The sequence below is a fragment of the Ptychodera flava genome, chromosome 6, assembly GCF_041260155.1.
Source record: "Ptychodera flava strain L36383 chromosome 6, AS_Pfla_20210202, whole genome shotgun sequence".
Taxonomy (NCBI): domain Eukaryota; kingdom Metazoa; phylum Hemichordata; class Enteropneusta; family Ptychoderidae; genus Ptychodera; species Ptychodera flava.
The window spans coordinates 28,757,544-28,829,632 of NC_091933.1; the positions used below are offsets into that span (position 1 = coordinate 28,757,544).

The 72,089-nt window shown below is 37.9% G+C and overlaps 3 protein-coding genes across 7 annotated transcripts; 1 reads left to right on the forward strand and 2 right to left on the reverse strand.

Moving 5' to 3' along the window:
• Positions 1-226: 226 nt before the first annotated feature.
• Positions 227-12,567, reverse strand: LOC139135422 (golgin subfamily A member 6-like protein 26). Of its 4 annotated transcripts, none has more exons than XM_070702801.1 (5): positions 12,354-12,567; positions 12,079-12,138; positions 7,907-8,028; positions 4,901-5,980; positions 227-3,145 (listed from the first exon to the last, which is right to left on the reverse strand). In XM_070702801.1, the coding sequence occupies exons 1-5, from the start codon at positions 12,511-12,513 to the stop codon at positions 2,666-2,668; spliced, it is 1,902 nt and encodes a 633-aa protein (XP_070558902.1). In that variant the 5' UTR covers positions 12,514-12,567; the 3' UTR covers positions 227-2,665. The 4 variants fall into 4 exon arrangements, with proteins under 4 accessions (XP_070558902.1, XP_070558903.1, XP_070558904.1 ...); XM_070702802.1 differs by having other exon boundaries at positions 4,913-5,980; positions 12,354-12,566; XM_070702804.1 differs by having other exon boundaries at positions 1,494-3,145; positions 5,069-5,980; positions 12,354-12,564.
• LOC139135421 (uncharacterized) lies at positions 5,971-36,017 on the forward strand. 2 transcript variants are annotated; one of them, XM_070702800.1, is made up of 6 exons: positions 5,971-6,052; positions 23,999-24,216; positions 25,541-26,041; positions 32,102-32,379; positions 32,751-32,933; positions 33,745-34,884. In XM_070702800.1, the coding sequence occupies exons 2-6, from the start codon at positions 24,006-24,008 to the stop codon at positions 34,744-34,746; spliced, it is 2,175 nt and encodes a 724-aa protein (XP_070558901.1). In that variant the 5' UTR covers positions 5,971-6,052; positions 23,999-24,005; the 3' UTR covers positions 34,747-34,884. The 2 variants fall into 2 exon arrangements, with proteins under 2 accessions (XP_070558901.1, XP_070558900.1); XM_070702799.1 differs by lacking the exon at positions 5,971-6,052 and adding an exon at positions 22,031-22,317 and having other exon boundaries at positions 33,745-36,017.
• An 11,323-nt stretch (positions 36,018-47,340) lies between these two features.
• On the reverse strand, positions 47,341-49,167 carry LOC139134424 (muscarinic acetylcholine receptor M4-like). Its single transcript, XM_070701286.1, has one exon. It carries the CDS (start codon positions 49,165-49,167, stop codon positions 47,341-47,343), a length of 1,827 nt encoding a protein of 608 aa, XP_070557387.1.
• Positions 49,168-72,089: the final 22,922 nt, after the last annotated feature.

A 72,089-nucleotide genomic window follows, 5' to 3' on the forward strand; every position in this document is an offset into this window, starting at 1 on the left:
GGTAGTTTTACAGTAATGAAACAAGAAAATTTTACATCACCAAAACAGCACACCCAATATCACACAGCATAAGAGAGACACCACAAACTTTGGTTAGTAATGACACATAAAATGAATATTTGAATTAAACCTTTGAACCCGGCTCAGAAAAAAATGTCCGTGTGATGTCATAGGTCACCAGGAGGTCAGGGTGCAAAGGGGGAATGAAGACCAACTACGCAGAAAGTGTTGTTTGCAAATGCTTTATGTTTATATTTCAAACTGGTATCATAAACTTAACCTTTTTTATCCTTTTTAAATAAATTCTAATAACCAATTCAAAAAGAGAATATCTTACAGTGTACAAAATTCTGGCAAATTTGCTTGAATGAAAAACTGACTCCATTACATCATAATTCCTGCTGGCCTCTGCTTCTATTGGTTTCACTTGCGGCTGAACAAAATTGACTGTTTTCTTTGATGCAATTTACATATGTTGACCTTTGTTGACATCTATACAGTTCAGTTGTTGCACTTTTATGTGACACTTAATAATCACATGACAGTAAGTCGGTGACAAACGATGATTTTTACCCAAAAAATGCACGTTGATTTAGACTCACCAGAATGGAATTAAACACTTGACATTTAGGTTGTTTCTGACACACACAAGTCTTGTGATCTGGTTATAAATTCTGATGAAAATGTCAACATTTATTTCACTCTGCAGTTTTGGTGTCCAGTTACATCTCATGGAGCCTCGCCAGACATAAACTGAATTTTCTTATATTATTTCCTGTCACAGGGAGGTATATCCGCATTCTTGCATGGACATCATGCCTGGATTATCTCATAACTCTCAAGTGAAAGGAAGGCATGGCATGGTGGATATCAATCATGTGTTTCATCTACATCATGTTGGATCTCTTCCAATGTCAACTATGCTATGATTGTGACTTGGCAGGAATGGAATGAACTGGGCCGTCTCATGTTCTACTGTATGGCATGTATCCAAGGGTTTTCTGAACTACTATTTCCATGACTGAACTGCAAAACATTTGCTTCCATCCCTTCCAGTTCCTGTCTTTAGAATTTTGATATTGTAATACTTTAGATATACATGCAAATGCTCAAACTGTTGTCTGCCATGAAGCACTGGTAAAGTATTCAATATCCCTGCATCAAATTCTCTACAAAAATATAATTTTTTTCTCTTAAATTTTCAGAAAGGCGAAACACCAATTTTATCAGCAATGGCCTTAAATTAATTTATAAATACACCAGCAAATAGCTCGTTCAGAGTAATACTGCGGATTATTTTTTTGATTAGTTTCAAATTCATGGACATAAATGACCTTGCTGTTCTGTTCTTTAACAGTTTTGCTATTTAACTGACATTTGCATACACTGCAGTATCTGGCATTAAGCCAGTCACTATCCATAGAGATATCACGTTGCATTTGCTTCAAACATAATCCATTTCCTTCGTCAACCGTTCTCCCAATACTATAAACTACCAAAAATGCATTGTTTTATTTCAAATAGACCCACCCTAATATTAACACTCAAAACTATATTTACTCAAAAATTGTTCTTCTCAGTATTTTGAAAATCAAATTTTACAGTTATAACGCTGGGCGTAGTATACATCAGCAGCAATGGGCAGTTCAAAATTGCTTACATCAAATATGAATTCTTGTCAGCATAATGCTTGATGAGAGCATCAGCTTTGAGTGACAGTTCAGAAGTATGAATATTCAGAATGGCAGTGTTCTCAAAAAGTACAGCCTAGTGCCACAAACACTTGAACGCAGAGCTTGCATCCGTGAATATGGCCTTTTCAGCCAGAAATGGTAAATCCTTGAAAGATTTAGTAAACTTATGTCTTTGAGGAATTTTTACAGAATGGAGCATCCACTGCAACACCCTGCCTTCACTGAAACAGAGTCTTCTTTGCCGTCACTGCCAAGGAGAGGCGCTTGCTCCGAGGATGGAGTTTCTGCATCAACTGCTGGGATGACTGTCTTCTCAGGTGAGTCAGAAACTTCAGGTGATGGCTCAGAATTATCTGCTTTGTGAGCCATCTCAGGATCTTGTTGTTCAGATCTCACCTCCCGTCCATCATCATCGCCCGCAGTTGCATCCTCCAGTTCCTTCATTATTTCCTCCACTTCGCTGGGTGTGAGTAGTGGGGATTTCTCATCCCCCGCCTCTTCCCCTGCACCACTGACGACAGCATCGCCCATCACTTCTTCAGCCTGTACGTCGACATGGCCGATGACGGCAGGCGAGTTCACTTCGATTGTTGCTTGCTTGATGGGGGTTTGGGAGGCAGCCAATGGGGTGATAGGTTGGTTGGAGGTTGAGGAAGATGTGCTGTCTACAAGTTGTGACGGTGTCGCCGATGTACCAACAGCAGCTTGTGCCGCAGGTGTCGTAGCCTCTGAGGGTGACACAACCTCCACACTCCTGTCAAATATAACTCCCAGATCAGCCATGCCCTGCCGGTCTTGGCCATACTGTGCCTTATTTTCTATCTGAGGAGAGGCTAGCAGCTCTGATACGGGTGTGTTGTCACTGATCACTCCAGCTTCTTCAAGCGCAGTGGTTGGTGCAGGCAGCGCATCAGTAGCACTTCCCTGGCCCCCATTTGCCGAGGTCATTTGTGGAGACATATTTTCAGGATCTATTCCGGCTTCGTGTAGAAGTTTCTCAGTGTCCAACAACAGGTTTGTGGCATCCTCCTCCTTTGATTGGTTGATTTGATCGGATGCCCCTCCATTAGCAGCAGAGATGTCTCCCTGACTCTGAGCATCAGCACCATTTTGAACGCCCTCACCTTCTCCGACTGGTGAAGCCACGGGACTTCTTCCTCGGTCACTGCTGCAGTTTGAACATCTTTTACTTCAGAATCCAAGGCATCACTCAGTGCAGTATCTGCCTGCTGGTCACTAGCTTCCTGATTCTTTGAGTCAGAAGCTACTTCACTGACATCTGCTCCATTCTTGGCCTCTACCTCTTCTGCCTTCTGACTCTGGTCATCAGTTGTCACTTCCAAATCACCGGCACCATTTTCAGGGCCGGGCATTGATGTACCATTGGCCTTGTATGATTCTAATGTGCCATCGTAGGGATCCAGTGGATTGCCAATGGACTCTAAAGTAGCCTGAATAAAGAAAATGAATATTAATACATTACAATGTGCCAAAAAGTTACAGACATAAGAATGTTTGAAAAAAAAAGCAACACAAACTAAGTTTAGTATGACCAAAATAAATCTGGCAAAATGCAAATATGTAGCACATGTTATCAAGATTACTGTTGTGTCAGCTGCCCTATTGATATTCTGAAGGACAGCATTGAAACAGGTACGTCTATGTGTACATGTACATGTAATGTGGAACAAGTCACCCATTGTTAAGCTACTATGTTCACAGGTGCTGTCCTTTTCCAAAGATTTCGCCAGAGCAAAGTGATGTTTTAATGGAAGACTTCAAAATCACACTCAGCAAGCTGTAAGAGTGAAGTTGTACAATTTCACACCAGCCAAGAAGTACTGTGAGCAATATTTGCATGGCACACGTCAGTGACATCCTGTGAAAAAAATGGTAAAAGTCACCACTGTCTTGGTAACAAGAGCTTTTCATTCTTTCAAATGAATACTACCCTATTTATAAAAAAACAATTGATACCAGTATAGCCCCAAGGCTGACCGAACGTGATAGGGACAGAATAAAACAAACAGAAACTGTTGGGTACTCTCCATTGCCTCAAGGTTGTCTGAAAACTAAAGGTCAACATGAAATGAACCCTTACGTACCTACAACACAAGGTGAAGTTCTGATGTTTGGTTATGAAATATCCAGACAGTGCTCTACAGTGACTGCATGAACATTTTGTTTTCAATGAATACAATGTCACATAAAATTTGCCTACCATTGTCTTCAATTGGCCTGTCTGCTCCAATTCTCAGTGTAACTCTTGTTTTGATCGCATAATTTACTGAGCTATTACATAAACACTCTGGTTACAGCTACATCTATGCATGCAACTGTGGCTGAATGCAAAGCAGGTCACATGTTTGTCATGTGACCCACATTGCTTTTGCAATTTGGACTGACCTGAGGTTTAAGTTGATTGACTGATGGACACTCAAGTTCGAAAACGATCAGTTGTGACGATATAATGAAGTACATGTAACAATTATAGCGAAGAAATGTTTGGTTTTTACAAAACAACTTGAAGGCCATTTACACATTTGTATCGCTATAGTAAACCAATCTGCATGAAAAGAACTTTTCAAGTATGACAGACTAAGGGCATACTGCATTGATGACAGTGAGAGATGAAAACTGAAAGATACATTTTGTCCTTTCCTCTGTCCTGTCTAATATTTGGTAAAATATTGATTCATCATTGATTTGGGATACAGTATCACTGATGAAACCCTATCTAACAAAGAGAATATAATCCTATCGAACACTTTGACTGTTATATGAAGACAAGTGGTGAGAAGTACATGCACAAACACACAAAGTCCACGCCAAGCAAAATAAATAAATAAAACAAGCAACATCTGTGATGACAAATCAGAAAATTCTGGAGGTGGCAACCTGTTAGTCTTATCATTGTGATTGATGGTAAACAGGCCTGCCTTCTGAGAGACCATATACTGACAGACTGTGTACATGTATTTGTAATGCTGTTCCTTTCACTTGCATCAATCATTGTGTTGTGCAATTTGATGCTAGACTGCCACAGCTATTTCTTGGTTTTTCAGTCAATTGCATCAACACCATCATTTCAAATTTGTGCGCTGTATGCAGTTGTTATTTTACATGCAGAAATCACAAACGCAAACCAGCAGGTGATGCGAGGCACAAACAAGGATAATGTATTGGCATATGTTAGCGCTCAGTACCAGAGTTGATACCTGTTGATACCACAGAGCGTCCATCTGTTGGATCTTTTCAGTTAGTTGGATCTCTTCTAGGATAGACATTCCCACGGGAGTTTGGGGAGTAGCAACAGCAAAACCAACAGCCACTGAATCTACCTCTTCATCATAGAAATCTTGTAAATATCTAACCTCGGGGTCGTCTGCGTTCTCTTCCTCACACACAAACTGGTTGAATGTCTCACTGTCCTCAACAACCTCAACATCACAAGTCTCAGACTCGGATTCACAATAGTCTGTGGCATCTTCAACGCAGTATTTGTCTTCTGTATCCTGATAGTCAGTGTAAAAATGCCCACTGTCTACCCTTCCTGAATCACTTCTTGAAATGTCGCCCTCATGAGGTGAAGTTTGGTCAAAGTGAACAGGTGTATCAGCTTCTGCCGTTTGCCCACTGCTTGTTAAAATGGTTTCCTCTTGCCCCACAGGTTCTTCTCTCTCCATTTCTGCCGATGAATTCCTCTTTATGCTCTGGTTCACTGATTTAATCAAGTCAGGTTCCCTGTCTCTGCTCTCCCTCAAACCCTGCCCTGAATCCGAAGCATCCGGTGACCCTATCTCAGTCACCGATGCACCAAAAGTGTCTAGACTGCCAAGCTTGATAGAATCTTGAGTCTTCTGAATGCTCTCATGCAGTTTTTCTAATTCCAGTTTCTGTTCTTCCAGTTTTGCGAGCTGTATATTCTTTTGAGATTCAAGTTCCATCCTATAGTATATCTCTTCCCCAACTTTCTTGATGATCTCTTGCTTGAGACGTTCTTTCTCAGCAAGCTTCTGAGAAAGTTTCCTCTGTTCAATCTCTTCCTGTTGCTTCAGCAACTGTCTCTGGTGTTCAATCTTCTGTCGTTTCTTTTCCAGCCGGTGTTTTTCCTCCAATTTCTTCCTAGTGGTTTCTTCCACTTCTCTCTTCAGCTTTTCCAGGTGTTCTATGCTCCGGGAAAGATCCTGGACACTGTGTAGCTTTTCAGTGAAGTCAAAGCTTTCTAAGCTTTTGGAACTCCTCAGAGGAGTTTGCAAACTCTGTTTTTTCCTTGACCTCTTTTTCTTTTGCGTTTTGACAGTGATTGCAAAGAGAGGAGAGGAAAGAGAGAGGTTGAGAAAGTGACAGAAGAAAAGGTAAAGCAATGCTTTGTAATCATTTGAAGCATTTTGAGTAGTTCCTGATTTTACTTCCTCTTGTTGTAGTTTGCTGATAATTGTAGCTTGAAAGGAAAGAGAAAAGTTGAGAAAAAAGCAGAGAAAGGGCACCAATATTTGTGAACAGAGAATTGAATTAATCAATGAGACTTTAAGTAGGTATCCAGTCTTGTAATGGTGAATGTCCAGATCGATGCAACCCACTGTGAGCATTTGCTTACCATTGTAGGAGACCTGCATTATAGTGACCTATGAACTTGGCAGTCTTTGTCACATAATTTTGATTGGAAATCTGTTTTGGGTAGTTAACAGAGTGTTGCACATCAACGTAGCATGACCCGCATAATAAATGCTATATGGCAAATTTGAAAACTATTGCTATAATTGTCAATTCAACATTTTGCAACATTTTTGCAAGTTGTTCCTATTAGGCATTCAGTGTTTTTGCTAAGGTTCATTGGTAAATGATTTGGGAACCCCAGTTACATTAACTTTTGTCCCTAAATCTGATTGCATTGATATACCAAAGGACACCCTGGTAAAATAACTGGGGAATCCCTGAAACATTTATCTGGGTACTGGCCTTTACAAAAAACACTGACATTTGCATTAATAATACATGTACTGCCGTGATGTCACATATCTATAATATGATGAAACAGTCACTTTCAAAGCAATGAAATAACCAAATGAAAGGCCAGAAAGTCTGTTTGACCTGACATTGTATTGAAGCACCCTGTAAGAAAGATGGTTTACCAATCAGAAAGAAATCAGTGTATACTGGTACTGTGTATCTCATCAGTCAATTTAGTAGACATGATGAGAGACTGGTACAAACATGGTGATGGCATTTTGCCATGTAAAATTTGATTGCTCTCAATTAAAATTGCTGAACTGGTTACATAAACTTGATTGACACACTGTAATTTTGGATATGAATGAAGATGAAATTGTCATTAATCGGAGGAATTAATCACCTGCATTATTATTACCAGCCAATCAGTGACTTTCACCGGGGGAATGCAAAAATATACTAGATTGCCTCCATAACAAAATTTCCATTGATGTTCTTTATAAGTTAAAATGTTCTTCTGTATAATGATGTTCTTCTGTATAAGTTAAAATGGCTGACATGCCCTTTTCACTGTTCAGGAATACCATGCAAATAGTGTGAAATGGTTTCAAATCATCCAATGTATCGAATATATGTAAAAGAAAAATTTCAGTTGTGTTTGCAATGCAATTGTAAATATGAACTTTTTAAAAAATCAAGAACTTTTCTTTTGTCAGCACTTGTTGGTAAGTTCAGTGCTTTGGTGATGAATGACAGTTTGTGATCACCATAGCACCCTACACAACGTCACCAAAATGAAAACCACAGAATAATGCAATAGTGTATCCTAATTTCACAAACCACCATGCGACTTCTAAGAAGTGGTATTGCCAGATCAAAAGCGTACCATAGATTGTTACGTCATCTTTAATCCTCTTTCTCCCAAGTTGTATTTATTTCTATGGTTTGTCTATGGAGCATGGTAGGGGAGAATTAATTTGTCTACATACTATGACTGTCTGAAAACTGTCACAGTAAGTAAAGTGTTGATTAATGAATTTTTGTTCAGATTAAAATTCAGTTGTCAACAGACAGTAACATTGGACATTCACTCACATACAGTCTTTCTTGATAAGTTGAACACAAGTCACTTCAACAAGATTTGGGGAATGAAGAAAAAGAAACTATTTACAGAAACTCAGTCATTTATGTAATGAAGGTAAGTGATAAACATTTTTTTAAATCTCTTCCAAGACTAAACTGATGATCACATGACCAACCTTTGGGGAAAGTAATGATGCTTCAGATTTGCTGCTATCACCAGATGCTAGTTGAGGAACAGCTAGGCTTTCCTTCTTCAGATTTTCTGAGGACACAGAATGTTCCTTGACCCCTACACTTTCTAATATGAGAAAAAATAATGCAACGAATATGCAGTCATTTCGTAGTTATACAAGAATAAAGTAATGATTGCAGAATTATTTCATTGCATTTCCCAATACATAATGTGAATTAGGCAATCCATCAAATTGAAATACAATGACAAATGTGCAAAAGTCTAGCGGTTAAGGGGTTAGAAACATGGGCAAGCACCTTTGTACAGAAAAAGTGCAAAGTTAGATTGGGTCGGATTACATCTTTTTCAGTACAAAAATCACTTGTTCTCTTTGTCAAGAGAATAAAAACCATGCTCTGTGTTAGCTTTGCTTCTGACCTCCATCATGACAAAGTTATAACAGCATTGCTGTTGGCATGGTAACCCAGAGGTCAGGTTTCAGGTCACCACATATTAAATTAAAAGAGGCACTGTGAATTCATATGAAACTGTGTTCATAAGAACTTAACGATAAAGTCCAGATGCTGGCTTTACAAAAATAAAATAAATTCTTCTTTGAGAAACATAACATCTTCTTGGCCAGACTTTGGGAAAACAGTCTGTAAATTTATGCATATTCTTAGTGTATGTGAATATGTCATTCACTCAGTGAATAATTAATTGGGACAAAATCTGTAACTGTCAATAATAATACTAAAACATTTTTTATAAAATGTTTGTTCTATGAAACAAGTATACCTTCTTGAATTCTTCATAAACGTTGAAATACAAAGTGTACAGCCTGCAAACACAATGCAGTGTTTATAATTAACTAATAATGTACCCTCTCATGGCCTATAGAGGACAAAAGCAAATTTGCATGACATAATGTACAACTTGCTTTGCCTTGTACATTACAGACAATAAAAACCTGTTTATGGCCATTGCTAAGAGTATAAATACTGAAAATTGATTTCTTTTTAATAATAAGAATGAAAGTTGCAGTGTAATTAGAGCTGAATTGCATTACAAATTGAACTTTTGAAAATGAACAACTCAGCGACGGGCAGACGTGATAGACCGGTACTGTCTGTAGCTCTCGAATTGAATTTCAGAATACAGTTAATCCAGAAAACTTTAAAAAAGTAGGGCATTTGACATCTCACGTTACAACAGTAACAGTTTATATTCCCACTGAAAACTTGACAACAATTAATTGAATTTTGTATACTCTGGTAAATTTAAAGCGCTGCTGTCTGGTCAAAAAATAAAAATTGAAATCCTTCTCAATTTTTTTTTAAATTAAAAGGAGAGTTTTTTTTAGATAGAGTCAAAGAATATGCACCCTTCAATGCATTCACAGTGCTTACAAAGATGTATTTGCAGCTCATGTAATTTTAAATGTTATAATTATAATTAATGCTAATAGATATCCTCACTGCCACATAAAGGCGATGACAAAAAACTTTTCACTCCATTTCACACAGTCACTAACTTGATTTCACATCCTGCAGGTGTTTTCATGTCGAACACTCAGCACAGAGCTCTCAGCCTGCATGACATAACTTACTGAGTACCTATTGCTGGTCATCAAGTTAGTGTAATTGACCTGCTCTGTTTTGAAATGAACACCACTTCCAAAGTCAGACACATGCATGTTTAACACTGATCAAAATAAATGACATACTTTAGCAATGCATAATTTACAAGAAATAGACAAAATATGACAAACCATTAGAGGAAAGAATTTTATCAAATTATAAACTAAATATTGTAAATTAAATTGTTTGTCTGTACCTATACATATAATGATATTATCATGCTCTTTTTAACTTTCCTTCTATCATCAACCGTAATTTATAATTTTTTCCCCAAAATTTTTCTTCTGTTTTAATCTCAAAATCATGTTGAAAAGTGTTATGTTCAAATTTTCAACACAGCCTAAACATGTCTGATGTCTAATCTTGATGACTTAAGTCACTTAATTTTAGTCCAGACTAGAATTCATTTACAATCATCAACATATTTCACAGAGTACACAAAAAATAGTGTTACCAAACTTAACACTTTGCATTTCAATCATTCTTTTGGAAGACAAATGAATAAAATTAACCTGCTTTTAGTGAATGAAAAGAATAACGTCAAAGTAATTATCAAGTTATAGCTTGTATTGTTACTCTGATTATCAACCATATCATACAAACGATATGATTTATTTTCACACTACAACAATTAATGCACATGTCAAGCAATGTTGTAAAACAAACTTGATCAATCTTCTCATGCACTCTGTATTTTCAATGCCTTCTTTAACCTTGATTCAAAGGTTTCAGTAGTTTTGCGATGAAGAAACTATACAGTATACATGATTATATCATAATTTTATCAATACCAGTGAATTTTGTGACGTCATCGCCCCAGATTATTACTGACAATGTACCCGATTATCCTGATCAATATTGTGGCCCCAGGATGTTTTCTGTGTCTACAAATTCCATGATTGCCAAAACTATAAACTAATTGCAATAATATACCCCTTCCAGACCTTATGTGATGAACTCAGCAAACTTTGCCCTCCATAATGTACTTGGTTTCACCTTGTACATTATGTTTTGCAATATGGTCTGGGTGTGGTTTAACATTTATCATGTAACTATAATTATGGCAGCATGCCAGTGTATTAAATACTTGATTATGGTTTATACAATCCTAAAACTCGGCAGCCAATTTTTTTTGTGTTATCAACACATTCTGAGTAAAAATCTACAATATTTTCTTCTCTGATAAATAGCTTAAAAGATTATCAAAGTTTCATTTCAATTATCAAAATATGGAACCAGCCCTTCTTGATGAATCTGCTGCCTGTCAATTGAGGAGATAGATTTTCTGCAAATCCACAAATGTTGATATGCAGGCCATGAGACACTGTGCATACATGTGGAAATTTGCCATGCTATTGATTCCGATCCAAGGTCATATCAGATTATGGCTGATAGTAATACTCTAAGTGACATCCTTCTTGAGTGTTTTTGTCAACTGTGTCTTGCCAGACTTTTTCACCCTTCTTGTAGTTACACATGACTGAAGTTTGGACTTTTTCAATGTTTTCCATAATTTTTTTTGGTGAAAATTTTGCTGCGACATCGAAAGATGCAAAGTGAATTTGCCAAGTACGTGTTTGGAAAGTTAATTTGGCTGTAAATTCTGTACACATAGTCCACAGTAGCAAGTGATCGTGGAAACCGGCGGATTGCATTACAACAGAATGCCAGACAATCTTGTCATATATTATCTATGATGACTTTCATTGTGAAAGAGGTACACCAGGGACAATTCAGAGAAAAAAACCTGGTTACGCCTCATGTCTAGAAAACTTTGCGTTGCCATGGATCTCTACTGAAAAGTGATCGTAACATGTTTTTCCCCTTATCGAATTTAAATTGTCATCGTTTACAATTTGGTTTGCTCTCTGGTGGTGTGACGTTGCATAGCAACACGGAATATCCATTTTCTATTATTTTATACATTCTCTGTTATCAAAGTCCGATGTCTGAAAGATTTAACCGTATGCCCATTTCTTATTTAAAATAGAACTTTTCCATGATTTGTTTTGAGCACAGTCAGGAAAGTACGAAAAATGGCCGTTTTTTTCCGGCGACAAACTAAGTGAAACTATTGAACAGCAAAGAACATGTAAATGTTACTCACATTGGAAGGATTAAAACAGTATCATACTGTTCATATCTTAAAAACGACGTCTCCTCATCTCAGAACTTTGTTTTTCAAGATTTTTCCCGGGCTTTGTTGTAGATCGACCTCGGTTTTCAGTCATTTGTGTGAATAGGAACCTAATACTGTCACCGAAAGGCGAGCACATAGACCGTGAACATGGCCGTCACAAAGGCCACTGACAGATATCTTTTCATTCCAGTCACATCGCGTGGTACCGTATACAAAATGCTAAATGTATCACACTCACAGGGGGCCCTCTGCGGCATCAATATGCATGCAAAAATTCTCGTTATGTGAAATGGGGCTACGTGTCAAACCAGTGTCAGACTCATCACTTTTCATGTGACGTTGGCAAGCTTAGCTCGCAAGCATGAAACGCATGCATATTCACACGTGTACGTGTACCTGTCCCTGTGTATTGCGGGTCCCAGTCAGCAAGGTCTCGCACACGGCCGTGTACAATGCCTACAAAAGAGAGGAACTCACTCAAAACAAGTCATATTACAGAAAACACTATTCCGGAGACAAAAGTTGACAGAACTTTTATGTCATGCCGTAGTCTGAATTTCAATGTCGATGGACATTTTTGTAAGCTCCGCAAAATTTAAATATTCCGGTTCTTCGTTCATTCATTCTCTCTACACACGAGGCGTCAACTAAAAACTTATTATATGACCAACCTGGATCAGACTTCTTTTTCTTTCTTTTATGAAGACGTTTCCTTCTTGACGCAGCGCTGGCCCCGCCACCGTCACGATGTGATACATTGCCGTTGTCTGCCATGCTTTCACGTGTCGGCTTACGTCTCGGATGCAATGACAGGGTATTGACCTTTGACATTGGATGGCGATACTTATGTCCTCGAGTTGACCGAGTGGAAGTGAGAAGGTCCCTTCACTGACTACGCATGTGCAATCTCCCACACGATGTGACTTGAAATTTGAGAAAGCACTTCTTTCATACATTACTAAATAAAAAGACAAATAGATAAATAATGTAAAACAAACAAAGTACAAACAAAGTAAAAGACAAACGAACAATCAAAGACTGTATCAAACGACGTATATGAAGTAGTGAGGAAGATAACTTCTCTACTAATGGCGATGAAGTAGACACTGGATATTTTTGTACTTTATATATATATATATATATATTATATATATATATATATATATATATATATATATATATATATATATATATATTTGTATTATTATTTTCAAGGCTGTGCTTTTGTAGTATCGATGACTATACATGTACTGTTATTTCCCGCTAGGACACTGTATACTCTTTTATATATATATATATATATATATATATATATATATATATATATATATATATATATATATATATATATATATATATATATATATATATATATATATATATATATATACTATTTATAACGCTGTGCTGTAAGCATCGGGCAATGTACATGATGTACTGTATGTACATGCCTTAGGGACGGACCATTAGATCTTGGGAGGGGGTGGTCAAAAACAGAAAAAAAAATTTTCAGAGCAGAAAGTTAGGAAAAAAAAATCTTCAAACTAGTTTGCAAAATTAAAAAAAAATGAATAAGAAGACAAAGGCGTAAAAAAAAAATCTGCAAAAGTCTTTAAAATTTTGAATTTTTTTTAGATTTTACCGACAGTAAGCAACTTTCTGTATTTTTAATACATCCTCCCGGCACATTTTTAATTTTAATTTATACATTTAGAGTGACTGTATCCCTTATACTGGAAGTTGTGATTATCTTATCTTTTCAGGACTTTTGTCTTCTGATCACTTGAAAATTATGAAATTATAGAGCCTGTTTTCTACTTGTTTCCTGCGTACAAACCAAGCAGGTACACTAGGTAAAACATTGAAACTATGGTATGGTTGTCAAGACAGAAAGTTGTATTTGCCTTTTAAGATCAAGGTAAACAGATGCAGGCCACATCAGTTTCATTTTTTCCACAGCATTTTATTACAATGATGAATGCAAGAATGGGTGAACAAGTAGAAACACGTCAATAATGATAAAACAACATATCAAGTCATTATGTATTATTTTGCTTTTAAAAAGGCATTTTCAATTTTTTTTTCTCAAAAAACAGCCTCAAATAACAACAGCAACACATGTTTTAACATTCAACAATACACTACGTAGAATGCCATCTATCCAACAAATCCAACACAAAAACACATAAAAGGGTTGAACTTTGAAAGTTTCTCGATAGCAAATACTGAATAAATCTGCATGGTTAATCGTTTTTGTGTAGCAAATTTCAAAGACATTGGACAAGCCCTTTCAGAGAATACAGATTTTTTGACCATGAATGGCATAAATTGCCCAAAAAGACAAATATTGAAATTTCAACACATCTATACACATCCAATCAATTTGGACATGCTGCTACAGAGAAATAGATGTTTTGATCAAAAAAGGGCAACAATTGCTCTAAAAACACAAATATGCAAATTTCACTATATTATTTAGCTTATTTTAGCTTCTCAGCTTGTCAAAATCAATTGTAAATCATGAGATATGCATGATGTTTGGTGGGGTGAATGTAGGCATTTCACCACGCAGTAGAAAGGGAAGCCAGGAAACCAAAATAGTCAATTTTCAAAACTATACGAAGCTAGTGAGGAGCAAGAAGACCATGTTTCAGAGGAAGATGTGTAATCCGAAAAAAATGCTCCCAAAGTGCCACCAAATAACACCATTTTAATCTCTATTTTTCAAAAGCTCCAACGGCAGGAGGGGGGACACCCCCCTCCTGACCTCCCCCGGCAAAAATACTCCCCAAGTGCCACCAAATAACACCATTTTAATCTCTATTTTTCAAAAGCTCCAACGGCAGGAGGGGACACCCCCTCCTGACCACCCCCCGCAAAATACTCCCCAAGTGCCACCAAATAACACCATTTTAATCTCTATTTTTCAAAAGCTCCAATGGCAGGAGGGGGACACCCCCTCCTGACCTCCCCCGCAAAATACTCCCCAAGTGCCACCAAATAACACCATTTGAATCCCTATTTTTCAAAAGCTCCAACAACAGCAGGGAGACACCCCTCTCCTGACCTCTTCCCAGTGACCGCTTGCGTGGCCGCTTGTGGTGCTTGGCACCACATGTTTGCCCTCTTTATCTTCAGACAGCGACCAACGAAAAAAAAATTATAAATCTGAAAATTTACTCTGAAAAAAAAAAATTGCACAGCTAATCTCAAATTGAAAAAAAAAAATTCAGAAATTTACAATAGTAAAAAAAAAATTTCACAATTTCATTGTGACCACCCCCCTCCCAAGGTCTAATGGTCCATCCCTTACTTTACAAGTCCGATCTCTCCCTCAGTAAAAACAAACGACGGATAAACAACTGCCTCGAGTCATGCGGTGGCGCTGTGTCTTTCGAAAATGCACGACGTGCACAAGATAACTCGGTTTCAATACTTTATAATGGTCCACTGATAAGGAAATGGTACGTTGAAAATACAAGAACATTTGAAAATTACTAATCAGAAGACTATTGTTTAGCAAAACTGATAAAAACTTTACTTACACAGTCAAGGGAGTTCAAGGGTGTTGATAAACCTCACCTGATCATATCGTCCTCGCAGACTGAAATAGGAAACTACGTATGGCTGCTCTGGGAACAATGATACGATGCTCACTCGTTCATCACTTCCACTAGCCTTCTTTACTGAAATGCAGTCGCTGTTATTTCTTATCGATGACGTCATTTTGTGTACCAGACACCATCCTTTTTATACTTTCACAAGCATGCTACACACAGACAAATAGCGCCGTACATGTCGCAGTAATTTCGATGAGTCGATTGAAGAAAGCGCATCCAGTACATTTTCGGGGTCGGTGTGTTACCGTAATATTAATAGACTTGCATTCAACCTAGGACAACGTCTCAGCTTCAAACAGATTTTGTGACTTATTTTTCGATGAAGCTTTAAAACCAACTTCATTATAACTTAATTTTTAGCCTGAAGATTGCCACGTAAACACGGTGGTATCATACATTAAAATGAGTCAAAAACAAGTCAGTCATAACAAAATCCATACAAGCTGGTGTATCTCTGTGATATAATTTATATCTCGTGTCATTGGGGATTAACCGTATCAAATTTATGAGGTCAATTGAATTGCCTAGAGAAGGCATTCGACTACAAAAATGACAGTTTTCATCAAAACAACGAATAAGTAACATTTCAAAATTTGATAAAATAACCTCGGGGGATGTTATCAAAAATTATACCCTTGGGTCCACTTAATTCAAAATAGAACATCCCTTTATTCCGTTGAAGTCTGTTCGGTATGGAAGACGTGAGCGCTATAGCTGATGGCTCATAGCTGTGCTATTTGTTGTCTGACGGATTTTTCCCTTCTCTTACGTGGTGTGGCGAAAAGTCATGGAATTCAATATCAGCAGGTAAAGACAGAAACCCGTCAGAAAACCACAAGCACATCTACTATAATACAGAGGGCCGGTCCCACGTAACCTCAATAAATGTAACAATCTCCATAAATGTATCATCAAACATAACTGTGACAAAATGCGCCCATAAATGTAATATTGTCCATTAATGTAACAAAAATCAACGATAAATGTAATAAAAACACATATAAATGTAATACTTATCAACCAAAAATGTAATAAATCTATATTGCCATCGCAATTGAAGAATTAGCCCTTAATTGTGTATCTGTACTATGATTAAGGGAAAGTAACCCCACACATCGTTCATAATTTAGTTGTTTGCGTTCAGTGTGTTTTGTGTATTTTGAAAGTGTACTTTACGTTTTGCTGTTTTGTGTAACTGATTAGCTACGGTGTCGGACACAGAGTGCCACGTGCGGCGCAGTCTCTACTCCACAGAGGAGAGACTGTATACTTTGTTTATTATATCCTTTAATGCCATGTTTCGAAAGTTTGCCATACTTTCCCCGTCCATTGCCTCGAATTCCGAGTCATCTTGAGTTGATAAATTGTGTGCAATAATTGATAGACTGTACGTATTACTAAGTTGTCCCACTCGAAGTTTCACCGTGACTAGGAAAAGTAGGATGTCTAATTTTGTTCTACCGTGTGCAGGGTAGTGTCGATATTGTGTTTACTAGATTAAACTATCGGATATGTCTAGTCAACATGTTTTATATGGTATGTTTCTATTATAAGGTTGTATTTTTTCTGCTGTTTTTTCAGTCGTCTGTTGTAAACTTTGTGTGGTATCAATGGTTGACGAGCTATGACGCTTCCTTAGTGTCTAGAACTGCGGTTCGATTCCATTTCCTTTTTATCAACCGGTTTGATTGGTATCTCGGCGTTTTCAGATATTCATCTTTTCTGTGTTTTTGAAAGGAAAACTTGCTTCAGGGAAGTTTGTAATGGTTAATTTGTTTATTACATATGTGGTTCCGGGCTGTTGCATTTATGGTCGACTGTTTTATTACCTTTGTGGTTGACTTTATTGTACTTGGGCCTCAGCCAAGTACATTTGTTTTCATTCCGTGGGAAAAAACTCTGTAAGGTATAACCATTTCTGGCTGAGACCAGGGAGGGCAAAATGTCTTGGCTTCATCTTTCTTGGCATAATAAATGGCGTAATGATGCTAACTTAAAAAAGTGCTGCTCTCAGCCAGTCATGAATAAGTGAGATGTGAATATAAATGCTTCTCTATCTGAGTTTTTGCCACCCACTGGACACCCACTGGACGAGCCAAAGTGGGAGGGGTAATTTCAGTTTGGTCGAACAGGAGGGCTCGAGACCAGAATTTAACATTTAAACTTGAAACATGTTTAATCACTGACAAGATGTGGACTAGTGTTAATCACAGTGAAAGTTTGAAAAGGAAAGGTTTTATATCCCGGACACAATGAAAAACATTACGACTGGAAACTGTACCCCCAGTTGAGAATAGTAATGCCCACAGCGATGGAGAACACTTATCCTTGAGCTGAGAAAACCAGACCATCATTTCGAAATAGAGCTGCAGATTCGAGAAGCTCGTTCAAAATAGCTAGGTACATCCCATAAAGGGGTGGTTTCGAGGTTTGAGGGCAAATTTCGCCTCCTTCATATAGAAATCGTACGTTTGTTTTTCCAGGAGAACACACCATTTGACACAAATTTGCATGTAAAGGGGTCGCCAGTAAGTACGTGGTCAAATCTGGCATAAGAAACAATATGAAATGTTGGGTAAAGCCAGTCCAAAATAAACTGATTTGAACTTTTGTGTTTTGTAATTTATACCACTGCAGTAACATTACCTTTTTTTGACAACATCACACAATGTAATACGTTTTGAAACTGAATACTCCGACGTATTCTGTGTCTCCTTTGCTAAAAATACGGTATGCCGATTACCATGTAAGGAGATGATGACGTCAAGACAGATTTGTAGTGCGTTTGGTCCTGGATGGTGCACGAAGTCTTGTCGAGGTAGCTTGTGTATTTATTTCCTAAATGGGAGAGATTAGGGTCGATCTAAACGAAGGCCGAAGAATGTTATGATACTCTAAGCGAGCTGAACTCTAACGCGAATGGTTGGATAATTTGGAGGATGTCTAGACCGGGGTCTAGAATGATGTCGTCTCATTAAGATTATTTGGCGGTCAGTATTGAATTTCAACTGCGTCACAAGTTTGCAAAATGAGTATTCCGTCGAACGGTCAACGAACGATGTTTTGGAAATCTGGAGACATGGCACATCGCATTTTTATTTTAGTATTTTATATTTTACAAAAGATTTAAGAAGCAATGATTTTGTCGAAAATTCTGAAAAAAATATAGGAAGATTTGATCGCGAACACATTTTCACTTGGGGTCCGGTGGTCAACTAGCCCTGCGTACGATGCTGTGTGTTCCGCTACAGCTAATCGCCCCGCTCACCACAGCTCTGCAAAGACCGTACGTAGGGTCGGTGACTTCAAATCCATTTTGGGACTTGACGTAAAAGCCAAATTACTGCCGAAATTCAGCGTTCTTGGCCCAAGTCGTATCCCAGCCTACCTCAGCTACTCGATCGCTTCCAAAAATGACAGTCTTTTATTCACTTCTCGTAAATAACCGTCGATGTCGGCAACTCTCTCGCTAGCGGGCTGCGGGTTGCGGGCATGAAAAAATGTGTGTTTTTTGATATCATTTTCGCCCTTCTCACACTTCAGATTAGTTCAACCGCCGATAAAAGCACAATTTTCAAAATCGTTTTCAATGCCGTTTCAAATAATTTATTGTGGTGAACACGATTATAGTCCTAGGAAACTTTTCAAAGTCACGCTGGATCAAATGCTTGAAGGGGGCATACCGGCATGGAGCGACTATCATACTGCAGGTGCACTGAAGTCATACGTTCATGATATTAGGAGATAAATTATTGAGAGCTGCAGAACACAAACTCATCCAAAAATATTCCTATTAGATCGATTCCTGAAAATAAGGCAACGCACCGGCGTGTTTTTCCCACTGAAATTCTCGCGTAAAATGTTAGCAGAATGTCGTTCTCTAAAGTCGCGACCTCGCTTGAACCGAAACGGCAAAGTAAACTAAGTCCTTTGTTGTACGTCGTTTTCTTTTAAAGATTTCATGAAAAATACACGGCATTTACAATACACATCACTTCTACGCTTTTTTAAGTCAAATCTTTCCTTATGCATTGCATTTAACTAGGCATTGTTTAATTTTCTGTATGAGTTGCCCTGGAACCGAATTGTGAATGGATGCATTACAAAGAATTTACTTCCTATGGCCTGATACTAGAAATGTAACAATTTTCATTCCGCGATAAGTGGCGACATTTCCGAGGCGCGATTTTTTTTTGTCAGTCTGGTATTACGTATATTTCTCACTCACATCCATGGCAAGAAAGAAAAGTGATTCAGATCCCTAATTATTTGTAATGGCCAGGCAGCTCGGAATAAATAAATTGGTCCTCGGAATCGCCACTTTTAGTTTAGCAGATTTTGATTTTTTTCAGAAACATGACGTATTTTCACCCATTTGGTTTGGTCTGTTATAGCATCTTTAGTCCAAAAAATCAAGTTTACAGCATTGATGTTTTCAACAGCCTTCAAAATACAGTATTACGTTAAAATACACCATATAGTAGTGTTTCATTAATTTTAACCATCTTGACCTGAAGGTGAAATATGGACTTGGCAGGAAAAGGGATACTGTACGATAGACCTGATCATCATTATTGATAATAGACACATTCTAAAGGTTTTATTTCTTATATACTATAGAAATCTAGCCATAATTCTAAAAACCCGCAGCCCGCAGCCCGCAACCCGCACTTTAGCAGATACCGGGGTCAACATGGGGTCGCAGCCATGTTGCCTCAAAGCTTATTTCTGTCTGCACTCAAAAATGTCGGATATGAACCTGAAAAATCGATGCAATTTCGTCAAAATTCGGCGAAATTTCAGCCTATAGACAAAATTTCATCTAGGTAAGGTAAATTTACTGAAATTTGATCGACAAATAACCTGAGCTTGAACGTGACAGCTCGCCTTCTCCGGGAAGTCAAGTATCTAGCTGCCCATACACAGTTGCCCATATGGCCAGGTTTATGAGATTGTTTTCAAGCGAGCGAGCCAATAGAGCCAGAGGTCTGATTTTTGGTATATAGGAATAACTTAGCAATACAATTATTTTGACAAAATGTCACGTGACCTCAATGACCTTTGACCTCAAATAGATATATTTGTCCACAACTCAGTATCACAAGTGCTACACCCTTCATATTTGGTATGATGGGACACCTTATGACACCACATATTGTACCTCATTAATTATGCGCATATCTAATTCTGAGCAAGCCAATAGAGCTGGATGTCCGATTTTTGGTATATAGGGATAACTATAGGGTAGAAATCTAAGTATGCCCATCTAAATATTAGACATCTACCATCGAGAACAAAAGAAATTTGCTGTAATTTGAATATTTAAGGATTTAAGCAATTTTCACTATAAATAAAGAACCCCTGCCTCAAACTCCACAAAAGTTGCTAGACATATTTTGCCGTTGTCATGCCATTGCTTCGTTTAATAACCAGTTAATCAAATGCCTAATTGACAGGAGGAAATTCAAGACCATATTTGAATAGTAGTATATATTGTCCTCAAAATTACTCTATCACGGCCCAAGTACTCATTGCCTTCAGCAATACTGCCTTGTTACAATTGTGGTTAATACTACATTTATGGAGATTATTACATTTATGGAGGTTACAGGCCAACAGCAATGTGCGCTAATGTCAACCAAAGACTTGCTGATGATGCATTCCTATCGAGAGTTTAAACTGACTTGCAGAATGATCAATCAATGGTAACGAGTCTTTCCTACATTTTGTAAGACTCAGAGGAGGCACTTTTGCAAAACCGACTCGTCGACATTTGCAGTTGGCTGAGAGTTGGCTGAGAGTTGGCTGAGAGTTACAAGTAATCCTGACATCAAGTTGCTTGTAATAGACAATGCAAGTCAGTACTGTTTTGATAACTAATGAATGGTTATATAGTAAGAGTTCATGATATGTTGGCAAATTTCCTTTTCGAGTCTTTCGCCGCAGCAGTTTCTAACTTCGTTGTAACTGCTCATCTGAGCACTTAGGATTTACAGGACAATGCTGAGCGGTCTATGGGTTGAGTTTTCGACTAAGCATAAAGTAGATCTTACAACTCAGAAACATGGGCCCGTCGACGTTGTTGACAATGAGATGAATCAAATCGTTTTTTCGACATAACCTTACTCTTCTTCCATTGATAAGGGCACAGGTTGTTCATCACCTTTATTTCAAAACAAATTAATTTGATAAACTTTCAATGGAAAACAAATGACCAATACAAAGAAGGCCATAAAATCAATGTCAACGGGAAGTAGTAAGCTGCGAGAACCGGGAGTTGAAGACTGCGGCTTTAAAATAAGATGTGGAGCTGGTGACGTTTCGATGTATAGTTGTTCTTTGTTGCTGGGAGGTAACAAGAGCAGTCAGCCAGTTATTCGACACAATAAAAGATCGAGGGAAGACTGCGCCACCTCCGACCTTGCACTTGCTGTTTATCGAAAGTTTTCTGCAATCATTTACTCCAGCTAAAGAAACTTAAACTGTTAGAGATCAGTTTTAAAATGAAGTGGCTTGAAATACCAAGTGATCTTCAAATTCGTTCGATGCACATGAAGGACATTGTCTTAATAATCATGTGTATGGCGTTATCGTAGACTGATAATAATGAACGTACACCAAATGTCGTTGATTGCTCTGAGCTACCAGCGTGGAGGGCGCATTTACACTGTTTGGCGGCGCTCTTTATTTGACCGGAAAATATGAAAGGCATTCGCAGGTCAAGGTTCGCATCGCCATAACTACCCATAAACAAATCACCGGGTCACCCTGACTTCAATTCACACAGCAACGCGAAGTCTCGTCGCCTTTACGACATAATGGATTGAGTCAGATTTGAAATGCTTGGTTGATCTGTCAGCAGCTGATCATAAGGGTGATCGGGGATCCGAGGGAATTAGCTGATCGGCTGCGGCTACGCCTCACGCAGCGCACCGTGTTGATCAGTGTTTGGTGGGACAGTCGTCGGAGTATCGTGTCACTGTCGGTGTCAGTCCATAACTGGCAGAAGATTGAGGTGAGGGTGTAGTGCATAAAAGGGCAATATAGTTTGCAGTTGACCCAATTACCGGTATCCCAGCGAAATCAAACGGTTTTAAATATTTGGGAATGTTCACGAACGACTCTTTGGATTTTACAACGACTTACACTCATCTCCAACTGGCTGTGCATGCGCGTTAATTAACTGTTTAACTTCAAGTGACGCATGACGCTCAGTTTGGGACCCCGGCAGCACAGACTTTGAGAGTAACAACAATATTCTTTGCTTTTGGCGTCTCCAAGAAATTCTATGTCTTGTCAAAGGTCCATATATACCTCTATGTACTTTGCAAGGTTGTAAGAAAAGGGGAAATAAAGTAAAATACAGTCGCAAAGAAAAAGGTCCATTGTTCTGTACGGTGAAGACTCCAATAATAAGAAACGTCACTCTATATACAAAGCCGTTATTCTAATCCACCCTTTCAGCCAGGGATATCGAGTGTATCCCGGCACAGTGAATAAATCAAAGGTGATGTCGCCATTTAGCCGGTAGAGAAACCTTCAAGATGGTGACACGAGTGGGTAGAACAAATATTTGTAAAATGGGCGAGCATGTCAAACTTGAAATATTTCGCAAATGTTAGAAACGTACTTGTCTAGTTGAAATATTGCCAAAAGTACGAAATAACATCGAACAAAAACTTTTTTTTTGGGGGGGGGGGTTGCATCGCATCTGACCTGCCCTAGTCCAGAAATGACTATAATCCTGCCAAGTTCAAATCACCTTCAGGTCAAGTAGCTTATAACATGTGAGGCATCTCATATGTCCCATATATTGCATTTTTACAAAGTCTTGAACATTTAAAGGCTCCTGAAACGTACACAGGTATTGCAAACAGGGTTTTTATTGACTAAACCTGCTTTGACATACCTTGACAAGTAGTTGAAATCACTCTGGTTTATAGATCACTACCACATGATTTTTTCAGACTTGGCAGATATAAGAAAGTGACTCAGCCTGGCGGGATAAAGGCTTAAGAATAGACAGTAAAACACACATTTATACATTTTATGTTTGTAAACACTTATTGAGTATCCTCTAGCAGTGAGATGCAACAAAGGTATTAAAGCATATCACTGCAAGAAAATACAGGGTTACTTTCAAGCCAGAAGTTTGAAGTAATCCCAGTTGAATTATCAGATATCGGTATGCCAGTGTCTGAGACCGGGCAGCTGCAAAATAGTGAATATATAGGCCGAGTAGTAGAAGCTAAGGAGGGGGGTATTCCCTCCTGATACAGAAACCTTTGAAACTTTGACATTAAAATAATATCATTTGGCGATACCCAGAACGGTCACACGTGAAAATTTTTGCGTAACCCCCGGCCCCTCTTTCTTTATCATTTTTGAGTAAACCCTCACTGATCATCGTTATTTGAGTGACACCCTCATTCTCCCAGCACAGGTTGTAAATCCTGACCATTTCCCTAAGTTGTTTATGTGACACACACAACATACATCGCGTAGCATACACATCATAAGCATATGTACATGTGTAGTTGTATCTTTTCGCTTGCATTTTTGTCTAGGTGTGCGGGATTGATTGGGAATACAATTTGTACCATTTATGCATATTACTTTTACATTATTTTCATTAATTTATTTCTTTTCTAATACATTTCTGTGGTCATGATGAAATACTATTACACAATCTTCAGGTATGCGATGGTACGGAGGAATGTCAAGTTCGGCATAGAAACGAACAGAACTTTGAGACGAGTGGTTCCCCAACCCAGTCAAGCTGCGTGTTTTTATGTTGAAAAGAGACTGAATGTGCCATGGGGTTACAGGCAAAGGGAGACATCATGGCTGGTACAAATGGTGACAGACGGAGACGAAATAGACGGTGGAAATTTGCTTCCAAACATCAAAAAACGTACGTATTCGTATCAATCAGTGGATTCGTCATGATTCATATGATCTTTGTATGGTCAAACAAATCTTCATTTTACTAGTCTAGCATGAATTGAAATCCAATTTTTCAATGAAATGAAACTAGTCATTGTTTTCGGTATTTTTCTTGTCAGTTCGAAAGGGAAATACCTTTTTTCTGCAGCAAGGCCATGGGAATATAAAACTGCCTCATGACTTGAAAGTAGTATCTTGTTGGGCTTGCGTAGCGTTATCGACTCTACTGTAACAGTTGCTGCTATGCGAACGATATGAGCTTAGCTAGCAGAACAATCCTTTCATCTCCTTAAATAAGTCAATTCGTCGGCCGACTATGTTGTTCGAAAATGTCGCCGCTCGCAAAGTGAGAATTTCCAGTTGGCTTTCGAAAGAACAGTGGGGGAAACTGGCAAATTTACTGTCGAAACTCCTTCATATCTGTCTCAAATTACACTTCTCTCTGGATACACCTGCTAACAACAAGACTGGAGAATCCTTCAAACTGTGCGTATACACTCCTTGAGGTGTCCTCTCCCACTACCATTCTAATCGGAACACCTTTATGTCTGGAAGTTCATACACTTAAAGCCCCTTTGCCTTACTAGCACGTCTACAATTTCTACGTCCGTTGGGAAATTTGAAGTAGACCACTTTTCCACTTTTGCTGTTCAACATTGCAGCTGCGGTGTCGACTCAGTGTAAGCTTCTGACACAATACATTCACTTGACACTTAATTTTTTTTTTTTTTAAGTACTCACTACACCGATTCGGCAATATTTTCGTCTTTGCTCCTCGTCGCTGTTTCTACAAGACGAAATCCTTTATAAAAACATCTTTCCTGCTATAGGTTTATCTTTTGCTAGCAGGCCATGTCGGTTAAAATTAGTACAATAGCAAAATATATCCCATGTGGCAAATGTTTAACAAATTCCACCACAAATGTGCATAAAAGGTTTTTTTTTTAACCGAAGTTACGTGCAAGTGCAAACAATAGCGATAATGTTACAACAGTTAGATATTTTTATCGGGGATTGCAAATGACTTCACCTGAAAAGGCCCAAGTTTTGAATATAAGTATGCCTCGGGGAATGGGCGGAATGCGCGAGATTGAGATACACTGTAGGGGTCTTATGTGATTCCAGAGGCGGTTACTTGGCAAAAATGCTTAGAATGCACGCTACACAGAAGCAGAGCAAGAGTCAAACAATGACGAGTCAATTCACTGTTCTAGACATTTAGAAATACCGCTGTAGAGGCAATCGCAATAGAACAATTTTTCTCACATTACTTCTTCTTTTCACTGTAAAAGCTTGGGCAAGACACGGGCTTGGTGCCGACCTTCAATACAGTCTCAACAAGAGAGGAAGGTGGTGCTTGCCGGACTTAGTGAAGTCCTACATAGACTGGAGGCAGGCTGTCATGGAATATCATTATCAAGATGACGGCTACCTGGAGGACGACATCAAAGTGACTCTGGTTGAGCACTCAACGTCATCACTGCTGACCGCCACTAATGCTGACTGTATCGGGATATATGAAACTCACACCGACCAACCCATCAAGCTACCCACCAATCGAGTCTACTCGTTCGGCGAAGATCTGAGGAAGAAGCCCAACCCCCCTGAGCAGAGCTGGAAGAAGCCGAATAAATCAAAAGCGAAGCGAAAGAACGACGATGGTGGCAGTGATATCGTTAACTTCAGAGATACAGATGGATTGCCGGAAGTTATATATGACGTGTATTATGGTCGGTCGAAAACTAGTTATCCAATGTATAAAAGCTGGCAGGATCCCGAAAAGGTGCTCAAAAGTGAGTAATCATTTAATATCGCCAGAATATATTGGTTTCTACACCGAGAGTTTGTAGCATTTTGAGAAGGGCAAACGTTACGCCTTACAAGTTATGCCTTATACATTCATTATGAACTAATGATATTGCACATATACTCTCCATGGACCCACTTGAAGAGCGAGGCCGCATCCTTCTTTTATATCAGTAGTAGTCAGTGCTTTAAGGATGGCTTTAACTTCATATGATGAACGAATACAAACATACCACCTCGATAATTTTCAAATGTATTACAGCTTACATTCAACATGACCCAGTGTTCTGCAGTCTTGCAAACCATGGGGACAAGGTTATCCTTGAAAAGAGTTTCACTGTAAGAAATAAACTGGACTATTCCATATGACGCAATAGAAGATATTGTCTGGTTGGATTACATAGATATACAAATGGCTGAATCTTGCTGGAATAAGAGCTGGGTCGATCGTTAGTGCATGAATTTGAAGATAGGATAATGTAGGTTGTCAGTCGGAGAAACTTGAATCTGTTAGCTTAAGTGCATGAATTAGAAGATAGAGTTGTGGGTTGTCAGTCGCAGAAGTATATATTAGTTAGAAACCCATTGAATTTCTAGATCTTTAAACAGGCATTAATGACAGGTGAATGGGTGATGTCATTGTGATAAACGGGTATACGGACTAGGAAGTATAATCTATCGAGATGCTTGGGTGACTTTGTAAACTTGGTAAAGTTTGCTGTGTCTGAAAATATTCAATAATTTGAACGTAAAGGAAACTATAATTAATTTTTTGATATTTTCACTTCTCAGAAAAGTCTTGCGGCATACTTGCACATTATGAACTATCAGTCGTATGGCGGTAAAAATCTGACCAGCTTTATTGTCAGGAGTATATCTTCTGATTAGATGGGGTTAATGCCCTAAAATTGTAAAACAAATTTAAGGGATTGGGACAACTATCGCATTGACTGAAGTAAAAACAAAATGTGTAAGCAATTTCTTCATAAATGTACACTAATATGTATCGTAAACCTTGAACGTATAAGATAATTTTAATGCCTGTAACTAAAAAATCAAACATTTCATTTCAATCCATGCATCGACACATCCCATTTCCACTGTAGTTTAGCTACATTAGCGCCATCTATTTCTGAGATAATACTCCAGACGTAAATACTGGGCGAATTCAAAGTTAGAAGCAGCCGTCTTTGTCACATGACCAAATTCAATTCTAAGTCACATGCGTCATAATAACTTTCCGGAAAGAAAACTATTATAATATCAAGAACTTGCTTTTTAGTTCAAAAATATACAACAAATATCAGAGAAGTATCAAATTTAGACACAGCCTTAGCTTCGAGCAATTCATTGCTGACTATTGGATTTAGCTGGATTTGATTTTAGTTACGGTGCGGAAATGTTGTTCGCATAAATAACGGGTCATTTGATTGGCATAGTTTATGCCATTTCTTTGAAATGTTGATATATTCTGCTCGTAAGAAACAGAGTATTTTACCAGTTTTAAAAATCATTATATACAGTACTTACAGAATGCACTCAAATGGTATCGGCTACATATGACAATCTTGTGATATGTATTTCCAGTTACCTGCGAAATTTTTTGGCCGTTCCAAAGACTTTCTTTCTTTGACTTTCGAAGTCCGTTTGCGATTCACAGCGGTGCTAGCAAACAGAGTAATTTATAGTCGTTTAATAAATTGTTTGTTTAGTAAAAACTACAAATTAGGAATTAGTGATGGCGTGTTGAAACTATTGTCGACGACTCTGATATGAAATAGTCTGACTTAAAACGTGATGCATTGATTTTTAACCGGTAGCGATTCCAGTTACCCGCCCTCGCCATTGACAGATTCGTGTAACTGCAGAATGCCCACGCGCTCACACTGTTAAGTATATATGAACTTTCGAGTTCACGGTCTTCTTCGACAGGAAATCGTACCCAGCAAAATTACTGCGCTCATTGTAAACTTTCCATTTCAGACAGTGCTTCGCAAACATGCGAATTAGTAACCCCATCCTTCGCGATGTTATAAGAGGTTTAAAGCAAATTTGTCGAGCCTGCCGGGAAAGCTAGTAATTTAGCACGTTTAGCATTAGATTAATCAAGATAGATTTATAATAAATAATAAATAATAAATGAAAAATTTATATAGCGCCATATATCCAAAAAACTGCCCATAGGCGCTTTACAAAAACAACAAAGTCTTTACATGAATGATTTGTAAGCCTTAGTGTATAAATAAGTTTTCAGTTCTTTTTTAAAACTCTCAATTGACGGAGACTCTTTAAGTTGCTGCGGAAGACAATTCCATAGCCTTGGTGCTATACAGCAAAATGCGCGATCTCCAAAAGTTTTAGAAGTGCATCTAGGAACGACCAACAGATATTTATTTCCAGATCGGAGATGTCGATTGGGTTGGTAGATGCTTAACAGGTCACTAATGTATGACGGAGAATTCCCGTGTAAGGCACGGAAAGTAAGCAGTAAAATTTGTATTCAATCCGCTGACAGACTGGTAACCAGTGCAGCTTGGCTAAAGTACTGGTAATGTGGTCAATTTCCTGGTTTTTGTAATAAGACGGGCTGCAGTGTTTTGAACAAGCTGCAGTTTACTCAAATTAGTCTGGCTGATGCCGTAAAGGAGACTGTTTCCATAATCGATCCGAGATGTCACCAGTGTGTGGACAAGATATTTAGCAGTGTCCTCTGTAAGGTACTTTCTGATATGACTAATACTTCTGATGTGAAAATAGGCTGTTTTACAGGTTTCTGTAATGTGGCGATCCATATTCATGAGACGGTCAAATTGAACTCCAAGATTTCTGGCTGTTGCAGTTGGTATAATAGTACAACCATTAATTTGAATACTCGGAAATTTGAAAAGGGAAAGTTTAGGTCGTGATCCAAAAAACAGCAGTTCAGTCTTATTAGAGTTTAGCTTCAGGAAATTAGAAGTCATCCATCTGTGAATTTCAGAAATTGTGTCCTCCATGTGAGAGATGCTCTCGTGAGTGTCTCTTACTTTGAAACTTAAATACAACTGAGTATCGTCAGCAAATAGATGGAACTGTATATTGTGTCGTCGGATGATATTTCCAAGTGGAGACATGTATATGATGAACAGAATTGGTCCCAACACTGAGCCTTGAGGTACACCAAATTTCAACTTCTGTGGTTCCGAAAACGAGTTCCCTATACAACTTTCTGATAACGATCACTAAGATAGGATTCAAACCAGGCCAGAGCAGAACCATTGATACCCATTTGAGACATACGAGAAAGCAGAAGGGCATGGTCAATGGTGTCAAAGGCTGATGATAAATCAAGGAGGACAAGCATGACAATTTTTTTTGATCCATTGCCATCAGTATGTCATTTTGAACTCGTACCAGGGCAGTTTCAGTACTATGTGCTTCTTTGTATGGCAGACTGCATTGATTCGCCAAGCTCGTTGATATGTAGATGATGAATTAACCTTTTAGAAACAATCTTCTCGATAACTTTTGAAAGAAATGGCAGGTTTGATACCGGTCTGTAGTTCTTTAGTATATCATGATCAAGATTCGATTTCTTCAGGAGGGGAAATATAACAGCTGTTTTGAAATAATCTGGAAAGCAGCCTGTGGACAGCGATAAGTTCACTATGTTGGTTATAACAGGAGAGATGATATGAAGACTTTTTTTTAGGAGATCTGTGGGAACAGGGTCAAGACTGCAGGCTTTGTTTGGAGACTGCAAGATGGTGTCATTAACTTCCTTGATAGTTACTGGGGCAAAGGAAGTGAGATTCTCGTTGATGATCCTGTTTTCTTCAGGTGGACGATTTGATAGTTGGTGAGGTTGAAAATCGGATCGTATTTTATGAATCTTCTCTGTATAAAAGTCACAAAAACGATCAGCGAGTTCCTGAGATGAGGTGTGTGATGGAAGCGGTGACTCCTTTTTCCTGTGTAATAATGAATTATGATCACAAACAAAGATTTCTTATTGGTTTTCTTCTCCTTTATCAGTTCAGCAAAATAGTCCTTCTTGGCAGTATTGATTAACTGATTGACCTGACTGCACAAACTTCTATATATGTCGTTATGGACTGTCAGTTTAGTGTTCCGCCAGCGCCGCTCAGCTTTTCGTTTTTCTCGCTTCAAAGAATATATTTCCTGAGTAAACCATCTGGCATTCTGTCGTATTGTCACTGTTTTATTTTTGACTGGTGCATGTAGGTCTAAGACGTTTTTCAGGCAATCATTAAATTGATCCAAGAGAGGCTGGACAGATGATGAATGTGATTTAGCTATCGAAGACATTTGTACATGTAGATCATGGCAAAACTCATCAATATTGATATTGTTACAGCTCCGAAATGTTATCGTTTTCTTCACTGGAAGAGGTTTCCTTAAAGGAAGCTGAAACATGACAGCAAAATGGTCAGATATAGCGGAGTCATGAACAGTAACATCTCCAGTGATACTTTCAGATGACCTTGTAATTACTAAGTCAAGAATGTGACCGGATTGATGAGTTGGTTCATGAACATGCTGTATCAGATTTGCTCTGTCAAGTATTTCATTGAACTGAATGGAATGAGAGTTCTGGTGATTATCAATGTGAATGTTGAAATCTCCAGTGATCAACAATTTCTCAGAAGACAGTGATTGGCTGAATACATAACTGGAAAATTCCTCCAAAAACATGGAAGTTGTCATTCCGGTCTTCTGATTGGTTGGAGATCGATAGATAACAACAAACTTCCAGTTATCTGACGCATAATTCATATGTGTTTCCATATATTCAAAAGACTTATACTGTTGATTCCTTCTCTCAATGGTGATATTTAAATTAGCCTTGAACAGAATGGCAACACCTCCTCCTCTACGAGATTTCCTTGGAATATGTAGGAACTTGTAGCCTGGGGGAGTTATTTCACCAATACTGAAGTTGTCAACATCACTTCCACGTAGCCAGGTTTCTGTGCACATGATTACATCCAGATCATTTTCGCTAACAAAGTCAGAAATTTGAATGGATTTATTATTGATTGACCTCGTGTTCATCAGGCAGCATCCAAGGTTCTTAGTGGCTGGTAAGTTTTTAACCAATGGCACACTGAGCAGATTGTCATGATTGATTTCTCGTGAAAGGCTGCAATTTGACCATGATCTTTGAGTCAGCAGAACAGGAATGTGGCGTTTGGTACCAGCTGTGGTTCCTCTCCTTGTTGATGACATCTTACAAAGGCCCAGAGATTTCAGCTTATGCCAGGTGGTTGAATCCAATCTTGATAATAAGGAATTCGTCATTGCATTTCTTATGCTAATTAGTGATAACCTGCTGTATACTGAAGAATGCATAGCACGTAGGCCTTTGCAGAAAAGATGAGAGACGGCAGCCATTCTTCTGAGCCAAGTCACACCAAATAAAAACTAAGTTCTCTAAAATGGCAGTATTTAGTATTAACTAATTAACTAATATTAAAAAGTATTAACTCCACTTTGAACTATCACAGTAATCCAAAATGTGTGCCTGGATTAAAAGGCAGAACTCTGGGGGAAAATGGCGGGGAAGCAATAATTTCTACTATTGCTCAGCTTCCAGGCAAAGACTTGAACGTATTTACCTTGAGCCAGAATATAATACTGCGACCTTTACAAATATTGCCACTGGCCATGTCGAATCTTATTGACTCTTTGAAGGCACGGCGAACCATACAATAGCTTACCGAGTCTCTTTGAAACATTCAATATTGAGACGGACCTCTTCACCTTGAATTCACTTATAGATTTTTATCATCAAAGCGATGGAGATGCCCACATATTGCGATTGAATCTCGTTCAAAGTAATTTAAATATCGCCCAAAAGAATAGATATTTCAATCTGTATGCTAACACCTTCGATGAGAAATATTGTGATTGGTTGGAATATGCAGACCGTATATAATCCCATGTGTTCAATATAAGGTCACGCAAGGGTCGCGTGAAAACGATGATAGCATATTTCATTCTACGTTTGTGAGCTTATATTATATTCTTACCTCGCATACATGTAGGTCACTCAAAATCGCGCGGCAAGTCTAAGGGACAGAAGGAGAAAAATTATCACTATCGCAACGGTTACCGTAGAAACGAACTTCAAGCCCGCCAATGGAGTGGCAACTTCAACACTAACTTTGAAGACGAGTATCTATGGGATGAATATGACGCCGATGAAAGAGAAGATATCGAAGATGAAGATCTGGCCTGCTACTTGCTTCCAAGTCGACAACTCCAAACAGAGGCAGAAAACGATGAAGATGATGAGGATAATGCAAAGAAAGCAAAAGCAGAGGTAGAGATGGAGCTCACTGTTTTAAAAAAAAGTTGCTGGATAGGAATATCATACATCAGAGTGCTGTACAAGAAATTCTTGAGATAAATTTGTGGCATATAACTTATTCTCGTAAACTATTCTCGGAAAAGTTGGTAAACTTACCTCTCTCTGTACTCCCGTAACGTAGATACGTTTGTTGGTGAAAAAGCTGAGTGTTTGTTGCAACTTTGAAAAAGATAAAGTTAAACTGTTTGCTTCTCCATCATCTGCCCCACCCCCTTGCTACATCTTCTCAAAACATGAAAAAGACTGAAGATATACAGTTTGGCTTGCATAGTACTTAGTGAAAGGTGCAATTTGCTTCAACACATTTATACTTTATTCTACAGGTACTCGACGTCATGGCAACGACGCCGTCGACTGGCATGGCGACTAGTGGTCCCGTGATGACATGTCAGCAGTGCGGACAGAAGAAACACCTGTTCGCCCGCCGCACTTATTCTGGAGCAGTCGTCCTTGCGTTGAGGTGCGACGACTTCCTGTCCCTAATTGCACACGACGAACCATATACGGTACGTACTGGGGCATTTCGGATGGTCGTTATTAGTGCGTCATTACCTTCGCGACGCAAAGTACTTCGTATAGAGGTTACTGACGTTGTAAGCGATGACGTCAGCAGGAAGCGACGCAATTGACAGCTCTCCAATCTCAATCTTGAACTGTGTGGCGTTATCTTCATCAGTACGTAGCGAGGATACCCTGCATTAAAGTGCTGTCGTTTGTTTGTATTAAGTCAATGCAGTGTGTCACCGGTAATTGAATCTCCATTGAACATCTTCCTCGATTGAATTTCAAAGAAAAAGGCTATCACCGTGTCTATTGACATGGAAGATGTGTTATGTTAATATAGTGCTGATGGCTCTTGGGCACCGTGTACAAAGTTGGCCCTCAGGTATGTTCAGTGTTTCATGCTGTAAGCTCGTGAGTCAAGCCAAAGGCACAACAAACACCTGTACGGCATACAAAGCAGCCGCCGCGTAACATAAATTTTATCCTCCCGCAGCCGTGCAATGGAACAATTATTTTATTCTCTGATTTTGTAATATCGCTTTGAAACATATTAACTTGTCCCAATCGCAGACAAAGAAATGTGTTTCATCTCTCCTGGTTGCGCCCTGTGACATGAGAAAGAGGGTGGCGTCATGTATCGGATACGCCGCTATGGGCTCTACAATTCCAAAGAGCATTTGTCGTTCGTCAGCTTTTTATTTACAGACGGTAGCGCCAATAATAACGGTTAAAGAATCAATATTGTTTAGGTCCTTTTACTGTACCGGAGTAGGGGTAAAATTACAAACAAGTATTGTTTTCTTTCTTTAACAGTTGGAAGGCGCTGTCTTGGATTACCTGAAATCTGGCTGGTTGTTTTATCTGTCCAAAGATCGTACAGCCAATTTGAAACAGCTGGTAGAAAATGCGGCAATAAAGGAAAATAGACACCATCTGACAATCACTAGTCTTGTGGGTAATGTCCAGAACAGCGATGAACCGATGCGTGAACTGTTGAAAATTCTCAATGGTCATCTTGGAATTACCGAGGCTGAAAGACTTGATTCGAAGGGATTTTCCCGCGAAGAGATCACTGCTGAATCACCTCGTGCGCCCAGTGTCAACTCATCACACCAACTCCCTTCAGCTGTCGGCTGCAACGGCGGGACAATCATAAAGAGAACTGTGCAATATCAACCTTTGAAACCAATCTCTCCTGCTCCATCACTCACTGACCAAAATGATGAGGGTCTTTGTGTTGTCGGTGTTTCGGCACCCATTGTATCAAAAGTACCGAGAAAAACTCGCTTCAACTCAGCCAACAAGGCCGTATCAAAGTCACCGACCTACTACGAGGCCTCCATGGTATCTACTCTCTCGTTTCGGGTCCCCACCCCTCCCTCCGTGCCCCCAAGCCCTCGACAATATGTGCGCAATACAATACGCAGGACGGGAAGGCACGTGAGAATGCCAGCGAGGACATCCACGATCGAGGGCACGGAGTCACTTCCCACCGAGACGGAATCGATAGAAGAACTGGCCAGTCAAGACACCAATCTGACAGTCATCGGAATCCCCACCGTACTGTCACCACGCAGCAGTCACAAGGGCGGTTCCTCCCTCCCGACGCTGTCGGTCAGCGCGGCGTTGGGCATTTACTATCAAACACCGTCCCGTACAAGCATTAAGGATTTCAAATATCAAAACAACCTTCCCGAAAAACTACCCAAATTAGTCAATAATCAGGAAATTATACCAAAGTTTAAACCGAAACCACCGAATGCCCGTGAGTTAGTTAAAAGAAATACGAAATTCTCAAGGAGCCATCTCAGTTAGACGGATATTTACTTTGTACAGTTTTTGTCGGTTCTTCCAAATAACATGTATTTTATATAACTGTAGTCAGTGCAATAAGGAAAGTCGGAGAGGTTGAATCAGTTTCACGAAAATGAAATACTTCAAACATGATTATAGATTTATTTCTAGTATCGTATATTTTTTATAAAGTTAAATATTTTCTAAAATGAAGCACAGTCCTGGTACTTATCGATTACATTAACACATGATTGGGATAACTTTCTGTAAATAAAAATGCATATTCGTTAAGTGTATCGATCCTTGTGCTTTGTTGCAGCATGTTATTGATACACTGATAGTGATGACGACGACGGCAGTGAGGATGACGTTACAGGCCCTGTGTGCGTTCTGTCGCTTTGGTTGCTCATCGTGTGATTTATTGACTACTAGTTTCATCGATGTACTGAATGTGTAATGATGACAGCACTGCATAGATATGTACGATACGGTTATCAAATGCGTTAATTTTGGAAAAGCGGGAGTGACGGTAGTTCTGTATCGTCCATAGAGATTTCATTGAAAATTACATCAACCTGAGGCAAAAAGCCAACTTTATTCGTGGCTCATTGCATTAAGAAAAGTCGCTGGAACCAATGGTCCTTGAATACGTTGTGTAAAATTATCGTTATTCACAGTAACAACTCTTGTTCATTTATAGCCAGTCTACCGACAAACAATATTACTTCTCGCCTTTGTCGGAGTGCCTTGCCATTAATGTCACTGTAAGCTTATCGATCTTGACTTGAATTTCAAGTAACATTAAGTTTGCCGATTGAATGGAATGCCCACCTTTAGGGATTAATCATTAGATCGGATGAGGGATGGTCAAACATATAAAATATAACTACTGAGACCCTTTAGGTCTCTGTTACTTATTACAATCTACAAATAACCTTAGCTGCAAATTGCCAGTCTGCCTATTGAATTTAGCATTAGATCGGATGAGGGACGGTCAAACACGAATCTGCTGACCAATTGTCGCTAAAATGTACTTGATGCCTAGCTACCGCTGCAAAATATATTCACGTGACAGGCAGCTGAAAACGAGGAATTGAAAGACAATACGAAGGATATAACCAGATATGAACTGAATATGCTCACGTGTTTTACAACAGGTTCATTAATAGTAGTGCGCTTCACAGAACAATGAGATATGTGTTATCACTATATGTAGCAGGTTTTTTAAAACTTCACACAGTACTCTCAGAGTTTAATCATTAAATATGCAAATAAACCCTACATTAACTTGACACTGTTCAATGATTCATAGCACAATTAAATATTTATCAAAGCAATATCTGTAGCACGTTTCACAAAATTTCAGTGCCGAAATTTCAGAGTTATATACCTAATTACAAAGTTTATTAAATATGCAAATGAACCCTTAATCAACTTTATACTACTAAATGCTTTACAACACATTTAGATATCTGTCGTATCAGTATATGCAATAGTTTCATCACATTTGATGCAGTTATTTCGGAGTTATATGACTAATTATAAGACTTCACGGAATATGCAAATGAGCTAATTATTAACTTGACACTGCTCAATGCTTCTGAGAACAATTGGATATTTATCAGATCAACATCTGTAGAAAGTTTCATCAAATTTAACGCTGTAATTTTGGAGTAATATCACTAATTACAAAGTTCATTAAATATGCAAATGAACCCTTAATTAACTTCACACAACTACATGCTCTACACCACAATTAGATATCTGTCGGATCAGTATCTGCAGCAGATTTCATCACATTTGGTGCAGTTATTTTGAAGTTATATCACTAATTACTAAACTTCATAAAATATGCAAATGACTTATTTGTTAACTTGACACTGCCAAATGCTTCTCAGTACAATTAGATATTTATCAAAACAATATCTGTACCCAATTTCACTGACTTGGGTGCCGTAATTTCAGAGTTATATACCTAATTACAAAGTTCATTAAATATGTAAATGAACCCTCTAATAATTTTACACTACTAAATGCTTTACACTACAGTAAGATATCAGTCGGATCAGTATCTGCAGCAGATTTCATCACATTTGGTGAAGTTATATCGGAGTTATATGACTAATGACAAACCTTCATAAAATATGCAAATGAGCTATTTATTAACTTGACACTGCCTAATGCTTCGAAGTATAATTAGATATATATCAGATCAATATTTGTTGCAAGTATCATCAAGTTTGGTGCAGGAATTTCAGAGTTATCTCACTAATAACAAAAGTTCATTAAATATGCAAATGAGAAGATAATTGACATGACACTCACAGTATCATCATAATGTTCTTAGATTGTCATCTGTGAAAAGTTCATGAAATTTTGTGCAGTATTTCTTGATATATGTCTACACTGTCATTACCGTCTCCATAGGGAAACCATTGTATGGAAAAAAACGATATTACATAACTTCATTAATATGCAAGCCACACTATCCAAAATCTAATCAGTTCTTGCAAGTAGCACATGGTACCTGTGTACCAAATCTGACTTGAATCCGTTCAGGCGTTTTTGAGTTATCGTGTAAACAGACAGACAGACAGACACACACACACACACCACCACACACTAACACACACACACACGCACACACGGACAGACAGACAGACATCGCTATGACAATAGCCCACGTGTATAAAAATACTAAACTCCTTCAATGTCATAAAATTGACTTTTTAAGGAAAAAATGACAATGCATCGCGCAGCTTCTCGATAGCTGGTAGCTTACCGGTTATTGCGTATTATTGACACCTATATATGAAATTGTGATTTCAAAATAGCCACTTAGCTTCAATGTGGCCATAGTTTCTGTGAATTATTTCAATCTACCGATCAGCTACAACGTTGTGGGTACGTTTCTGGCTCCAAACGCTCTATCTCTCCTGAGTTTCAGTGATGCATTCCTCAGCAGCTCATGGTCTGCTTCTTTAATAGTTTAAAGGTCACATGTGCCAAGTAATGAAGATGAGCATTTGGTAAGCGATACTGGAAGCCTACAACATATAATATATTTATGCTTCACTCATAATACACTGCGGGACCAAGGGTCCCTGTTATAGGCCATGCCGTGTAGCAGTTGTTAGTATTTTAAACACCAAAGCAGTGAAAACACCGCAACAACACTTTTTATCAATGAGACGATATATAAGGTAAGTTAATCTTCTACTTTTTGTGATGTCCATTTTAACTTAGTTTGTTAATTCGTCAGTAACTGACGTCTTCGTTTTTGTCGTTACTGTGCTGCTAATTGCCCAGGTTGTGACAAAAATGATGATATTGAGTAATCGAACAGTACCACCTATGCAATTGAGTTAGATATACTTTGTAGAGAAAAGAACGAACGCTCCAGACGATCTCTAGAAATCCCGACGACAGAAAACATGGTGCAACGCCAAGATTTGCTATCTTGTCAATATTTGATATATTTCAGCCATGGAAACCGAATTGTATGTCTTGTCAGGACACACTTTCATAAAATAATAAGACAAAGGTGGCGCATTTAAGATTTCAAGATCTGTCGGGTTGCCAAAATCCAAATGTTTATTCCTTGACAATCTTGTTACTTGTCGATCAAAACGTCTCTTATCGTAGGGTTTTCCAAAGAGCGTTTTTATTCACGTGTGTTTTGTCAACATAGATCGAAAATTATAATAAAAATGCCATAAAAGTGAATAATTTTTGTTTCTTAAAATCACGTCATTTGCGTTCGATATTTGCGATATTTTTCGGTATACGAAGCTAGCGATGCAAGAGGCCACAGTTATTTTGGTACTCAAGGCAACACACTACAGCTCATCTCATTTAACAAGCTTTGAAAAGAAAAACATCGGTCATTTTAAGGTAGAATGCGCTCTTGGGGACAACTATTCGGACTCTAAAATTTTTACAATACTTTTCTGGTCTACCAATTGCGGGAGGTCATTTTGAAGCGGTGGGAGTAAATAAAGTTTTCACCTTATCATTGTTAAAATCGAAAATTTGTTTACCTTCACGAAGTTAGCATAGGGATGGCGGCCATTTTGAATTTCACATATTGGTATATGTCAGATAATTTGTTTCACTAGCACCAAAATTGCGAGGTAACTCCTAATTATTATTCTTTATTTAATACGAGTATGGTTGAAAGTTTCTTTTAGCAAATGTTCAAGTCTTTCAGCTTCAAGGAGCGCGTTACTTCCATAAATGTAATAATCTCCATTAAATGTAACCCCGACGATAAATGTGATAAAAAATCAAGTTAAAAGTAATAAAAAATAGCACCCACAATTGTAATAACATAGGAACCATAAATGCAATAACGATAAATGTAATATCAATCAACCAGAAATGTGATAAAATCTATATCGTTATCGCAATTGAAGAATTGGTTATTAAAATATATTTATTAAATATACAATAATGTTAGTAGCGTCTGCTTTTATCAGTTAATTCATATTACACAAACATTTTGCACAGCTGTCCAATCTGAGAATTTTTATTATAAGAACGCATGGAAAGTATGGTTAGTTTATTCTTATCGTGGTGATGTATTAACGAAATGAAGGCAAGTTCATAGGATCTACCTTTGATGGTGATTTACGTCGTTATTACGGCGTGATAGTGAGATACATGGCGATATGTTGTTGTCAGAATTGCTTTGTGTATTGACCTTGGCCATATAACTTAGATCACTGATAACGGTTATATTTGTGATTCGTCCTAACGCGTGCTTTGAGACATCAGTGTTGACTCTTCATCAGTCCCTCAATTTATTTTGTATTTCCATATTTTAGTTTTGGTGTTTGCCATCATTCCTCTAAGATAGGTCAGAATCGTTATTTTGTTGTCTGACTAAAGTTTTGTGTTGTCCAGTGCTTGTGGTATCAACATTGACTTATTTCTGACCGGAGCCCTAGTTCAGTTTTTTCTTTGAGTTGGGATAAATTTTAAACCGGTGCCTAATGCATGTATTTGTTGTAGGGGTTTTGAAATAAATGTTTTATCTTTATTTTCTTATTAACCTTTGATTTGTTGCACGTACGTATACTAGAAGCCGTCCTGTTTTGTGTTAACGGTAATTGTCATTGATTTTCTCGAAATAAAAAAACAAAACATTTTGCTTGAAAGAGAAGGAAAAAGATTCAGTTCTGTCTTTATTCAAAGAGCTGACTGTGCTTGGTTTTCTGACGACTCCTAAAATTTTGTGATTTTGTCCTTTATTGCACTCTTTATTTTCATTTTATTTCGTAGAGGTTTTTCCATTTATGGAGTTTCAGTGCGTATTACATCTGATTTATTTCTAGCGAAGTCATACCTGTTCATGCACGATGTGGTAATTGCATATCGATGATTGATGAACTACTACGGCCCAATGAGTATCACACCCGAAAAATATGATCATACAAAGGAACTGTTCAGATAATAAGGCCAAAGTAATTAAATTCTTTGTTTTGCGTCCCCACCCGCGTAGGTTTTTAAGGTTTTCATGAAAAACACACACAATGTATTTGAATAGGAAATTTTAGGACATGACCGCTTAGCTTTTCTGAACTAAAATTTTGTTACAATTTTTTATTTGCTGCAATCAAATTACATTGTGTTAATTTTCTTGTGTGTGTTTTTCAGCCGCTTAGACGCGTACCTTTTCCCATTTAGAGTGGACGCAAAACAAAGAATTTAATTACTTTGGCCTAAGGATAAAGATCAGCGGGCTCGCAAACCTTCGACTTAATGACCACTCGTGGGCACCAGGGATCGATCAATAAAGAACAAGAGAAAGCTTGTTGTCAATTATGAACCATTTTAATTGAAACGATTTTAAAATACATGTATATTCCTCGAGCTACTTTCGTAACAATAAGACAAGAAACTCTTATATCACTAATTGAGTACACTAGTTCTGTGAATCCCACATGATACATTCTGCGTAACCGGTGACCCAAAACATTATTCTTACTTTGGTGTTTACATTTTCGGTTAATTAGACGCTCTTTTTATCAAGTTCAAGTTTAAGACGCTCAGTTACGATCGATTGGTTATCACACTTGAAGGTTCACTCTTCAATCACTGGTTCTCGAACTTGTAGATATGTGAAATGCTCGTTAATAATTTATCAAATAAATCAATTTCCTGATATCATAAGATGGGACCTTGAACACGACCCAAACCAAGATTGGCATTCTGTGCGAGATGTTTTCTGTGACAAATCCACAAGGGAATGATTAGCTGTCAATCACATGATAAACTGTCATTCACTGACCCTATACACCGATGGAGATTTACAAATGGGAGCCTGAAGATGCTACGCTATATACTTAAATCCATAATCGGATTAGCACATGCACTAAATTGGATTGTAAATAACCACTTCTCATTGCTGAACAAGCTTCCGTGGCAATACACCATAAATAAATTTTGAATCGAATTTATGCCCGTAGAATTTCAAGTATCTTCATCGGTTCGGAGATGCGGTCACTTGCTTGGAATGATAAAACAAGCCGATTGAGGAAAATATATTGTTGAAACGGTGTAATGGTGAGCATACTGATCAATGTTTAGCTCGCAGTTTAATTTAATTTACAACGTTAAGTCATTTACTGTACCGGACAGTACTTGTGATATACTGTAATCAATGCTGGTAAAGCCCTTCGTTGTATCGAATATTATTTTTCCATGAGTACACACGATTTCTTCATCGAAGAGACCTCCATTGCATGTGGCACGGTGGTCTTGATCTATGATGCCCGATAAGCAATGGCAAGCAAGTCGTTGCATTCGCAAACTCTTGTTTTGATATCGCGAAAGCCTGAACTAGACAATATAGTACTATGAATCAGCACAAAAAAAATGAATGAATGAATGAATGAACGAATGAATGAATGAATGAACGAACGAACGAACGAACGAACGAACGAACGAACGAATAAACAAACAAACAAACAAACAAACAAACAAACAAACAAACAAACAAACAAATAAATAAATAAATAAATAAATAAAAAAATAAAAAAATAAATAAATAGCTATTGGTGGGTGAAATGGACGTGACATCCTAACGACCTGGTTACTTCCAATATCGAAGCGACAATTATGAGAAAGTTAAGTGTCAGTAGGACGACTTAAAAACGGCCAAAACTACTCACTCAAAAATCAAATAGACATAAAACAATTTCGCCTCGGATCTGGTCTTTTGTCTTCGCTCGATCTAAACACCATCACAAATGTTCATATGTGTATTTGATTGCAGTCAGGTGAAAATGCACGCAGCGGAAGAGAGGGCTGACGTTTTGACTTGCGATGATCAAGATAGACCAAGGAAAGTAATATGTCGAACTCGTGTGATCTTATACAACATGCCACATTTCAACAAAGATGTAGACAATTCACATCCCACCTAACTCCGCGTTATATATCAATTCACATAGCGGGGATAAGTTTTCGGGATCAAAACGTACTGTCGCAGATTTACTTAATAGTACAACAAAATTATATCTATATGTTTGGCGTATATTTTTTACTTTTTAACGTAATAAAATATGGTGGAAGAGACCTACTGAAAGGAGTTCATGGGGACTGACTCATTCTTTAGGCTTTGACCTTATCACTTGAAATCCAAAGATGTCGACATTTAAGCATGAAATGGGAAACGTTCTTGCTGACCTGGTTTAATGGACAAACGATTCGTCATTGATGAGACGAGACTGTCTTCAGTTTGTCTGTTATCCAAGATTTAGCAGTTTTTGTACTATTCTAAAACAAACGTCACCTGAGGAATCGACCGATGAGTCTTACGTGGTGGCGCACATTGAGCTGAGCAGGCAATATGCTTCAATATAGATTCCGCGAATGTCAACATTCACATGACAATAGTACTCATTCCTCGTGCACGTACCTTTACAATGAATCCGCTATTCAACAGCTCTCTATGTACAGCAGCAAACGAGACTAGAAATACTCGAATAATCCGCAGTGAGAATTCGAACTTATAATCATATAATTATTCCAATCCAACGCTCACATAGTCATGTACTAGCCTCTGAGATACAATTCACACGATTTTACGCTGCTAAAAAGCTTCAATAGACGTCCCTGCTTGCAAGCATTGGCGAAGTTCGTACCTGCACAGCGCTTGCATAGATATGACATGTACGTATCACTACTCAGCAAATTGAAAACGGTTTTTTAGCTTGAATAAATATGAACCGTGAAAATAACATCTCACTCTGTAAAAAATGATGGCTTCTACGTAACCCTAACACATCGTTAGTGGCTCACAAGTAATACGAAATCCCACATGACATGATACCGAAATAGGTCTGCGTTGAGGGCAATCTATCGATTCTGTTTGACGCTATAGGCTTTAATTTCAGTTAATCAATGATACGTCTTGTTTGCATCAAAACACTGAAAACACCCCACTTTGTCAACGTGTATCCCAATTAAGTAAAGCAGAGCAGAATGTGACCCGAAGGCGAATACACCGAACGTCACCTACCGGTTAAATTTTATGAGTGATGGACTAATTTCTCTTTTCGTATAAAATGTCCGATATGCTCTGCTTGAGGTGCTTTGGGTAATCTTACAAGTGTGAAGTTTGTTACGGGTAGGTACTACATTAATTAGATTGTTTACGCTATGACTGAATCAGTCTGTAGACTTGGCTCTTCACAGTGCTTCTATCAAATCGATTTCTGACGAACACGATTGGAACTAATTTGGGATAATTAGATGATGAAGTGGTGTCTGTTTAACCTTCAAAATTAAGCTCATCTGCTTTTCTTTTTAAGTTACACATTTGTTTTTATCAGTAATTTGTAATATTGCAACATTCAGCTATAGGGTACCTAATACTTTTGAGAAATTTGAAAAATATAAAGATCCAATTGTCCCAAATTAGCTCCAATCGTGTTTGATGACAGTCTGTGTGTGTCAGGTACTCAAGAATGTGAAATTTCAATATTTTAGCTCTCTTATTTATTTCTTATTTCAACGAAAGGATCGTGGTTACTGGCAAAAGGCTTTTGATGTTGGGGCAATGATGCAAGATCTGAATATTTTGAACTCATAAAGACACGTGGTTAAAACCAGATTTTTATTTATGGATACGTTAAGCACTTTCTCGGAAAAAAATGACGTAGACATTTATTTCGTACAATAGTTTACAATGATAAAAAGTTAATTCGATTTTGAATGCAAGAGATAATACATAGAAGACACTCTACTGGCTTAAATTTCCGAATAACGTTAAAGTACATTATCTTTACACAATATAGGAGTGAGATTTTCCTCTTTATATTGGCTTAGAAGCCCTGTAAAGATTTAGTGATTTGTCTTACAAATTGCAACAGAAATACATTCTTCTTTCAGTGCATTCCTCAGAGTAAATGGTGTTATGTCGCTTGATAAGCGTTATTTAGAAGTGTTTAATTTAATTGAATTGAATTGTGTTTATTTCAGTACAGGGCTTCGGCCCATCGTACAGAGTATATACAAAGAATAGAATTTGAATCGATGGTCAGTGAACTTACAAGCTGTACATAAACATAGAAAAACTACAGAGACACATTGAGAATAGAGAATATTTCGTTTAATAAGAGAGTATTAAAGTGGCATTAAAATATTCTAATATAATGATGAAATCACATTCAACTCAGGTCCGGAAAAGTACCATCTCGACGTTTAAAGGCTGACCATAAATACTTAGAAAGTTATCAAATTATGTATGGGTTTTGAGATTATAAAATTCTAGTCAACTTATTATTTTCATGAATTTAATCTCAGAGACGTAGGTATACAATCTTCTCTTAAATCTTCGTAAAAAGTGGACAAATAAATACAACGTGCAATTCATTTTCGACAGCTCGAATGTCTTTACATTTTTACAATAAATACATAACCTTTCCTGGTATGGAATCTTTAAATGTCGTCCTCTTTCAAAATTGAGTTTGTGGCTAGAACAATGAAATTTCGACAACACAAATGTATACTTCTGACTCAGAATATTCAAGTATATTTCAGGTTCAAGTAAAGACTTAAATTTACAATACAGTCTTAATTTTGATGAGTCTGTGATCTCCAGACGCCGTTCTTATCGGTAACGATCCCTGATCCTCTGTGTAAATATACTCAAGAAATTTCCAACTTGTTGTTCAATCTAGGTAATACCAAAACCGAATCTACGAATAAACTTTTGATTTGAGTTGCCCATGTTTCTCTACAGGCATCAACTAAACTCTTTAAGTTTCTACTGTTTTGAATAAGAAGTAACTTCAACTAAAATGTGACACAACGTTTGAAAGAAATGCAATACAAAGGCAGTCTGCCACACTCACCAAGTACAGCTTCATTGTTTGCACACTATTTATGCCTGTTGCAAACCTACAAAATTTCATTTTAACTCTCTCTATACTTTATGAGTAAACAAAACCCCTAATTTCGCTACCGTAACAGATAGCGGGCACAATAACAGAGTCGAATATTTTAAAAGCAGCTACCTTTACCTTTTGTAATTTTGATACAATTTCAACTTATCTGCACAAAGACACTTGAATTTATTTCTTACTACTTTATAATTTGTCAAGTCATCAAACTTATTGAAAAGACGAAATTTACGTTATAAATCAAATTGTCTTCTTCTCAAATTATCACATTCAGAATCCCAGTACGGTTTGTAACCTTTACGTTTAGAACTTTGATTACCACCACTTGGATTTGATTTCAATTCTATATGCCATGACTTCGCTAGCATATCATGAAAAATAAGCGAGCCATCATTTACACTGTCACTTTCAAGTTCCATCCTACGTTTACTAAATAGAGCGACAGCGATATCATTTTGCACTTTCGCCCCTACAGAATTTAATAAGTCCGTATTCCAACTATATCTACACCAAAGAGAAACATTAATATGTCTGGTTAGTTTCCACATTTGTGTTTCTGGGGAAGGGAATATACAATGGATCGTAAAGTGGTCTGAAATGTCAATACTGTCAACTAAAAAAACATTTATGTTATCAAACATTGCCGATGAAGTCAGAATATAATCCACAACACTGGCACCAAGGTTAGCGGTGCAAGTAACTTCATCCTTAATGTCTCCCTGAAACGACTGTTCAAAATGTATACATCAATTTTACGACAACACCCAATAAACGTTCTACCGAAGGTATTTACAACTTCATCTTTTGAATTTTCCGGATCAAAATGATAAGCCTCCTCATTTTCCAACAAACAAAGACGATTCAGATCTGAATCATAACTGGTGTAATCATCCAAATTTCCGCTACGAGCGTTAAAGTCGCCCACTATAATTAAATCATAATTATCATGACTAACAGCAGTGCCATTAAGGCAGTGTTCTACACGGATGATACCGTTTGGTTCATCCGAGTTGTACACAGTGGATCCCTCTTGTGGAATATACTGCGTATGTGCAACTTACTTGTTTAAAACAATGTATTTTATGCACTATATATAGATGTATCATGTCAAAATAGCTGCAACATTTAAATTTTAAGATGTACATTAAGACCAACATGTTTTAACTTTCATCAATCGCCAACGTAGCTTTGATATGGTCCCTAGCGACATTGGAGCGCCCTTCCGACGACCACCGCCCTTTAACATTTGGTTACCTTCCACGTCTACATCCTGTTCAGTACGAAGAGGACTTGATGTATGCTACCAAGTAGAGGTTGTCTGATTGTACCAGTTCTTGTAAGAGAAGTTTGCCCTCTGGAGCTGGGATTCAACTCTATATCTCCGCCCAACTGAAGCAAACGGGTAACACGGGGATTGACTATCACTTCTGACGTGCCCGCCATATTTACACTTGTTTGTTGTCTAAATATATATAGGCATTTCATGTTGTCGCTAACCTTGACAACACAAGTCTTTAACCAGCAAATTTTGTAATATGCTAGAAGAAGTCTTGTACAAAGTGCATGTAAAGTTTACCAGAATCTTTCGCAAAGCAGACTTTCAAAAGCAATGATGATCAAGCCATTTCAAGCCAGCATAACATAAGTAATGAAAATGCAGAAGCTTGCACACCTGTACAAGAATTCGTTGGCCGGGGACCACTCAGTATGCGACGTCTACTGGTCAGTTGAGACAAGTCGCCAACTTTTAGGGTGGCAAAACACTCCAATGACCGCTCTCCAGACCAAAAGTCCAATAAAATGGTTGAAGTTCACCGCATATACCTCGTGGGTTTGCCAGGCAACAAAACCAGGATCGTTCATACAGCAAAAATACAAAAGTTTTCGGACACGAGCTGCTCCGACTTGACTACGTATGAGGTCACGTGACCACCATCTATATTCAGATGTATAGGTTTACTTAAATACAAAATTAAATGTAACCTCAACAATCGTTGTACAGGTGAGCGGAACATCTCTCCATAAAATCTGATGGACCTCTCTCTTAAACCTGTCTGACACTCTCAGAGGCGTGAAGTTTGACAATTTTGGTTCAGGGGCAATTTGATGTTCATTCTTTTGAACTAATGTTAATTCTGACACTTCTTTCCAGAAAGAACTGCGACTAAACCAATTTCTCGTCCTTCGCTTTTTTCAGCGTGAACTATGTGGCGACGTGATTGGACTGACAGCAGCAGCAGAGACCTCGGAGGATTGCACGCACGGAGCGCTTAAACTCTGCATCTCTGAAGACATAAATAAATGGATTGATCATGGAATTCAAGTAAATGAGCCAGGCGGACAGGTAATAAACCTCGTCACCCATGACACACGTTTCCGAGCAGACCGACTCTATGACAGCGATGACAAACCATGGTGTCCACAGGACTAGGAAAGTGGCCATTAGAATCCCAAACGATATGGCAGCTCGCCTGTCACCGGCTAGCCGGTTCAAACTTTGCGACTTGGCGGTGTTCAGTCTCAGAGAACAAACTTCCCTACTGTCATGCTTGTTGTGTTTTGCAACCCTCTTTCGTTCTTGGTAATCAAAGTCACTAAGTTCCGTCCCGACGTTCGTCGCGTATTTGCTCGCGGGAAAACCACTTGATTTATCATTCCTTGAGTATTTCTGTTTCTCGACACCAATTTCATCGAAAACTTCCCTATCTTTGACTTGAAAGTCTATAAAATTGTCTTCCATGTTTGGTTCACTGTCACCCTCTTTTGATCGGCGAGCGATAGCGTTCGCATGGACGTCTTCGTCGTTGACGAATGCCGGGTTATCAATACCTTCTACCTGCACATGAACATCGCAGAGTTCAAGTATGTTCTCGGCGACATCTTTATCGTCAATGTCTTCAGTTCCCACCGATTTATCGCAAGTCGCTGTTAAGTTACAGTATATATTTTCATCCATCTCCCATTTGGACGCACTGAACGTAAAATCAGTCTGTGTGGCTGCATCGCAGCCGTTGTCACTCGGGGCCGTGGCAGGTGTGTCGGAAAGCCAAGGCTTCCTCGGTTCTGGAGTTTCCAAATTTCTGTGGGATCTTTCGTTTTCAAATAAGGTTGAGACAACTACTTTACTCTCTCTTCGAACTTTGTCCTCCTTTAACCGTCTTTTGTTCTTCGTCTTATCGTTACTTTTAGCTTTGTCAATAGTGTTTGTTGAAACGCACCTCGCCAAACCGGCCGCCCCTGTCTTAGTCTTGCCACGGAGTGACCGAGCTCTGCGTCGGAGCACTAACCAGATTGTGAACGACAGGAAAAGGATACAGACGAAAGGAAGTAACATTGTTAATAAAGTATTCACCATCGCGTATGTTTCGTTTTCCGACCACTCCACATCGCAGTAGTAAGAATAATCGAGGATGCTTTCGCCCATCCAGTATTCCCAGAAAACGATGCCGGGGACCTCAGTTACGAAGGCCAGCAACCAACACGACACAATCATCGTCATGACTAACCCGTGCGTTCTCTTTCTGCGGTAGCGAAGGCCGTGCAGGATGGCCATGTAACGGTCGATGCAGATGGCCAGCATGGTGTATGTAGATGCCGTGTAGATCCAATAGTCGATCGCAAGCCACGTAACACAGGTAATTTTCCCAAACGTCCAATTTTCGTAGCCCATCAACGTTTCCCAGACTTCCAGTGGCATGTCAAACAAACCGGCGATGAAGTCGGAAAAGGCCAGGCTCACGTAAAAGTAATTGGTCAGCTTTCTGAGTTTCTTGTTGCACATGAAGGCAACGATTATCAGTAGGTTGGAAACGGTAGTTACAAGGGCGATTGTGGTCAGTACAACGGCCAGAGTGATGAAGGCCACGGGTCCGTAGAGGGGTCCATCGACTTCGGGGGTTTCAGTAGACCCATTAATAATATTATTCTGGTCAAGTTCTCGATTTAAGTTCCAGATCGAATCGATTTCACTTTGTCTGAAAGTGAGCAACGTGTTGTTGTGAACCGACCAACTGGTAACATTGAACTTCATCCTTCATCAGCCAGTCATCGGTGCAGTCGGACAATGTTATCTGTTGAATCGGTTCGCGCTCTGTGCATCGAAAAGCCTCAACTCACTACTGTCATGAGGCATTTTAAAGATATATTCAAAATATGAGTAGTTGTATAAAATATATATAACCTAGCATAGTGACGTCGGAATACCTAACAAGTAAAGAGCTCCTGCAGCTTTACCAGGTGCATGCGAGTTTCTGTACCTGTCTCCTTGTTTACGCACCACCGTGTCTTCCGCAGGTTGCCACAGCTGTGGAAATCATTATTAATAATTAAAACAGATAAATAAAATACTAGTAAGTAATCTATACAGGGTGATACGTCTTGTATCCATGCTAGAGGTATTAATATTCATCTAAACACGGATCAACAGGATGTAACATGAACTACCTGTAATGAACATAACTGCTTACAACTGCTTATAATCAAGTAGTGGTCAAATTTCCTTTGCAGTGAATATGACTGATTTGTTTTTCATCCCAACCCGTATAAAATAACGAAATATAGAAATGCGAAACTCTGTGGGCTTGCTTCATAAGGTTCGTAGATGAATTGTTACAACGTTTGACGAGGCCAGATAACTCCTTGTAACAACGTAAAACACAATATATCTGAAGTTTGAGTACCTGTCAGGTTTCAAACACCATCCATCGATAAAAACTTGCCGTTGTGCCTATCATGGGTCACCATCGAGTGATATACAGTATTCAAGCATTAGCTAATCAATGTAAGCAACCAGATTATTTTGTATCATTGTCCTTTCAACACGATCGGAATTAATTTGGGAAAATATGATCTTTTATATGTAACTGTTCAAATTTATCAACAGTGTTCGGTGCCCTATCGCTGACAGTTGCAATTTACAAATTACCCAGAAAAGGAAGTGAATTGCAAAAAGGAAAGTAGAGCTTAATTTCGCTGATTTAACCAACATTACCACAAGACAGTGAAAGGATTCACTGTCAAATGTAACGAATCTCGAAGGGACGGACGCTTATAATGTCATTAACGCCAGTAGCACGCTGAACTTGCAACTTGTTAGTTTATAGTTAGTTGGTCCATGGACATCCATGGTTGGTCAGTCAGTCAGTCAGTCAGTCAGTCAGTCAGTCAGTCAGTCAGTCGTTTAGTCATTTAGTTAGTTATAGCATAGAGAAAGATAGATAGAGTGGCAACGGGTATTGTTTAAGGCGTGAAGCGGTTACGTAACCCATCCATGTTCGCCTCGCCTCAGGTTGCCCTCGCCTCTCTTTTCCGAAGAGTGCCGACCATGAATCCTTCGGTAATTTTCGGATTTTCGCCAATTGTTAAGCGAAAGTATGTTCGGCAAAGTTTGTGTTGTTGTTGTCGTGTGGTGCTGAGCAGAATTGACGTGCTGGCGAAAACGGGAGTGTTTTGAGCTTCAGAAAAATGAGTTTTACCGTTTTAAAAATTCCTCTCATATTTTTATGAATATATAATGAGTGTATTTGAACCAAATTTGAAAGTCTTTTATCGATACTGTCTGGTTTTACTCAATGGTTTACGGTCAGCCATACCGTCTTTTACACGTGCGTCAAGGAAGGACATGTTTATGAAACTGCTGGCGTGTTATGTTTTGATTGGCGTGAAGCAGTGTTTCTGGCCTGAGAGCTCACAAAGTAACTATGGTTGCTACGCGACTGGCAGTACGATGCCATCTCGTCGTATTTTTCGCATAATCTCGTGTAATTATCAACCACAAACAAAGCCTCCAAAAAGTTTAACACCTTTGAAGTTCATTTTAATATGAAAAGCCAATAGTCTACCGAGACGACCACGGAACAAAAGGCATGCAAGTGTTGCCACTCTGTCTATATGTTTCTCTGTGGTTATAGTGACATGAGGTTAAATGACACATTTTGTCCCAGAACAGAAACAAAAGATGACTTCCCTGCCAGTGGTCTTGTATGTCACTTTGAAAACAACAACAGAAACAAAGGGAATGCATTACACATCAGAAATATTGTGACAATATCCCAGTAAATCAGATAAATCTTCCACTTTATTCGGAGAGGCAACACAATCCTTGACATCTTGCGACCAAACAATATACGTATTTCGAAAAGACGTATCGACACATAGGTGTATCGCTAAAATGTTATTTTCCTTGGTCTCAAGTACTTCAAATACGACATGCTTGTACAAGCAGGCAACATGCCATTCTTTTTTCAACATACACAATACAGCCATTTGATTATTTCATTCATTCCGTTTGAATTTGATCAATATATGTATGTATATCATTTTGGTCGAGAAATGTCAATCACACGATTGCATTTTGATTAGTCAGAGTATGAGGGCTACTTTTTATTGAGCCTATTGAAAGTAATACAGTGGATGCCAAGCGTCGCGCTTCTTTTTTTTTTTTTTTTTTTTTTTTGCAATGAACAAAATTTTTTATTGACAAAAAAAAAACAAAAAACAGAACAGCAGACAAAGAAGCAAAAAAGAGACAAAAACAAAACTGGGAAACAAGAACAGAGTGGTGTACAGAGTCAGCTTTTTAAATTTGCTGAAAAAGGTCGAGAAAAGGCGACCACTTTTCATTATGAGTGTCAAGCTTATCTTTGGACTTAGCTATACATAATTCAATATCATGAATTTTTCTGAGGAATAAAACAAAACCCCGAAAAGAAAGGGGTTGCCCTGCAAATTTTGATCTGTAAATATATTTACGAATTACCAAAGAAATAAAGTTCACATTAAGATTATCTGCTGGATCACCAAGAATCATACAAAGCTTTGATGGAGTCGAACTAAGAGCTAGTGACCTACCAATTGCATGCATAATATTTTGCCATAGGGCTTTCGTATGGTTACAGTTGTAAAATAGATGTTCTATTGTCTCTGGAAAATTCTGACAAATTCCACACAAGTTCGAAGGATATTTAACAGAATTAAATGAATAAAGCTGTTGATTTGTGTACAAAATGTTATGAAGAAGTTTAAATTGAAACACTCTTGACTTGCTATCAATTGAGACTCTATAAATCAGTTTGTACATCTTATCCCATTCTAAACTTGGTAGTTCAAGAGATTTTTCTATTTGCTCTTCAGATTTTGGTCTGGTTATAATCTTTTTCAGCAACATATCTTTGAGTTTGGGTTTAGATAAAGATTCAAGTAACAGTTTTTCATCTTCAATACAAATGAAAATTTCATTTGAAAACTGTTCTATTCTTCTATACTTCAGAGAATCGGGAATTAAATTCAGCAAACCCATCCATTTCAACTTATTATTCAAACTTAAACCTTTCCTTTCAAATTCTCTCCATGGGATCTTTGTTTGACCCTTAAACAGGTCCGAAATAAAATGAATTCCAACATCATTGAAGTTTTTATAAAAGATGGATTTTCCACATAACAAAATATACTTGTTGTTCCAAATTAACTGGTCTTTATCCCCTGTTATCTGATTGACCTCTGACCATGCATCCAAACACTCACCAATAAAGTGTGTACATGTGATTGGCAGTGATTTCTTACTGTAGTTACACTGAAATAACAATGAACCACCAACTGTTTTAAGGTTATCAAGTACAAGCCTTTTCCATGGGTGTTGCGAATTACTGAAAAGTAATTGTTTAATTGTAAGTATTCTTTGAACCCTTTTCATGATAAAAAGATCTGGCATTTTGAGCCCCCCTTGGCCCACCTCCCCAATCATTGTCTTCCTTGCAACTCTGTCTTGACCCTCCCAAAGGAAATTGTAAGCGATTTTATGTATCTCCTTAATCAAATCATTGGACACCGGAGAGTTTAAAATTACGTAAGTAAGCTTGGATAAGGCTAACGTCTTAAGCACATGAATTTTACCAATAAGACTCAATTTTCTAGTTTTCCAAATCTTAAGCACATTTTTTAAATTTTCTATTGGCTTACAAAAGTTTTTTTATTGAGCAAAAACAGGATTATAGAAAAATTTAATCCCAACGATTTTGATGGTGGGGGTGGGCCATGTGACCCCGAATGGCCTGTCCCTTCTGTCACGTCATTCCCCAGCAAAATTGCTTCACGTTTCTCAGTATTAATTTTCAGACCCGAACTACTATGAAAATTTTTAAGAACATCAAAAAGAACTGAAACAGACTCCGTAGACCCTAAAACAGGTCATATCATCTGCAAAAGCATATTCCTTTGCTTCAGTGCCTGGAATGTTTACACCTTTTATATCTGTATTTCATTTTCTGGAAAAAAGTGATTCAAGAACCAAAATAAAAAGCATAGGAGACAGAGGATCTCCTTGACGAACTCCTCGTTCTAAATTGAAATAACCTGTGTTGTAACCATTGTTCATAACAGTGCACTCAATGTTACAATAAAGAGCCTTGATCCATTTTATAAAGGAATCGCCAAAATTAAAATGACTCAGAACTTTAAAAAGAAATTCCAACTCACAGTGTCAAAGGCTTTTTCAAAGTCAATTGCTAATAAAATTGCTGGAATAGAATTTTTTGAGGTATAATGGAACATTTCATCAATGAAACGTATGTAATCGCTAATATTTCTACCTTTAACAAAGGCTGACTGTGTTTGTCCAATAAGCCAGGGAAGGCACTGTTCTAATCGACGCGCTAAACACTTTGAAGCCAGTTTCATATCAAAATTAATCAACGAAATCGGCCTCCAATTTTTTAAGAATTGTTTATCCCTCCCTGGTTTGTCAATTAAGGTAATAACACTTTGTCTCTGTGAATTTGAGAATTTACCCTGGGTATAACCTAGGTTTAAAGCGTCAATGACTATATCACCTATCACTGGCCAAAAGGCAATATAGAATTCCTTTGTCAGGCCATCATTGCCTGGGCTTTTATTCTTAGGAAGGGCATTTAAAACTTTAAATACTTCAGTCGGGGTTAACGGGCCTTCACAAATGAGTTTCTGGTCTGGAAGTAACTGTGGTAGCCCTTCATTCAAAAAATAATCCACAGCTCTATTATCCACTTCTCTTTTACTGTATACATTAACATAAAAAGATTTAATTTCATTTTTAATCTCTTGTGCATTCTTTAAAATAACATCGTCATTTTTCTTTAAGAATTTAATGGTTGAATTCTTCTTATTAATCTTTTCTAAACTAAGAAAATACTTATTATTCTTTTCTCCTTTTTCATACCATCTTGCTCTAGAGCGGATAATGGATCCCTCTGTAATATAATCATACTCCTTCTCTACTTCAGTTTTAGCATCTTCTAATAACTTAAAATTTTCATTATTTGGAGTGACAGAGTAGATATTTTCCAATAGTTTTACTGTATCTTCAAGATCCTTAATTTTACTTTTCCTATTTTTGGTTTTATCTTTACTGTACCCTACCGTATAATCCCTAATTTTATATTTAATGTACTCCCACATAGCAATTTTATCACCCTCACTGTAGCTGTTAATCCAAGTTCTAATACTGTTTGTCAAAGAGAATACGTAGGTTTTGTCAGAAAGTAAACTTTCATTAAATTTCCAATAACCTGGCCCACGTTTCCAATTTTCATCCTGCAAAACTAGAGAGACCGCACAGTGGTCAGACTCAATACCTGGAACTATTTTAATATTTTCCACACTTTGCTGAAGAAAATCAGAAATAATGAAATAATCTAGCCTACTCTGAATTAAGGCAGGCTGCTGTCTACGCCATGTAAAAGCCTTTTGATCACCATGATAAACCCGCCAAGTATCGAGTAAATTGTGAGCATCCCAGATTTCGTCAAGGATTCTGATTGAGCCTTTCCAAGGCCTTGGGTTCCCCCCTGATCTATCCAAATTTACATCATAAACAAAATTAAAATCCCCTCCAATGATCACTGTCGTCGCTTGATTTAAACACTTCTCTACTAACAATTTGGAGATGGTATTCATAAAAGAAAGGTGGTTCTTTTCATTATTAGGTGCATACACATTTAGAAAAATATAAGGGCAATCATCCAAGTCAACAGAGATCAAAATATACCTTCCATTTGCATCTATTATTTTATCCTTAACAACTAAATTTGGATAATCAATAATGACCATCACACCTTTACTATTTGTAGACCCATGAACAAAGTAACATTGACCTCTAAATTGTGTTTTCCAAAATTGAATGTCAGCACTACTACTATGTGTCTCTTGAAAGAAAGCCACATTAATCTTCTTATGGTTAAGCCAAATCCCCAATTTTCTACGCTTTCTGTAGTTACGAAGCCCTCCTGTATTCAAAGTTATAAGTCCAACTTCCATGTAGTTTGTAAATAAATTACCTCATTTTGCAGTTCTGAACACCAACTTAGAGAAACAGAAAGAAAGAACACTGAACATAGAAAAAAGAGCACAACGCAAAAACACCAAATCTCAAAAAACCTGACACCGTCCATCAAAAAAGGCAAACAGCCCGCAAAAAGCTCAGTGCCAGAAGTGTACAAAAGAATTTACCAATCATTACTTCATTTTGGCTACTAAGTGACACATTTCATACACCTGTGAACAGGTGGTTTGTCCAGTCTATTGTTCAAGGTAGTATTTCGATTACGTTGTAATCGATACCTACATAATGTCATTATGTGTCACTTCTTTCATTGACCCGTCTTCATTCTGTACTGCAAGTGTAGCAGGGATTTTCCATACTATGTAGCATTTCCTCATCGGGTTTTCTTTTCTAAAATTCTTTCTAAATATAAGCAGTTTCTTCCCCTCGTCTGCTACTTTCTTGGACACGTCATCGGTGACAAACACATGTCGACCTCTATACTTGTTATCCTTCAAACAGCTTGGGGCCGAGTACAGTATTTTCCCAGCTTCTGCGGCGTTGACGAATGCAACTTTTATTGGCCTTGGCAAATTATTCGGAAGTGGCTTTGCTGGAACTCTGTGAGCTCTTTGAATAGCAATGTCTTTATCTACGCCTTTCGCATGCATATGTTCAACGACGAATTTCCGAATAAAATCTTCGCAACTGTCACCCTCTTCTGCCCCTTCTGGAATATTTCTAAAATTTAAGTTAACTCTACGACTTCGGTTTTCTATGTCTTCACTTTTTTCTTCCATCTTGCTTAAACGTTTTTCAGTTTCATAGAGTTTTATACCTTGAGTTCTTTGAAGTCTTGTTCGCCAACCACCTGTAGCTGCTCGGCTTTCTCATTTTCTTCAAGTCTTTCGTACACGTGGTTGAGTGAAGTCTCAATATCCTCAACCTTGTTTTCGACTACTATTACTCGAGCATTCAGCGGTTCAATTTTTGCTATATCCGCCTTAATTTCGAACAACAATTTCAGTATCAATTCGGTTCTATCCTCCTGTGACAGTTGCATGGCGTTACGGAGGTCACCGCTAATAGCTGAGCTATGTGAACTTCGTTGGCCACGTTCTTCTTCTTGCTGTAGGCTTTGCTTTTTTGCCGGTTGCAGCATATCGTCAATCCTTCTCGTGATAGGTTCTTGTTGCGTTCTCTTTGTACCACTTCTTGTTACTACACCTTCTGTCATTTTCAGTTGCCAATTTTAGTTTACTGCTGCATTTTCCACCTCTGGCTCACGAGCTACCTAGATGACCACCTTCTCCAACCGACGCATGCCATGATCGCGTCGCGCTTCTTAACCTCCGCACCCCCTCCCTCCGCCAATCAACTCCCAGTGTATACATCGACAACTTTGCAATCGCACTTGTTCGTGAAAGTGCCACGGTCCCGAGGGAAGGGCATCGTGTCGACCAACTCAGATGACATCGTAGCGAAGATATGAAGCGAGACTTGTACAAGTGGAAGTGGCAAATTTCAGTGACGATACGTTAATTTTGGCATACATCTGTCGTCATCGAAATATGATGAGACTAATATGTGTAAAATAGCATCCACCGAAGTTTCCGACATGAAAATGATGATAACATCATCGATCTTTATCTAATTCACAGTGATGCCTGCGGTCACATTCATAGGGGCCTTAGTTCCGCAGTAATCGTTATCTTCAAGAGATAGTCTAATTACAATATTCAGCATTCGGTCAATAGCAAAGTTAGAATCGTACATTCCTCAAAATGTGACAGAAAATCACATTTCCCAGATTACTTCAAATGTAAATTATGAGATTTCTCATTGTAACTATTAAATGGCCGCAAAATGCACCGCACATGCTGCAAGTGCTAAAAGAAATATTTAAAGGGGATTCGTTTGTGAAATTGAAGCCTGAGTACACTTCGTTCAAGGTCGTCTTATATATTTATCATCATTTGGTATATCGACATATCAGTAAGCTTATACATGGACAAAGGTAGAAAACGCGAGTGTAAAAATCGAGTAGGATATTAGGTTATTGTCGAAATACCTCTATACCGATTTACCTATTTCAACTAGATATATCGTTTGGCAGGCGAAATGTCACGGATTAAACACGCCATGCTTACTGTAAGCGTTGCCGGTGAGACAGATCGACGTAACAACCTTTCCGCTTGGTATTAAGTTTTACACAAACATAGGTACGTAACTTTGCCTTTTCTCTGGCATATTTCAGCCAGACTCTTGATTGAACAACAACTTCATGGTACCCATTGAAATGTACTATACGCAATATATAACATTGCAGTAAAGCAGTTTACATTTCTTGGCACATCACTGCATCACTGATGAAAAGAATTGTAATTGACTCTAGCCAATCGTTTGAATCTTCTAGATTAAAAGTTCCTCTCATTGTGTTCATGTACATTGTCTTAGTAAGCTAAAATGAAAGGTGTTTCAAAGCGAAACACTGATGGAGAAGCATTATCCTCTTTAAAAATTTGAAAACGTTTGCAAAATTTAGTATGGTTGCAACTTTTAATTTTATCCAATGCGTCTGATGTATTGATCTGGTAAACTGTAATGCGTACTCCTGACATGTGTCCGTTGATCGGGTATCCTTTAAGGTGAATAAACTAATATTGATTACCTTTCAGGTGCCTCTAAGGCGATACTTGTCCAACAAACAAACTCCATAGACTGCAATTGTTCGTAGTTTTCTTTTGATTTAATTTTGTAGAATTTAGACTATAATTTAAGAAACCTGGTATACTATTAATCTTCCTGGTATTTTTACTGGAAGACTTAAACTATTCAAATGTTCAAAGACTTAGTTTAATAAATGAATTGGAAACCGTAAACCGAACCGGGAAGTTTTATGAGCTTACCACATCGGCGAAGTCAAAACCAATTTATTTCGTTGAAGCCTGTAGAGTTGGCCATATGAATCGAGAAAGGCAATTAGGTAATTGGTCAATGTCAGCCTCTGAAAACAACAATCACTCGGCGGTGATTCTTCAAAGCGGTATCCTTGTCCCCCGAAAGCAATTTCTCCGGAAATCGATCTTCTAACGAACTCAGGAGAAAAGTACGAATTCACTGAAATAAAGCAAAACTTCAAAGATCTCAATTAAGTTAACGTAAGGTAACTAAGTTAAACTTTGTCTTGTGTATGCAACCCTAAAAGGCGATGTATTTTAAATAGGTCATTTTTCCATTTAGTTCGAAATAAACCGTAAAAAGGCACTTGTATGGTTTTATCTGATAAAATGAAGTGCGTGTTTTTCCAGATTAGTCTTTTAAGGAACTGAGTCATTAGGGAATTAATCGTGAGAACACCTTTACCGAAGCGGAACAACAGCATAAATACTCTAATGTGAATATCAAATTGAAATTATGTTATTTAGGGTAAATTAAGAACATATGTATACCTTATAGGCATAGTGCTTAACATTTATGACAACATTACTCGTTTACAGCATCACCGCTACCATATCAAAGTCGCAACAGCATTTACCGTGTTTGACATATACATTTTAGGGGCAGCGGTACATGGTTACACGGTCAGATCAGGCATCCCCGAGAAATCTCCAATGGTACAAATCATAATGAATCATGGGATATCTCCAGTATTGTTTGTACTATAGACTCGAAAGCTCGTCTATCAAATACTGAATGTCGTGTTTAAAACTAACGCGTCGAAATCGTTGGTTGCTTGAATAATTCAATGCGTAATGTAATAGGAGACTGGTTCAGATCGCATTCTGTTCGGAATCTTTCATAATTTACTTTACTCGAGGCGCACTGAGACTTGCAAAGTTTTAATAACTTTTGTTATCAATGTGACCTTACTTGGAAACGTATAGCAAAGTTTATTGATGAAGTTTTGGTCTGTGGGGGCGGGGCGGGGCAGGGGGGCTTATAGTACATCCACGCCACCCACGATATACTCAATGATCAGTAGCTTTACATCAATTAACCTTGAAAGTTAAGCTCTGCGGACATCGAACTATTTAAAGATTGAAAGCCACAAAAATATAGAACGAAATCCTGACATATGTGTCGCCTTGTGTGCAGGCTATACACGCCTCGAAATGATCACGAAGGATTTTAAAGTTTTGCTCTAACTTTGTTCATAGAAACTTAAAACCTATCTCTGTTAAAATCAAGACCAAAACCCATAGATCACCGTGCAAATTTTGGCACTAAAAACAAATGAGCCATGATTTATCAGTAGTTGATTAAATGGCCTAAACCTGTTTGTTAATTCCCTTGGGGAAAACCACGTATTTTTTATTTTTACAAGAAGAACAAAACGAGAAGTCAAAACCATGAGTGTCACCCACAAGCTTCCAAACAAGTCCATGTAAGCAGTATACCAAGAAAGTATTGTTAAATAAGAGAATCTGAAAAGCTGTCCCCATGGCGAATGCGATCAATGTTGATCTCATACCCGGTGCCTTCCTAGAACTAAGTTACTTTTATCCTGCAATAAAATATATGCGTCGTTCATGTGAAGTTAATTACCTATTAAACAACCGAAATCGCCTCTGTGGCTTATTCGAGGTCTAGATATCCCGGGAACTTCTATGCTTTCATATATATTTAACACGTGGTATTGCATATTTAATTGAACAAAGCTGCCCGACAGCGGATTTTCAAATCGCTGAACTGAAACAAAATGGATTGCTAACATGTGTCCTGAGCATATATACTCGAACATATATTGACTTGACTGCAAACTATTTGCAAGATCAACCCGTCGAAATGATTGAGAATACATGTTGATTGAAGAAATGTTTTTGCGATTAATTATTGATTCTCTTCGGGGTCCTAGATTATTCAATATATCACCACTCGTTACATCACCGTAACTATAAAAAAGATCAGGGGAGTTGGCGGCAATCTGGATAGTACACGCGCATCAACTGAAAGTCCATTGCACGTTGAGTATCAGCGCACCAGAAATGATGTTGTGGATGATCGACACACATCGTTGGAACCGTTTCAGGATGTCGTTGTCACCCTTAAACGGTGAGATAAACTCCCCTGCTGTCAGTGACTGGCAATTGAATGCTGAATTCTTGTACAACATCTTTCCAAAAACACGAAATTGCATCAATAGGAGAAAGTGTAAAATCAGGAAATGATGTTGTTGGATCGAAACGCGTTTGCCTTGTCGGTCAATGTACCTGCAGTGTTCTTTTACGTTTATCAACACATACCAAATGCATTTTACAACATTTTTTTGTCAGCCTTTTTAAGTCTTGTACAATAAGCGATCGACAGTAGTGAAATAATGGTGAGGATATTTAAGTTTAAGGGGTTTTACTTTCATGCAGAGAGCAATAAAACACAAATGTTAAACTTTCTGTCTTTTATGACGTAATTAAAACAATAAACAAAATCAAGTGGAATATGTCAATGGATAGTTCAAAGTCCATGCTTTTCTCTCGTCTCAGCTATTCTTATGAAGAATGAACATGTACATCCAAAAGCAATAAATATGGTTATAAAGGAAGTCTAGAGACGTTCAACAGAGGCGTTCGTGTGAAAAGAACAATCTGAATGTCGAGAAGGAGCTCTCCAATTTAAATCGTTAAAAGTGATTGTATGGGCAAATCAGAAATACTGATGTTTATGGACAATGGCGTGCCAACGATTTTCACATAGAGATGTGATGGCTACATATTGAGTTTGTGTAAAATGAGCATGGTTGTTGGAAGAAAACCATGGAAAAACCTACATAAGTATGACGACATTATTGCATTCATTAATTCAACCTACATTAGTTCAGAGTTTAAGGGACTATGTATGTATGTATGTATGTATGTATGTATGTATGTATGTATGTATGTATGTATGTATGTATGTATGTATGTATGTATGTATGTATGTATGTATGTATGTATGTATGTATGTATGTATGTATGTACGTATGTACGTATGTATGTGCGTGCTTCGCCTCGTATATTATGTCGAGCAAAGTTTGTTTTATGGGCCGGTATAGGGTGTACATTATTGCTATTATTCCATTGTTTTGGCAATGTCAGGGAATTCATAGATGTGGTAAACATCTTGCCACAAAGCTTGATAAATATCGGATACATTATCAGAAATAATCTGGGAATAACGTCATAAAATTCACTGGTCTTGACAAAGTTGTAATGTATATCACATATGGATGGTATGGTGGGCTTGAACACAGACACATAACATTCTTAACATTTCACAATCAAACCGACCAAACACAGGACTGTAAATACTATTAATACAGTAAGGGACTTCAACAACGATCATCCATCGCAGACCATCCATCATGACTTCATCGCAGACCTTTCAACAGGTCTTACTCGAGACAACCCCGATCGCGGTACGTTCACCTGCAAATGCCTACATATTTGGGATATTTGGGTAACAACAACAATGATTGTACCTAGCTCCGACTATCCTGTTGTAAGGGAACTATTTCAATGAAGTACATGAATAACAACCACAACACTCCCATTGCATCGGACATGAATTGCTTCGATAGTAAGTGGCCAGCGTCGGACGTTGTTTGCCATGTTCCATGGAATATCGAGAAATTTCTTCCGAAAGCGTAATATAGAGACTTCTGGATGAATAGGCCATTTAGAGAGAGACAGAGACATATCGCCTAGAGACGATAGGAAGAATTCGTTACAGAGGTAACATGTCTCACACAGAGGTTAATTCAATTCAATTCAATTCAATAACTTTCTTATCCACAATAAGTGTAGAAATTTGCCTTCAGGCTCATCATATACAAATTAAAATAGTACAACTAGCAAGAGCATTCTGTAAAAAGGAACGCTATTACACATTGAAATGCTTAAAAACACACACAAGGTAGCGACATAGATACAAAAATTGAAACACAGACGGATATAACAAAGGACCAACTTGAGGTTTAAAACAACTACATCGAGTTTGAGTTTAAAATTGAAACTGCTGATGGAAGAAATGACTTTTTGAAGAGGTTTTTCTTTGCACGAGGAACCCGAAAACGTCTCCCTGACGGGAGTTTCTGGAAGTAACCATGGAGAGGGTGATCAGAATCATTGACAATATTTTGCGCTTTCCTTTTCACTGCCAGCTGGTAAAGGTTTACAAGGGAATTTTGACGACAGCCAATAATTTTTTCTGCCATCCTCACAATACGAGAAAGCTTACTTCTGTTTCTGACAGTCAAATTTCCATACCACAAAATGATATTATAGGTTAAAACACTCTCAATGAGGGATCTGTACACCATTTGTAAGATATTTTGACTCACATTGAACGATTTGAGTTTCCTGAGAAGGTATAATCTTTGTTGGGACTTTTTCGCTATATAGTCAGTACTTTCATCAAATGTGAGTTTTTATCTAGAAATGAACCTAAGTATTTGAAACATGAAACGACTTCAACAGATTCATTGTTGATTGTGACAGGAGTAAAACCCGGGCAAACTTTACAACCAATTACAAGCTCTTTTGTTTTACTAATATTCAGATCTAAATAGCTATCTATGCACCAGTTCTTTAAAATTTCAACATTATGGCAATATTCAGAAAGAGAATCTTCCTTTTTGAGTAGCCCAACAAGAGCCATGTCATCAGCAAATTTGAACAAACAAGATATTGCAGTATTGAACCTCATGTGATCTGTGTAAATAGAAAATAGAGTAGGTGATAACACGCAACCATAGGCGGATAATGCATCCATCAGTCGTTGACACCAATATTAATAATCTAAATACCAGGATCTCGATGATAAGTCGATTTTTTTACAAAACAGACGCATGCCTAATTAGCGGCAAAACCCCAAAAGACGCGACACATTACATTATTTTACTTCTTCTCAGAATAAGGTTATCAATAGCACACTCGCTGTGAAGTCTGAGGATCGTTACATGTTCTATCAGACTGTCTGGAAGAGCGAGAGTGTTCTCCGGAGTGTCTGTGAGATTACTTTCCAGATGGGATCTACAGATTCGTCGTACCTACGGACAATTGCCATTAAATGATTGCATCAGCATCTTTACCCTACGAAGCTTTTATAAGAGCAAAAAAGTAAATTTACCCGATGAGCTCGAAGAGGCTTTGTTGCAGGCGAACAACAGAGTAAGTAATCCTGCTACGTTTAAGAGTCCAGCTCATTCCCCAAGGCTATTTTTGCAGAATCTCGCTTTGAATTACATAGCTGTAGGAGACTGTATGGAATAACAACTCCTGTGCCATGCCGATAACCATTTTTCCTATGTATGTATATCCTCCCTTCAGTTATTAAGGGCTCTGCCAACGACGGGCGTGAATATCTGTCTAGATGCTTAAAGTAAATATTGGCATTTGTGGTCAATATCCTTAGTATTCTTTAAGACTAGATGTTCAACCTTAACCTGTATAGGGCCAAGTCACCTAATTTCTCAACAGCTGTCGTCTTTAGTTATGTACCTATATTGGTTTAGTTGTGTTGGAACTCTTCTCTTATTGAGGAGGAATAAAGAAACAACAACGTTTAACAACAACAACTCACTTACTCACTAACACATTTGCTTGCTTACTTACTTACTTACTTACTGACTTACTTACTTAATTAATAACTTACTTACTTACTTACTTACTTACTTACTTACTTACTTACTTACTTCTTACTTACTTACTTACTTACTTACTTACTTACTTACTTACTTACTTACTTACTTACTTACTTACTTACTTACTTACTTACTTACTTACTTACTTACTTACTAAATTACTTACTTACTTACTTACTTACTTACTTACTTATTTACTGATATACATATACTCATGATTCATCTACTCGTAACTCACATACTCATAAGTGTTTAGAATTTGGTCACAGATTATTTTAACAAACAGCACTAACTTAATTTTCTTTGCATGGATTCCCAAGTTTGCATGAATTGGAGCAAATCTACGCTTACTGCAGCATGATCGATAAAAGATGTCAGAGTGTTGACTGTCTGGACATTGGAAATATCGTTCGGGTAAGATTTCTAAGTTTGTCTTTTGAGGTGAAATTGATTCTTCTTTCAAGGTTACAATGCATATATATATAGGGTGGCACATCATCATGAAAGTAAAGCAGTGAATTCAAAGTTAGAGTTTGGTCATGTGATACTAAATAATTAATCCGCGGAATTGCTTCTGCTTTTGCTGATTTTATCTGTTATAAAATGCCTCAAGGTCAGTTGCAAACATTCAAGTTCGGCATTGTAATTTCCTAAGTGCTTGAGCAGCAGGTAATCAATTTGTTGTTGTTTCATTACATACTAAATAAGTATGTCTGCAGTGATGTGGCATTGAGCATAGGAAAACTATTTACATTATTTACTTGTCGGACGCTTCAGTTTTATTTACACAGTGTAATGTCGATATTTAGAGGGGGTTCAAGTCCCGGTAGATTCAGAGTAGCAGATTCACTGTCGGGGACGGTGAATTCGAGACTCTACCTCTTCCTGTAAATGCTCTAGCGCCCGTTGGATGATGGATTAAATGAATTTAAAATTTGAATCTAAAATTTAAAAATTTAAATTTAATTTATATTTCTTCATTATAATGGAAATCTACCAGCGATATTTCCTTTACTTTGATTTACCAAGATAGACTACTTTGTTCGTAATTTCAAAACCCAATCGACAAAATATTTTTACTTCGACTTGCATGTAAATACACCGAATGCAAAAATCTTACTTTTGCTACACCTAGTTTTATCGTGCCGAATTTTCATAGCTAACAAAATTTAATCTAGAAATATCATGTACAAAATCAAAACAGAGGAAGAAATAAAAGAAATAAAAAGACTCACTGGAGCAGTGTTACAGTACAAAACAACTGGACTTGAATCTTTCCGCTCTGTTCTACATTTGAAATTTACTTTACGATTAAAATGTTGTCTGGTAATTATTAAAAACTCTAGGATGGTAAAGTCTGTGGTCATACTTCAGAAGGGAAAACAAACATTTTACAGATAAGCTGACGTCTTTGTCAATAGGTATAGATAAGGTGGAGAAACTCTAGTGAATGACTGCATGAGTGGAATGGGTAAATAATTCTTGGTATGCATGTCTTTTTTGGGATACTCTGTAATGCTGAAATGAGTTTATCTGTCGTACTACCTTGCCACACGTATTCAAGGCAAGAACGGACCAATGAAATATAAATAAATTTCAAGTCGTCTATGTTTGCAGTATACCTTTTTAGTATTCTCAGGATATGACAAGGTCAGTGTACAGTGTAGTATCATAATAATATTCTCTATTTTGAAGTACGAGCTCCGTCAGTTTCTCCGGTCATCCGTATACCCAGCTGAGCAACACAGCGTATGCTCACCACGTGATTTGATGAGTCTCTGTAAATATTGTATCATAACAAGCACATCAAAGGACTTCTGTTAACAATGTTCTTCGCCTCCTTATAGATTGATAACTAACCTGTAGCGAAACCTGTTGCAAGCTAAGAGTTCTGAAAATTGAGCAATGTATTTCTAATACTTTAAGATCCATGTTATTGAAATCCTCGAATGATCGAATTGTTTCTCAAATTTGCCGGCAATCCAGATGAACTGAGACGTGTTTTTTCAAAGCTTCCTGGGGTGTTATATATAAATGGACACATAGTATCTATCGATACTATACCTATATACCTCTCTGAAATGAGTTTTACATACCGCTACGTTTTTAACGAGAAAGTTGAAGAGAATAAGACAAAGACGAAGCAAAGATTCAACAGAGAGTTATAATAAGAACTCGGACGTTTCTTAGGATGACATAAGAAAGATATTCCAACAATCACTTCAAATTATTGTCGCTGAAAAAATAATCAACGTTTACTGTTTTACATTGAATTGTTTTCTTCAATTTTCTGTTACTTGGCTATAAACTTAATTTCTTACTTTCTAAAGCATGTTACAGTACCATACTCATCTCAGTCAACGCATAGGTCACCCCGACATCGAATGTCACGCGTATAGTTGCAATCGTTCATGAATCTTTACAATCGTGAACAATCGTGAACAGTAACAATGCATACTATACATTACAAACATTTCAGTGCAGTGATGAAGATGCCCTAAAATATAGGACTGAAATACCTATAATATTCATTACGTTATTTAAGTCGCTGTAAACTCATGACGTCAAAAATAATCTTGGTTAAATTTACAAACCAAAAATATTGTTGTTCCCGCTGGAACTAATATCTTGTATAATCCGCTTTTAATCAAGGCGTACACATAAGATTCGTGGATACCTAATGTATGTCATCTACTGTATGTTTGATTCCGCATAACGTGGAAGCCACGCATCACTGAACTTGCAATCGTGGTACAGTGCCGTGTACGATTGCTTTGTAAGGGATAAAATGGAATGTTACGCTACCTTTAGCACAGTTCATAATAACGTGGTTTGTATTCTAACCCTATGGACCTCTGGCATTTAGCTGGAAACCCAATAATCACGCCATCTGCACACACATGTTTACGTTATTGTCACCTGCAGTGATTTTAGAAGTCTCTCTGTTGCTATTACTGTGCCATAATCTGCCTCATCCATTACCCGTGCGACAAGCAAAAAGCCAGACTGATTGCATTCAGGCGTTTACAAATAGCGTTAGTAATCTAGAATACTTCTAAAGCTCGCCGTCGTACGCATGGATCGACTCATTCTGTTACTCCCAAGTTCGTTCCAGGTGACATTTTCCAAAAGGACTTCCACAAAAACGTACTTAAATCAATGAAATAGCACAAGAAACATAACGCTCAATAAACAAACTCTTAATCATAATTTTCACATTATTTTGAATAGTTGCCGTTGTTAATGTTATTTTATCATATATTTATTTATTCATTTGGTTTGTCTGTTTGTTTGTCTCTTTATTTGAACGTGCGCCTATTTTGACATGTTGACTTGAACTCATGATGGCGCTATTTATTTGAGAAACACTCTTCCGATAATTCAGTTTAATTGTCAATAGATCAAAATTTCAAGGTGTTTCACCAGTTCTTTTGAAGGTGTTTCATCAGTTCTATATCTGAAACATTCCAAATATAAAATTGTAAAGACGTGTAGCGCGTCACGTCAAATATTCGTGAGACTCGTGGTTTGCGTAGGAAGACTTAAAACTTTCGTCTTTGGCAGTCAAAAAAAAAAAAAAAATGGTAGTGATCGCGCAAATGTTTGCGCCGGGGAAAAATGATCTCAACAATACCTGTATTTGAAGTGCAATATGACAAGACGTTTGTGACTTTATTTAAAAGTAAAAACTGACTTTACGATATCAAAAGAAGCAAGAGCAAGAAAATTTTCCTTGTTTAAAGTTTCAAAATAAGTTCATATACGTTCTAGAACCAAAAAGAATATTCAAGTTAGTGTTGAGAGTCTGAAAATCTTAACATTGACATTTCGTCTTAAAATTAATATTACCAATGGAAATTAGAAAACCCAAATATTGTAACAATGCGTTTTCAGGGATAGATCCCCGCAAAATAGACCAAAAATGGTTGCCAAATTATATTCAAACAAATGACTTATAGTGGATATATATGAACATTCTTCGTTTTCCAATGCATGATACGCAGTTTAAAGGCAGTGCAAACTTGATGGACGACAATAAAATCAAAAACACTGAGACACTGAGAAATAGATTTCTAATCCTCTACGGAAATTCAACCAAGTTTTGAACCAGAATTTAGTCGAATTTCCGTATACTACAGAAGACTTTCGTATTCATCCATTTTATCCCTTGAATCGAAAGTTTTTTGGATGCTTTCATTGTAAAGTAAAACTAAATTTTTATTCATACATTTTCAGGGAGGAAGTATAACATATAATAAATCGATGTAATAGAATCGTAAATAAAACTTGGTGATTTACTGTTTTGTTTGTTTCAAAGCAACAATCGATCCAAAAAAATACACGACAGCCAACTTAGGTAATAACCCTTGCAATGATAGCGAGTTTAATTTGAGATTCTGTTTTGTGTAAATCTGTCTATAACTCTAACACAAGCTCATTGACAGACAGAAAGTCCTATTCTACTCCGCCTATCCCCGATGTATACCCATATTAGAAATGTGAAGATCTTCTTCGTGTATCCGTATGACCATTATTACTTTCGCTAAATGGGTTGCCGCTAATTGAAAGACGATGATGAAGGTCGTCAATATAGATTTTCAAGGCAATGTGTATTCATCCGCTTGAATTGGGATTTTATAATGAATTTCATTCTCAAGTCTATTATTCATCGCCAGTAAGCAGGTTTGACAGCAGTTCATTCTTACGAATGTGTCACATTGCTTTTGGCGTTGCTATGCAAACCGCCAATCATAGAAGAAGCGAGACGTCTGTGATCATAAGGGGGTCAAACATCCCTTCCCACATGCAGACTGTGTTTTGTACACTGCGGAAGGAGACCGTAATCAGCACACACTGCGGCACACATTAACCTTCAAACAAACGCAAACCACATAAAAGCATACTAGTAATAGGGTGTTCCAACAATCAACGGCATGGTCTAGGAACAGAGTCAAGGCTAGAAGAGGCATCTGCTATTTTGCCTACCGGTCATATGCACAGCGACAGCCTGAGTTTGATGGTTACGCTGACGCAGTCGGGTTATTCTACGTCTCTGCAGATGTCGCACTGTATTGACTCAAAAAAGAGAAATGAAAACTTTAGTCATTTCGGCCTTTTATTTGGGTAAATATTTATTCTCTTTAGATGCATTCAATCTCGCAAAATCATTCGAATGATTGAACATGAACTTGTTAAATCGTCTGGAGAAAATGTCGGGACGATTGATGCGTCACAAGGTACAGTTTTATTACGAGACATCCGCAGTCTTTCTGTTGATGAAATTGAAGTGATCGGCGGAAAAATAAATTTATCACTACAAAATGGAAGAGAAAGGAAGGTCCGATGGACACTTTAATATCCCTCCCTTTCGGGCTCTTCATATTGACTAATCCGATAGTGAACTCAATAACGAAGCTTAAACGATGCAATATTGGCTAAAATGTTATATTACGGAAAGGATAATTACATTAAATCGCCTAATCGTTCGACATCACACGCGGAGACACGGAATTATTCGACCGCGGCAGGCAAGTCAGTCGACTTGATGTTTCAATATAAAGTTCGTGAACTCGCGCGAGGGATGGCGAGACTCGACCTACTTTCTAACCCCGATTGCCAATTTAACGCTTGTATTCTTGTTGAATGAGAAGTACGAAGTAAGTCGTTATTAATATGCATGGAAGGGGAATCTGTGCCGAAATACTGCAAAAATGTGTGGACGGACGGAAAAAAGGCTTCGACTTTCCGACATTTCATTTCCGATACGCTATTAGAATACCTAATGACTGAATCGAAGTTTTCCCGCCGCTGAACGCTCTCGTCCGAATAAAATACGCAACAAAACGGACCATATGTACTCGCGATATACTTACAGCGTATTACACTGCACTTACAACCATAAGCTTATTCCCAGGGTAGGATGTCATTCACTGAAGTTCCATTTATGAAAAAAAGTATAAGAGCTTTAATTCCTACAGACTTTGTCACATTTCAGTGTATACATAAGAGAGTGCATCAAAGATGCCATTTCCAAAAGTGCAACGGGCATTTTGACGTCAATATTTAATGGCAGACTTCGACCTTAAATCTTGTGCTTAATGAAGGCGAACAAATCAATTTTGTCCGTTTCACAAATTGTTGCTTTCACATGGTGGACTAATGGAAAAGTACCACCCGTGAGAATATTTCATAATAAATGGTTACCTCATATTGACTCGTGCGTCACAATTTTGATAATGCAGGCAACACAGAGGGGCTTACTTTAATTAACCAAGCGACGAACATTACAGGGTGGCGATTAAGTGACTTTTTTCGTTCGGATTAAACCTGGAGTAAAAGTGAAATGAAAATGAAACGGTGACATGCAATTCCCATAACTTGTCATTTCCGGATAATTTAAATTGACAGTAACTTCAAGTTATAGAGGGCATCCAGAAAAAATATACAGTCATAAGGCGCCAGGGCCGATATTGTAATTGATAAATTTGTCTTCACTAGAATCATTCATTGTGCATGGCGGCCGATGAACACAACTCAATAGAATTGTTTCATTGTAATTGAAATGATCGACAACAAAGAGGCAAAAAATAAGTGACAACATGTACTTGGCTACTTCGATTAGAACTTTCATTGATGGTGATGTCTGTTTTCCTGTATTTCTCTGCAGTTCGATGACATACTGTTCATGAATTAAGACAATGTTTGTCAATACGTAAATACATTGAGCGACAGGAAGGAGTGGCCGTAATACATGTGTAATTATTGCAAGTATAATCATAATGTCATAATCAAACTTTCCTCGATTACAAGCTTTCCTTGATTACATTTGACAAAACTGCACAAATGCAGGATATGTATATTTTTAACGGCTCAGTGACAAATATATACGATCTTTCAATTTGTTTCCGCCTCATCAAGTAGTTTTCCACTCTCAACCCCAAAGGAATTCGTATCCCGCCCTCCTACAATAACTCCCACTTTTCACTCCGCACTGCCGTACAAAGGCTCCCAAATGCTCTGGCTCTGTGAGAACTCCTGCAAACTGATCGAATCCTGCCCCCCCCACCCCATAGCTCTCTTTGCAGTTTTCAGTATGTCCGACAGGGCAATAAAAACACAAGATTCCCGCCAACTGATGACAAAATTGCACATTCACATAGCCTGCTCATGTGAGAAAACGTTTAACTGTAAACATGTCAACGAGATAGAAACCATCACAGGATATGTAAATTCATTTTAAAAATCAGCAATTACTAGTAGTCTAAGGGTTTGTAGTGCTCCCCGTGAAATTGCCTGTTGAGGACATGGGATCAAAATATATTTGTGTGTACTTACTTACATGTGACTGTTAAAACACAAACCAGTATGTCCACTTAATATGAAAGCAAAACGGTCAGATTTTGTCGACAAAGACTACTCCGGTGGAGTGAGTGTGACTTTAAAACGGTGTTTTACACAGTTTACCGTTGTTGGCAGGGTATATTTAAAGATATGTTTAAGTTAACGAATTATCATGTCCTGGTTGTTCTTGCTCATCAAGAATTGGGGATTGGAATGATTTGGAGATGAGTAATCCCTGTAGCAGCTCGAATGATGTAGAATGATATCAAACATCCTGCAGATTACGTTATGCGACTGACTGATGACCTTTTTTTGAACTTCGTCTGCAAGTGAATAACAAATCCAACGTAATCTTTGAGGTTGTCTGCAAATTAAACCCTACAGGCGTTTTCATTTAGACGCACTGAGGGAGCTAAAGACATCCTCCCTTTTTGATGCGCTGACCGTATGCTAAGATCCATTTCCCGCTAGCCAAAATACACACATCTGGTAACTCCGGATTGATGTCTTAGGGGCAGTGGATAATTAAAACAGCAGTGGATAATTAAAACACGCGCACGGTAAATGCAACTTCTGTGTTGGAGGGGGGGGGGTGGGGGGGGGGGTTGGCTGTATTTCCATTACCGTGCGCAAAAATCGCACTGCAAGTTTTCCTATCGCAAAATCTCGCTACATTTTTCTGTATCGCAAAGTATCGCTA

Coding starts and splice junctions, on each gene's coding strand:
- LOC139135421 (XM_070702800.1), top strand. CDS start 24,006: ATGGTACGGAGGAATGTCAAGTTCGGCATAGAAACGAACAGAACTTTG. Junction 24,217..25,540: donor GCTTCCAAACATCAAAAAAC/GTACGTATTCGT, acceptor TCACTGTAAAAG/CTTGGGCAAGACACGGGCTT. Junction 32,934..33,744: donor CACACGACGAACCATATACG/GTACGTACTGGG, acceptor TTTCTTTAACAG/TTGGAAGGCGCTGTCTTGGA.
- LOC139135422 (XM_070702801.1), bottom strand. CDS start 12,513: ATGTCAAAGGTCAATACCCTGTCATTGCATCCGAGACGTAAGCCGACA. Junction 12,139..12,353: donor GAAAAAGAAGTCTGATCCAG/GTTGGTCATATA, acceptor TCTCTTTTGTAG/GCATTGTACACGGCCGTGTG. Junction 5,981..7,906: donor CATCATTACTTTCCCCAAAG/GTTGGTCATGTG, acceptor AAAACGCAAAAG/AAAAAGAGGTCAAGGAAAAA.
- LOC139134424 (XM_070701286.1), bottom strand. CDS start 49,167: ATGAAGTTCAATGTTACCAGTTGGTCGGTTCACAACAACACGTTGCTC.